The sequence below is a fragment of the Pan troglodytes genome, chromosome 11, assembly GCF_028858775.2.
Source record: "Pan troglodytes isolate AG18354 chromosome 11, NHGRI_mPanTro3-v2.0_pri, whole genome shotgun sequence".
NCBI lineage: Eukaryota > Metazoa > Chordata > Mammalia > Primates > Hominidae > Pan > Pan troglodytes.
The window spans coordinates 84,605,314-84,677,402 of NC_072409.2; the positions used below are offsets into that span (position 1 = coordinate 84,605,314).

The following is a 72,089-nucleotide window of genomic DNA, read 5'->3' on the forward strand; positions in this document are numbered from 1 at the left end:
ACAGTAAGAATGCCTGCCATTGTGGTTGCCTAATCTGGCATTTCATGAAATATAAGTAAATGTTTTATTCATTAAATTTTGGTTCAGAACTTAAAATGGAATAAACAAAATCTTCAGATCTGATTTGCATTGGGTATAGACCTTATATTTGAAATTTGGCCCTTGATTTTGTATCTGTGTGACAGTAGGAGAAAACAAGTAGGAGCTGTGTGAAATGATAAACTGTCACCTCCATTAAGGATTTCTTTGTTCTAATCTCTCCAAAAATAAAACATATTTTTGAGGGAGAAAAATATTTATTAATTTAAAAAGTTACTATTTTCTGAGATTCATTAGGTTCATGGTCTCATATACAAAGCCCATATGTTTCTTTTTTGCATTATGTTCTTTTTTTTTTTTTTTAATTATACTTTAAGTCCTGGGATACATGTGCAGAACATGCAGGTGTGTTACATAGGTATACACGTGCCATGGTGGTTTGCCATGGCATCAACCCGTCATCTACATTAGATATTTCTCCTAATGCTATCCCTCCCCTTGCACCCCACCACCTGGCAGGACTCCATGTGCAGTGTTCCCCTCCCTGTGCCCTTATGTTCTAATTGTTCAACTCCCACTTATGAGTGAGAACCTGCGGTATTTGGTTTTCTGTTTCTGTGTTAGTTTGCTGAGAATGATGGTTTCCAGCTTCATCCATGTCCCTGCAAAGATGAGCTCATCTTTTTTATGGCTGCATAGTATTCCATGGTGTATATTTGCCACATTTTCTTTATGTAGTCTATTACTGATGAGCATTTGTGTTGATTCCAAGTTTTTGCTATTGTGAATAGTGTTGCAGTAAACATACATGTGCATGTGTCTTTATAGTAGAATGATTTATAATCCTTTGGGTATCTACCCAGTAATAGAATTGCTGGATCAAATGGTGTTTCAAGTTCTAAAGCCTTGAGGAATCGCCACACTGTCTTCCACAATGGTTGAACTAATTTACACTCCTGCCAACAGTGTAAAAGCTTTCCTATTTCTCCACATCCTCTCCAGTATATGTTGTTTCCTGACTTTTTAATGATTGCCATTCTAACTGGCATGAGATGGTATCTCCTTGTGGTTTTGATTTGCATTTTTCTAATGACCAGTGATGATGAGCTTTTTTTTCATGTTTGTTGTCTACATAAATGTCTTCCTTTGAGAAGTGTCTGTTCATATCCTTCACCCACTTTTTGATGGGGTTGTTGGTTTTTTCTTGTAAATTTGTTTAAATTACTTGTAGATTCTGGATATTAGCCCTTTGTCAGATGGATAGATTGCAAAATTTTTCCTCCATTTTGTAGATTGCTTGTTCACTCTGATGATAGTTTCTTTAGCTGTGCAGAAGCTCTTTAGTTTAATTAGATCCCATTTATCAATTTTGGCTTTTGTTGACATGCTTTTGGTGTTTTAGTCATGAAGTCTTTGCCCAATGCCATGAATGGTATTGCCTAGGCTTTTTTTCTAGGGTTTTTATGGTTTTAGGTCTAATGTTTAAATCCTTAATCTTTCTTTAGTTAATTTTTGTATGACGTTTAAGGTGGGGGCCAGTTTCAGTTTTCTGCATATGGCTGGCCAGTTTTCCCAACACCATTTATTAAACAGGGAACCCTTTCCCCATTGCTTATTTTTTTCAGGTTTGTCAAAGATGGTTGTAGATGTGTGGTGCTACTTCTGAAGCCTCTGTTCTGTTCCATTGGTCTATATATCTGTTTTGGTACCAGTACCATGCTGTTTTGGTTACTGTAGCCTTGTAGTGTAGTTTGAAGTCAGGTAGCATGATGCCTCCAGCTTTGTTGTTTTTGCTTAGGATTGCAAATGTAATCCATCACTTAAACAGAACCAATGACAAGAAACACATGATTATCTCAATAGATGCAGAAAAGGCCTTTGATATAATTCAAGCTAAAAACACTCAATAAACTAGTTATTTATGGAATGTTATCTCAAAATAATAAAAGTGATTTATGGCAAACCACAGCCGAAATCATACTGAATGGGTGAAAGCTGGAAGCATTCCCATTGAAAACCAGCAGAAGACGAGGACACCCTCTCTCACCACTCCTATTCAACATAGTATTGGAAGTTCTGGTCAGGGAAATTATGCAAGAGAAAGAAATAAAGGGTATTCAAATAGGAAGAGAGGAAGTCAAACTGTCTCTGTTTGCAGATGACAATTGTATATTTAGAAAGCCCCATCATCTCAGCCCCCAAACTCCTTAAGCTGATAAGCAACTTCATCAAAGTCTCAGAATACAAAATCAGTGTGCAAAAATCAAAAGCATTCCTATACACTGATAATAGAGAGCCAAATCATGAGTAAACTCCCATTCACAATTGCTACAAACAGAATGAAATACCTAGGAATACAACTTACAAGGGATGTGAAGGACCTCCTCAAGGAGAACTACAAACCACTGCTCAAGGAAACAGGAGGACACAAACAAATGGAAAAACATTCCATGCTCATGGATGGAAAGAATCAATATCATGAAAATGGCCATACTACCCAAAGTAATCTATAGATTCAAAGCTATTCCTATCAAGCTACCATTGAGTTTCTTCACAGAATTAGAAAAAAACTACTTTAAATTTCATATGGAACCAAAAAAGAGCCCATATAGCCAATAAAACATATTTTTGTTTGGACTTTGAACTACATGTTTGTTTCAGTTATTTTGGGCTAAATTTAGACTATGATGTTGACTATTATAAGATCAACTGTTGTTTTATATGGTAAGATCATGAAGCTATCAGGGTCTTCTGTGAGGCAGAAAAATGTTGAATTAATTAACTCATTTATTTTTTCAATGAATATTTATTAATAACTCACTAGGTACTGGAAAGAGAAAAATTCAAAAAAATTTCTATTAAGGAAACTACATTTTTAATGGATGGAACTACAATAAATGTATCTCCTGAAAAAGTGAAATGTAAGCAAAGATGTGAAGGTGATTTTAAAAATAAAGTCTGTGGATATCTGGAAGAAAATGATTCCTTGTAAAAGGAAGAGCAAGTGCAAGCACTCTGAGGGAGAAAAATTCTGAATATGTTTGGGAAACAGCAATTGTAACTGAAGTAGAAGATCTGGGGAATATTAATGATGTCAGAGAGGTAATGGCAGGTGGCATCAAGGCCACTGAAGGAACTGGTTGGGCATCCTAAGGATTTTAACTTTTGCTCTGAGTCAAAAAGGAATCCTTCAAAAGATATTGAGCAGGCTATTGACAATATTTTAGGTTTAAAAAATTGTGAAGATGCCATGTTGAATAAACCATATTTTGAAGAAGGAAGGCAGCAGGATGACCTATTGGTATGTCCAGACTAGAAATGATGCTGAGTTAGGAGAGGATAGTAACAGTGGGAGTGGGAATATGTGGTCGCACTCTTGATATATTTTGAAGTTAGAATGAATATGACTTTGTGATGGATTTTAAAATAGAATGAAAGGGAAAAGGAAAGTTAAACACTAAGTTTTTGCTGTGAAAAAATAAAAGATTTCTATTAACAAAGACAGGAACTGATTGAGCTAGTAACAGTTTTGAGGAGAAGATCAAGAGTTCAGATTTGAAAATATTAATGTTAAATTTTGATGCCCTTTTGAATCCAAGTAGATATGAATAGTTTTGGTTTTGAGGAGACAGAGCTTATCTGGAGACACCAATGTGAAATTGTCAACATCTAGATCATGCTTAACACCGAGAACCAGAATGAAGTCATGAAATGTTGGCATGTTGGTACAGAAAGTAAGAGGACCACAGGGCAGACTTCTCTGAAACTGGAGAAGTCTGGCAAGAGAAACCAGCAAATGATTCTGAAAAAAAGGTAGCTAGTGAAGTAGGGAGACATCCATAAGTGTGCAGTGCTCAGGTTGTCACGTGAAAAAAAGTGTTTCAAAAAGGAGAACGGCCAAATGTGTCAAATGCTGCTGAGAAGTACAGCTATAAGAACAGTGATAACTGGTCATCAGATTTACTAATGTAAGGTCCTTGGAAATAACAGTCCTCTGTAGAAAGAAAATTACCAGGAAGGGAATAGGGATTATTTCAGTGAAGACCTTGAGTAGGTGAGGTTAATTACACAAAAGAGGCCCAGTTGACCGAGGCAATAGCATGGACAAATCATCAAACATTTTCGTGACCATACATCCCAATTTGCCCAGGACAGAGCCAATTTACCTTTGGTGGTCCTGACATTCCTACAGTAATTATCAATAAAGGCCATGTTCATGAACCAAAAGCAAGGCTAGTCAATATGATTTTGGCTTTTCCCCAGCTATATTTGGCTACAATGGTATGGTGATTTGGATTTAACCAAAGAAGTGGTTTTATCACCATAGTTATATGAAGAAAAGGAAGGGTGAGAGAATTGAGGATAGAGTAGTTCCCCCTTATGTCTGGTTTAACTTTCCAGTTCCATTTACCCACAACAGTGGTCTAAAAATTTTGAATGGAAAATTTAATAAACAATTCGTAAAGTTTAAATTGTGCACCATTATGAGAAATGTAACAAAATCTCACACCATCCTTTTCTGTCTTATGCAGGACGTGAATCCTCCCTTTGTCTAGCAGATCCACACTGTCTATGCTACTCACTTTGTCACTTAGTAGCTGTCTTGGTGAGATCAACTCTTGTGATATTGGATATGCCAAAGAGAAGCTGAGTGAAGTGCTTTCTTTAAGTGAAATTGCGAAAGTTCTTGACTTACTAAAAAAAAAATCATGTGTTGAGATTTCTAAGCTCTACAGTTAGAACAAATGCATTCGTTAAATTGTGAAGAAGGAAAAATAAATCTGTGTTAGTTTTGCTGGTGCACCCTAAACTGCAAACATTACGGTCACAGTGTGTAGTAAGTGCTTAATTAAGATGGTAAAGACATTAAATTAGCAGGTGGAAGGCATGAACAGAAATGTGTTCCAATTGACAGCATCGTGTTGCATTAGAAAGCATTGAGCCTATTCAAAGACTTCAACAAGTATCCTCTGTGAATATGGGGCGGGGGGTTGGGGCGGCGGTGAGGTGGGTACTACTGTATTTGCAAAAAGCTTGAAATATTTAACTATTGAATTTAATTGTGTAAGGTGGAGGAAATAAGGGGATGAGGGGGAATTAAAATTGGTGATATCAATATATTGCAGGTTTCAGTAGAGTTGACTGTTTCTACTGAGATAGAAAGGAGGTGGTGCTCACAGAATTTAATGTTGGAAATTGAGGTTGTGAAATCATTGAAGATATTGGAAATGATACCTTCTATGAATGCTCGTGAAAGTAAGGGCTGAAATTAGGTGGAGAATAAAATCACTGGAGGAGAGAAGTTCAAGGATCAATAGGCCAGAGTATTGGACAGATCATCTAGACATTTATTGATATCTCTGAGAAGTAGAACTGGTGTCATGTAGGAGACAGTGACAGTAATTTAGGAGTTAACATATTTAAGAAATGAGGAGGAGAATGGCCTTAAATTCTAACGATGGCTAAAATTAGAAGTATTTGGTTATCTTAATCCTGTGACATGAAATTCAAAGCTATGAAAGTTTTTAGAAAGGAAGGTGATAAAGTGATCTAAAAATGAGGCTAAGGAGTAATAATACACATTCCTACCTTAAAAAATAGTGAGAAAATGTGGTATGGAAATAAAAAGATTCAATACTTAGCAGGGCTATAGTGGAAACAGTATCTTCAAGAAATACCTAGCTCTCAGGTAACATAAAAAGCTAAATGAATCATAGAGAAATAAGGTAAGAATATGGGTGGTTTTGTCAATGATAAACTGTGAGTTCCAGAGAATATGAAAGACAGGTTTCAGTAGTTGTCAAAGAGTAAAAGATGAATCAGAAAAGACAGTCTACAGAATCACATGAGGAATAGAATATAGGGAAAGAGGACTGACTGACAAGGGAGTTTGGGGTTTCATATAAACAGAAAAGCAGGGTATGAATGGATTAATCCTGCAAATTTCAAAGCAGATAGTAATAACACTGGTGCTAATGTTGGCAGAGCAGGGACTAATGGAAGCTGGGAGCTTTATCAGATGCGGAGGCTATGCGATGAGTGTTTCCCTCCAAATGCTGCCTGTTGACCATGGTAGTGTATAGTCTTGGACAATAGAAGATGCACATAAGGGCTGAGAAAGAATGGTCTTAGGTTCCAGTTTTAGGAATTTTTTTCTGGATTATGCCAAATGAGAGTTTCGATCAAGAGGGTATTGACCTTGCTGTGAATATGGAAAGTTCAATGTTTAGCCCAAAGGAGGGGCAGCTCAATTCAAGTGTGTGGGACTACCACTTGATATTAATTTAAATTTAATGCTATAACTAAAATTATCAAATGTTATACTAATAGTCAGACTTAGGCTATTTGAAAATACTATAAATTAGTAAGAGACTTTCTCTTCTGGCCATCAGATAGCAATTGGTACTGTATTAAAGCTCTTTACGTAAACAGCTAAATCTCTGGACAAACTACATGAAACGGCTATTTTCAGACATTGAGCAACAAGCAACTAAGAAATATGATGCCTGAAAATGGCTCATGGTTTTTACCTGGAAGCAACTTCTGAAGCCCAACCTTAGTAAAGTGATCCCAAGTAGAGTATGGAGGCCTTGCTGAGCTCAAGAGACAAAGTTGAGAATTTGAGGAGCCTGAGGTGTTTGAAATTAATGAAGCAGAGTATCAGAGAATAGGATGTTACACAAATAATGAGCCCCAGAAATTTTAATCTGGATCTCCTTGAGTAGTTGACTGAATTCTAAGCTGAGTGTGTGGGACTCTATCAGACTGGGGAAGAAACAAGAACCGAGGAATTGTAAACTAAACAATTACAACAGGTGGCTCAGTGCTGGAAGTTATTTGATTTTCAACCAGCCAGAATTGAGAGAACTGATTAAATATGTGAGGCGTTCAGAATGAACTTGTAGTTAAAAATCTTTTTTTTTTTTTGAGACAAAGTCTCACTCTGTTGCCCAGGCTGGAGTGCAGTGGTGCAATCTTGGCTCACTGCAACCTCCGCCTCCCAGGTTCAAGCAATTCTCTGCCTCAGCCTCCCAAACAGCTGGGTTACAGGTGCCTGCCACCACGCCCGGCTAATTTTTGTATTTTTAGTAGAGATGGGGCTTCACCATGTTGGCCAGGCTGGTCTTGAACTCCTGACCTCGTGATCCACCCACTGCAGGTTCCCAAAGTGCTGGGATTACAGGTGTGAGCCACTGTGCCCAGCCAAAAATCTTTTTTTATAAAAGAAAACTGAAGATCAATATGACTTCACTTGCACATTTTGTCAAGCATTTAAGAAAGAAATGACACCAATTATTCATAATCTTTTCTAGACAATGGATGAAGAGGAAGCAATTCCTAACTCATTTTATGAGGTTAATATAACCATAATAGCAAATGAGATACGATTTTTCAAGAAAACTATAGATCAGTGTCCCTCATGAACATACACATAAAACTCCTCAACACAATATTATTAAATCAAATTCAGAAATATATGAACTTGACAATACATTATGATCAAGTAAAGTCTATCGCAGGAACGCAAGGATGATTCAACATTTAAAAATCAATCAATGCTGTTCACCATATCAACAGAAAAAATAAAGGGTCAACTAAAAATTTCACAGGAGTTGATGTGTAGATATTTTGTTCCTTTTTGTGGCTCATTTTTTTTTTTTTTCTGAAAATTACCTCCTCAAGTTCTAGCTGTTCGAAGAGTTCTGAAATCTGTTCTTTTATATTTCAAGCTAATAAAATGTTTGGTTTTCTACTTGAGATATAACCACCCAACATTCTTGGGTTCTACACATTACTTTCATGGGAAAAAAAAATAGAGCTGTATAAATGAGCATTTACCCAGAGTGGTTCTGTGGTAGGCAGACTTTTGAGATGACTCCCAAGATTCTTGCCCCATGGTGTATATGCCCTGCATTATTCCTGGGACTGAGAATATCATGGGATATCACTTCTGTGCTTAGGTTATGGCATATGGTATTGCTAACTTTAAGAAAGGATTATTAATGTTGGAGGACCTGACCTAATCAGATGGGCCTTTAAAAAAGACTAGAGCTTTTCCTAGAGAAAGAGATTTGAAGCATAAGTAGGATTTTATGTACAAAAAGTTCTCAATTGTTTGTCTTCAAACAATTTTTTTTTTGTCTTCAAACAATTTTTTTTGGTCTTCAAACAATTTTTTTTTTGTCTTCAAACAATTTTTGTCTTCAAAATGGAGCGATTTATGTGGAAGGGACATAAGGCAGAATTTAAAGCTCAAAGCAATTTTCAGATGACAACTAGCAAGAAATGGAATGTATCAACATAGGCCTGAAGGAGGGCACTGACCTCCAGGAGAGAACATAGCTGGCTGATGCCTTGAGATCAGTCTTGGGAAAACCTGAACAGAGAACCAGTCATGTTTTGCCCAGAACTCTGACCTCCAGAAATGTGAGATGATAAATGGATATTGTTTTTAGCTGCTACGTTTTTGGGAATTTGTTATATAACAATAGAAAACACATTCCCTTCTTTTTAAGACAACCCCCTTACATGGTTTTCTGTTTAGTTTTCATAATTTTACAGTGCTTCAAATAATTTTTATATTTTGTCCAAACTTTTATTTTATTATTTTATTATCTTTGGGAAGATTGTTCCTATATAAAATACTCTGGCCTTATGAACAATGAACTCTGTTTCTGACTTACAAGAGCTACTATGCAGATTATACTATGTATGTTATGCTTTCCTAGTATGTGCAGATTCTTTTTAACTATCAACATTTTCTATATTGTCTGGTTTCCAATATTGTCCAAAGCAGAATATTTATCTAAAATTCAATGACAACACTCTATATCACTGAAATCTTAGGGGAAGTCAGAGCATACACCTGACTTCTAGGTATTAAGTTTCTGTTCTTTAATAGTTAAAAGCATAATTGCTGCACTGGATCTAAGATCATAAAGAAATCTTCTGTTTTAGCTATGATTCATATAAGAAGAAAAATAGGGATATTCTGACTATGCCAGAACAAGAATTTTTTCTAAACTTTTATTTTAAGTTCAGGGGTACATGTGCAGGTTTGTTATATAGGTAACCTGCATGTCGTGTGGATTTGATGTACAAATTATTTCATCACCTAAGTAATAAGCATAGCACCCAATAGGTAAGTTTTAGTACTTGTACAGGATCATCACCTTCTTCCCAGTCTCAGCCCTCAAGTAGGCCCCAGTGTCTGGTGTTCCTCGCCCCTTTTTTGTCTATATGTACTCGATGTTTAGCTCCCACTTATAAGTGAGAACATGTGGTGTTTGCTTTTCTGTTCCTGTGTTAGTTTGCTTAGGATAATGGCCTCCAGATTTATCCATGTTGCTATAAAGGACATGATCTTATTATTTTTTATGGCTGCATGGTATTCCATGGTTTATATATACCACATTTTCTTTATCCAGTCTGCTGCTGATGGGCATGTAGGTTGATTCCATGTTTTTGCTTTTGTGAATAATGCTGCAGTGAACATATGTGTGCATGTGTCTTTATGGTAAAATGATTTGTTTTCCTCTGGGTATATACCCAATAATGGGATTGATGGGTCAAATGGTAATTTTGTTTTAAGTTCTTTCATAAATTGCCAAATTGCTTTCTGAAATAGCTGAACTAATTTACATTCCCGCCAGCAGGGCATAAGCAAAGAACAAGAAAATTTTAAGATTTCTTCCAGATTATAGAATTTGTACACTTACAGCCAAAGAACAGGAAGAGAGACCAAGTGTGGGAGGCAAGGCCCAGCATAGAATCAGATCTGAAAATCAAAAAGGCAACACAACTTGCTTGACACATTAATATTTAATACATTTAATTGAGTCAATGAAGCTGAAGTGGTAATATTGAGTGTATTTTAGTACTTGTACCTGGTATTTATACCTGCCTCCTCATGGAGCATGTAGATTGTTAACTAATAGTTATCATCAGTTTTTCCTTTTCAAACAGAAGGGATAGGAAAGGAGTGCTTACAAAATAAAAGTCCATTACAGTAGCAGTGTACAGGGTACCCACTGTTCGACTCAGAGGGAAATGAACAGTTGTTTTTCTCATTTCTCTTCTGTTCCACGAGGTGTTTCTCAACTCATGTCCCATTATACACAAAGTGTATAAGTCTTCAGATATTTTTGTTTGAAAGGGTGAGGGTTGGTGACATGTACACTGACAAGTCCTCCATGGTTATTTGACAGTGCTGCTGGTCAGAGTTCTCGTTTGAGAAACCTTACTTTTCAGAGTTGTTTTCAGTCTATCAACGATCATCAAGTTGAGCAGTACTCCTTCAGTGATGGTGAAGTGATGGTGAATTTCATATGTCAACTTGCCTGGGGTAAGAGATGCCCAGATAGCTGGTAAAATATTCTGGAGAAAGTTTTGTGAGACTGTATCCAGAAAACATTAGAACTGGAGTCATTAGGCTTAATAAAGAAGATTTACCTCACCAATTTGGGCAGGCATCATTTCTTCCAATCCAATGAGGACCTTAATAGAACACAAGGGTGAGGAAGAACAAATTTCCTTTCTGTTACACTGAGACTTCCATCTTTTTTCTGTCCTTGAACATTGGTGCTCCTGGTGCTTGGATTTTCAGGTTTGGGCTAGGACTTACACCGTTGGCTTCCCTGGTTCTCAGGCCTTTGGGTTTGGACTGAAACGACACCACTGGCTTTCCTGAACCTCCAGCTTACAGGTGCAAGATCATGAGACTCCTCAGTCTCTGTAATCATGTGAGCCATTTAATGCCTCATAGTAAATCTCTGATAATCAATCTGTAATATATGTATATCCTATTCATTCAGTTTCTAAAGAGAACACTGAATAAAACAACTTCTGTTCATTTCAAATATTCCTCTTCTTTCTTGTTCTGTCCTTTCTCTCTTGTGTATTAACCCTTCTGTTTTTGGTTACTTTCCTGCAGTCCCTGCCTTATTTTCCATAGAGAATGAAGAACTTGTTTTGTGAAAATTCAGGATCGTTTGCTTATATTTGAGTCAGATGATACTTCACTTGTTTTTCTTTCTTCTTGGGGAAATGGTTCTCAGAGCATCGTTGAACAATAAAAATAGAAGGTCCATTCTTTTTTTTTTTTGAGAGGGAGTCTCGCTCTGTTGCCTAGGTTGGAGTGCAGTAGCGCGATCTCGGCTCACTGCAACCTTCGCCTCTTGGGTTCAAGGGATTCTCCTGCCTCAGCCTCCTGAGTAGCTGGGATTACAGGCGTGTGCCACCACACCCAGTTAATTTTTAGCAGAGACGGGGTTTCACCATGTTAGCCAGGATGGTCTCCATCTCCTGACCTCGTGATCTGCCCACCTCGGCCTCCCAAAGTGAGACGGTACATTCTTAATCCAAAATTAGATAAATTATTTTAGATAAAACCATGACATGCAAGGAAGAGTAAAATCATGAGATGCCAGAAAAGCTTTGCTTTTGTAGCAGTCCAATCAACTGGTCCCCAATCTTCTCATCTCTACATGTGCAGAAAGATGACACACTGGGAATGTGTGCCACAGCTTCTTAGCTATAAGTAAGAATGAGAAACACATTACGGATAACACTCAGAACACATTATGGGTAACATTCATAAGTGCAAACAGAGCACAATTACTATTATATTCTCCCTCTATTTCTTTTCTTTCCTTTTTTTTTTTTTTTAATAATTCTATCGAGGCCGGGCACGGTGGCTCACGCCTGTAATCCCAGCACTTTGGGAGGCTGAGGTGGGTGGATCACAAGGTCAGGAGATCGAGACCATCCTGGTTAACACAGTGAAACCCTGTCTCTACTGAAAATACAAAAAATTAGCCTGGCGTGATGGCAGGTGCCTTTAGTCCCAGCTACTCGGGAGTCTGAGGCAGGAGAATGGCGTGAACCGGGAGGCGGAGGTTGCAGTGAGCCGAGACTGTGCCACTGCACTCCAGTCTGGGTGACAAAGTGAGACTCCATCTCAAAAACAAACAAACAAACAAAATATATATATATATAAAATTCTATAGAATAGCTCAATTATGATCTTCTCGTTGCCTCAGAGAAAACTGAAGCTAAGCATAATTGATAATTAACATGAGGCAGAGACAAGCTTCAAACTCATGCATGTCTTACTACAGAAACTAACCTTGAAAACATTTCCCTTTTCCTAAAATTCAAGAAGCATGAATGCAAAAAATAAAACATCTTTCTTTTATTTCCATTAGTAGTGGAGAGCTGCTGCCTTACATAACCAACTTAATGATGGCCATATGTGATCAATGTATTGGGTAGTAAAAACTTTGAAATGGATGTGATTTCTATAGTAAAATATGTCTTGTGGATATATTAAAATTTTAACAAAATGTGTAAGATGAATATGCTTTAATTATTAGATTAGCTATATTAATCAATACAAGCCATGAAGAATACTTTGGTTATAAGTTACTTGTTTATAATCAGTAGTTTGGTCTAAACATTTAATTTTAATTACTATCACTAATCCCCATCCCATTTCAATTGAAATCATGAAAGAAATACCCCCCACAAAGAAGAAAATGTATGTTGGTACTTGAAACAGGGAAGAATAACTTTTGTAAGCCAGTGAAATGAAACATTCTATTGTTAAAATATCTATACTGGTCAAGCAATCTACAGATTCAATGCAAAATACCAATGACATTCTTCACAGAAATTAAAGAAAAATACTAACATTTGTATGGGACCACAAAAGATCCTAAATAGCTAATGCAATCCTGAACAACAACCACAACAACAACAAAACAAAAAACAAAACTGGAGGCAGCACACTACTGATTTCAAATTGTAATACAAAGCAATAGTAACCAAAACCAAAATGGTACTGGCGTAAAAACAGACACATAGACACATATAACAGGATAGAGAATGCAGAAATGAAGCCAAGCATTTACAGACAACTCAATTCAACAAAAGTACCAAGAACATACAGCAGGGAAAGGACAGTCTCTTTAATAAATGGTGCTGAGAAAACTGGATATCCATATGCAGAAGAATAAAACTAGAATGTCATCTTCTATCCCATGCAAAAATTGACACAAAATGGATTAAAGCCTTAAAAGCAAGATTTGAACCTATGAAATCATTAGAAGAAACACTGGGGAAACCTTATAGGACATTGACCCAGGCAAAGATGTTTTGTGCTAAGACCTCAAAAGCACAGACAAGAAAAGTAAAAATAGACAAATGAGATTACATCAAATTAAAAAGTTTCTGCACAGCAAAGAAACAACTGACAAAGTGAAGAGACAACCTACAAAATGGTAGAAAATATTTTTAAACTATTCATCTGACAAGATATTAATAAGCAGATTATATAAGGAACTTAACTTCATAGCAAAAAGCCAAATAACCCTATTAAAAATGAGCAAAAGACCTGAATAGACATTTCTCAAAAGAAGACATACAAATGTCCAACAGGCATATGAGAAAGATCAGCATCACTAATCATCAGCGAAATACAAATCAAAACCGCAATGAGATATCGACACACCCAGGTTAGAATGGCTGTTATTAAAAAGACAAAAAGTAACAGATGCTGACTAGGATGTGGAGAAAATAAAACTCAGCTCTGCTGATGGAAATGTAAATTAGTACAGCCATTATGGAAAACAGTATGGAGATTCCTCAAGACACTAAAAACAGAACTAGCATGTAATCAGCAATCCCACTGCTGGGTATATATCCAAAAGAAAAGAAATCAATATATTGAAGCTTCAGTTTCTTGAAGTACTATTTGCAATAGCAAATATATGAAATCAACCTAAGTGTCCATCAAAAGATGAACTGATAAAGATAATGTGGTATATATACCCATTGGAATATTATTCAGCCATATAATAGAATGACATTCTGTCATTTGCAGCAATATGGATGAAACTGGAAGACATTATGTTAAGTGAAATAAGCCAGGCAAAGAAAGACAAATATTGCATGTAGTCACTTACATGTGGAAGCAAAAAAAGAAGACCTTAAGGTGGAAAGAAGAATGGTGGGGGAAGCGAAAGAGTGAGGGGGAGATGAAGAGAAGTTGGTTAATGGGTACAAATATACAGATAGAAGAAATAACATCTAGTGTTTGACAGTACAATAGGGAAAATATAGGTAACAATAATTTATGGCATAGTTCAAAGGAGCTAGAAAAGAAGAATTGTAATGTTCTCAACTCTAAAGGTAAATGTGTGAGGTGATGGGTACCCAGTGACCCTGATTTAATTATTACACATTGTACACATTTATGATAAATCACATGTGCCCTCAAAATATGTACAATTTTGATATATCAAAGAAAATTCTGATTTTTTTCTTGAAAGATATCCTCAAGTGAATCTATATTTGAGAAAGAAATACTGAGCTGTAATTCATTATAATGAAAACATATGGGGACTAGAGAAAAAACAAGTTATTTCAAGCTCATCTGGTTTTGTGTGCTACAAACTATCGTTTAGATCAAGCTATTGGGCATTATGCAATTGCATATCTTGACTGTATAAGAACTAGATATGTGACTGTGGAAAGCATACCTGGAAGTAATATATTGAGAATATAAAATATTGATCCCTAGCAACCTGGGTACCACGTAAAGCAACAGCACTTTCACGGTGGTTTCCTGATAAGGACAAAAATGTCAATGAAGGAAGCAGGAAAGTTCCTTAGCTATCATCAAGGTTCCCTTGAAACAAGCAAAAAAATTACGTGCAGATCAATGAAGTTACTTTTCTTATGCCAAAGGCTAATGTAGTAACAAATTGCCAAACTGAAGCTATAGGAAACCTAAAAGAGATGGATAAAACAGAAGAGTTAAAGCAAATTTCACTGGAACAAACAAGAAGCAATAGAAAATTAATGGTTGTGATTCTAATAGTTAAGTTTTCATTCATTTACAGATTTTCTTCATTTGTTAGCAAATACTTAATGAATTACCAATTGATACCAGAAGCTATTCTAGACACTGAGAGTGCAGCAATAAACAAAGCAACAGAGTTCTACTGCAAAGAGTATAAGTAGGCAATAGACAAATTTATAAGATGCTTTGTGGCTACAAAGAAGAGTAAGAAAATGAAGAAGTGGGTGCTCTATTTGGGAAGATATATTAAAGGAATCTTGATTATTTTTTAATGAAATACTGAATTGCCAAATTCAAAACAGAAAAGAAGGGGTGAACTGCAGGTGAGATATTAAAAACACAAAAACAAACAAAAAAATTGAGTTAGAAGACAGCCTGAAATAATTGTGTGTATGTATGTACACACATGTGCTAAATTCAAGGAGAAGATGTAATAGAAAATAATATTACTAAGTTAAAGATAACGTGGACTATCTTGATGGAATGAGCTCACTAATTATAAATGCAATTAATGAAACTAACCCCCTTCAAGATTTAGTGAAAGGTCATATTCATTGTGTATTTACTATTTGCTGAGCACTAGTCTAAGTTCTTTGTGCTCTCTCTCTCTCTTTCTCTTCCTTTTTTCCCTCTACTTCTTTTCTTTCTGTTATTTTTTTCTTCAAATAATTGTATAGAATAGCCCAATTATGATCTTCCCTTTGCCTCAGAAAAAACTGAAACTTAGCATAATTGATAATTAACAAGAGGCAGAGACAAGCTTCAAACTCATGCATGCCTTATTATAGAAACTAAGCTTGTAAACATTTCCCTGTTCCTAAAATTCAATAAGCATGAACACACACACAAAATAAGTTTATCTACAAAGGAACAAAGCAAGTAAACTAGACCTTATTCCATGAAATGTGGGAACCAGAAGGGGATATGCTCACAATTATTTCTAGAAAGATGAGATTGAGGAAAATTTTAAATTGAGAAGTCCATTTGGAAAAGTTATCAGTGATATGTAAAGTCAATAGAAATACAACAAAGATATAGAAGGACTATAAAAATATGCCTCCACAGTGTCATTTTTGATTTATCAGAAGTATGTCAGGTGACTCAGAAATGAGTACAAGGTAGAAAATAAGAATGAGAAAGAGATGACATAAAATAAATGTCAATATAAGGAAAGCAGAAAACTTTGCTCTTAGGCTTAGTAGGAACATTAAATTTAAAGTGAATGTCAAAAATAATTGATGAGAGAATACTGAGATAGTTAAAATTAATAAAAATATAAATATCAAAGATATCTGAAAGCTGGGAAACACTGAATGGTAAGATAAGACAGAGAAAGCAACACATTCTGAAATGCTAAAATATTCAAGCTACAGAACTGGTTTTAATAGGTATGCTTCCTTTTTTACTTTAATAGAGAAATATAAGTTTATATAGTCATAATTTAAAGGTAATAACAAGAAAAAAAAGTGCAGCTATTTAGTCCCTAGATAAAATGGAATCAACTGGGCCCAGCGCGGTGGCGCATGCCTGTAATCCCAGCACTTTGGGAGGCCGAGGCGGGTGGATCACGAGGTCAGGAGATCGAGACCATCCTGGCTAACACGGTGAAACCCTGTCTACCAAATATGCAAAAAATTAGCCTGGCGTGGTAGCGGGCGCCTGTAGTCCCAGCTACTCGGGATGCTGAGGCAGGAGAATGGCATGAACACGGGAGGCGGAGCTTGCAGTGAGCAGAGATCGCGCCACTGCACTCCAGACTGGGTGACAGAGCGAGACTCCATCTCAAAAAAAAAAAAAAAAAAAAAATCAACTGACAGCATGAGCAAGATATCAAAAGTTAGAACTCATAAAATGGATGAAAACTGAACTCAATTAGGAATGAGAAAATATTAAAAGTAAAATACAATGATGATATTATTATTATTATTTTGTTATCAAATAGACACAGGGTCTCGCTCTGTTGCCCAGGCTGCAGTGCAGTGACACAATCACGGCTCACTGCAGACCTGATGTTCCGGGCTCAAGAAATCCTTCTGCCTCAGCCTCCCAAGTAGTGGGTGGTATTATAAATCACAGAAAAAAAAATGTAATTTGGTACAGGACAAATTAAAATCTGCAAAGAGAAGAAAATAACTTCAATCTAAAACAAAAGTAGTTTAAAAAAACTCACAAAGAAGAAATACAAATTTATAATAAACTACAAATATTTTAAATCTCACCAGTAATCAATAAAAAGGCAAACTGAGGCAAATTCTTAATTATAATTAAAATTAGCATGGCTATTTTGGTGTTAGAGCATATGAAAACTTACCTGTTATCAATAAAGACATAAAATTGTGCACACTTTCAGGAGTTAATATAATAGTTTTATACAAATAACTTAAAAAATAGTTATCAAAGTAACTTTTTTCTGTTTTATCTTACAAAAATATTGAGACATGCTTAGAATGTTTTATGTACTAATATTTTTCTTTTTAAAGTAGTTGCGGTGTTGAAAAATGGGCAACAACCAAAGTATTTAACCATTGGCAATGTTTAGTTAAGTTTTGAGATAGGAAAATGTTAATGTATAACATAACCATTAAAGTCAACTTTTGTAGGATATCTTGTACTGTTGGAAAAGAGATTATTATAAGTAATATTAAGAAAAGAGGTACAATCTAAATATATATAGATAATAATACTAATTTTAGATCAGATACTTTTATAGTTACACATATGTATACAATTGGTGAAAATAGCTTATCTCTTTGTGCTAAGAAATTGACAATTCTATTTTCTTCTTACTTTTCTTTTTGCTGAGGAGGTAAAGCCAAAAGCAACATTTATATTCAAACGTTGTAATAAAAACTGTTATTAATCTAAAAATAAATGTGTTGACCACAGTAGATATCAAAATAATAAAAGTGACTCTCACCAAACATGTCGTCAGATATGAAGACCATAGTGTCTTAATTTTCAGGGTCTTCTGCAACTCATGAGATATCACCTTCTTTAACTGATACAGAAACTACAGTAGAGTTCACAATGTGGTAATTGTAACACATAATCCCTGAAACTGGAACAGAGCCATGCTCTTGTAAATAATTTGATGTAAGTCCAAGAAAATGTACTTGCTAGCATCAAGGGTTTTCTAAATAAAGCTACTTGGAAGGCTCCTGGGATTCCCCTGAAATGAGCCACTTGAAATAGTTTTGCCCTATATCAGTAGAATAGCTGTAAACTAAAGATTTTGAAACATGTGATAGCTTTTAAGTTCTTAGCAGGTCTATTAGAAGATGTGGCTATGCAGCTGTTATGGGTATTTAAGGAGCTGGGGAACATCCAAATTACAGCACCCTTCAACGGAATGAATTATTAAGAGGCTGTAACAACAATAGCAGGTTGTTAGAGCAATGCCCTTTCCCCATAGATCTCACAAAGAGCCTAGTTAATATTACTGGGCCTCCGAAATGAGTAGGTAGCAAGGAAGATTTCTCCACTTACATGTAATAAAAGTATGTCTCAAGAAGCACCAATCACAATCACAAAATTATGTAGAAGGCAAACTAAAAATATTTGTCAACTATCAATGCATAGCAGGAAAAGCTTATTGATTGTTACTGCATATAGAGGAGAGTGGTGACTGCCAACAGTGAACACAGGTTCACAAAGAGCTAGGTTTATTGCAATAATATGCACTTTCTGGATTTAATGTCCTTAATGGCAGCAACTAGGCTGTTATATCAGAGAAATACTGAAAAAAAAAAAAGGTTTGGATTTCAGAAAGATATCTGACAAAAATGCTAAGTAAGTCCTTGTGAAAAAATTATTTGAGACTTATTTATGAGATATTTTGCAGAGAATTATAACATGACTAAATGATCTTATCTAGTGAACTGCTTTAAGAATGGAAGTCAACCACAATGGACAGGAAAGAATCTAGTTTTATATGGTAGGATTTGATTGCTTGTTGCATCACATGTTAAGCATTTTTTATCATTACTGTGAATGAGGGCTTACATGACACAACAAATTGTCAGATGACAGGAAACTAGAGTGATAAAGGCCACATGAATTGAGATATTCAGGATCTAAGATAACCTCAGGGGGCTGTAACATTAGAGGAAGTAAAACCAGATAAATTGCATTATGAATGAATATAAAGAGAAGCACATTTATTAACAAAAAAGTCTGAAGAGGTAAAGCATTGGCTAAATTTTAATGCAACTGACTTCAAATCTATTATAAGCCCAAAGTAAAGTGTGACAATCGATACATAATCAAGTAGAATCATAGATTGCCTAATAGAATAAAATAATGACTTTGATGGGTTTAATAACAAAGCAACTACTAATAATTTAAGTATGTTTTTATTCATTTATTGCTTTCATATTTAGAATAGTGCTGTGGATTAGAGAATAAAATATAGCAAGATGAGCAGAGATTTCTTTGGATTTCTTTGTCACTCTATGTTTATCTCACCTTTTGGGATGTACACCTTTTCGGTGGATAGGCCCTGTTCTCTTTATGTCAAGAGAATGTAGGATGATTTGTGAATAATTCACATTATGAAAGAATGTTCTTGACATCACACTAAGAGCAGGATTTTTACTCAAGTAAGTGGAGTAAAAGTGATGCAATGGGAAAATAAATGGTGGGTTTCCTGAAGGAAATTAACCCGTATGGATGCAAAGCAGTGTTGGATTTTAGGTGATACTTGCTCCAGCCCAGACAATTATGTCAAACCATTTGAGCAGGATGCAGAACTCTAGAAACCATACATTTAAAAGATAATTTACAAAACAGGTGTTGTTGAGAGACTGGGCTCTCAATAAATTTGAAAAACATATTTCTTGGAAAACAAAATGATTATTGATGTGAAAAAACTTTTTAATATACAAAGGGATTAAACCTTCCACTAATTTCCCATTTCAATGAAGCAATTAGGATGTTTATCTTAGAAAGGAAAACAGTAAGGGCCAGGCGCGGTGGCTCACGCCTGTAATCCCAGCACTTTGGGAAGCCGAGGTGGGTGGATCACGAGGTCAGGAGACCGTCCTGGCTAACACGGTGAAACCCTGTCTCTACTAAAAATACAAAAATTAGCCGGGCGTGGTAGCGGGCGCCTGTAGTCCCAGCTACTCAGGAGGCTGAGGCAGGAGAATGGCGTGAACCTGGGAGGTGGAGCTTGCAGTGAGCCGAGATCACGTCACCGCACTCCAGCTTGGGCGACAGAGTGAGACCCCGTCTAAAAAAAACAAAAACAAAAAAACAAAACAACAGCAACAAAAAAACCAGTAGCTCACATGACAAAATATTTCTGATACAAAATATTTTTCAATACATAGAATGACCAACAAGAAGCTGTACAATCTGTCCCCATGTGCATCTCTTCCTCCTTTCCTAATAATTCCTTCACCCTTACTCGATTCCAGCCACCAGAGTTTCTTGAACCCAGACTTGGCAGTATCTTTTAGCATTTTGTGGAGTACTCTTCTTTCAAAATGCCTTATGGTTATCTTCACCATTTTAAGTTGGAACTCATATATGTCTCCTCCTTAAGAGAAAATTTTCAAATTGCTTCAACCTAAAATTCCTGACTCCTCTCCCCACCTTAAGTTTTTTTCTTCTTTGTCCTCAACAGCACCCGGCACATGCTATGTTGTTCTTATTGTGTTTTACATCAGCCTCCCCTAACTAGAAGATAAGCCCTTAGAGCATGGAGAGTTTTGTCTGTTTTGTTCACTATTGTGTTTTCAGTGTTATAATAGTTCTCTCCCACATAATATACAGCTAATACATATCTTTTATGAAATATAACCTATACATTATTTTTAAAATCTGTATAGTAAATACAACTGTTCCATTTTGGTAGTTTCATTTTAGGGAAAAAGGCTGTTTTTGTTTTTGCTTTTTTGAATATTAATATTAAAGGATAAGTCAAACATGCTATATTTTATAAACAGACATTATATAAACAGCTGCTAAATTAAAATATATTGGCCTTTACAATACTTTCAATATAATGAAAGCTCACTCAAAGACAGCTAAGTCTACATTAATATCCATAAATTATGAATTATTTTGGAAGCTGTGATGTTTACATTCTTGTATTACAAAATAGAATGATAACTATAAAATAAAACAACAGGAGAGAATAAATGAAGATCTTTAATTTGCAGTCAGCACTAAATCCCCAGCACTAAATGCGAATTGGAACCTCATGAATAGGGAAAAACTGCTAGAACAAAATGTCAGAAATTGATTTCAGAAAGCAGTTAGTTGCCTTTCCCCTGTACCTCTAAACTGTTGATTTTTTCTCCTCTCTCTCTAATACTGCATTTCAGAAATATTACAATGTGGTTAGAACTACAGAGAATGAAATGAAGAGTGGAACAGGTATCATAATTTTGTTGTTGTTAGAACTCTCCTTTTACTGTTTTTAGCTCTTCCTTCTCCGTTTCTGCCTCTTGCTCAGTATGTTTTACTTCCTGTCATATGTCTTTCCCAGATTCTTGATGAACCATTTCTCTCAGCTCTCAGCAGTGCCTTTGATACACAAAAGTGAAATTGTTTAGGAAGATGGATGCATTCAGTGTGAGAAACAGCAGGCAGCCAAAGAGCTGTCCCTGAGTGACAGATAGTTGACAGAAGGCCGTGGACCTTTTATAGAAAAAGACAGGAAGCTAGGATTCTGTAATCAACTATACAAGAGGCAAGAAAGATGGTCCAGAGTTTCGATATAACTGAAAGCCTTCTGTGTGGAAGGTCACGAATCTCAAACTTCTGAAGATTTACCAATCATCAAACTCTAGAAAGACACCTCTCTGATTACTTGATCTGTATTTCCCTTTTCTCTGACTCAAAGTCACACAGCTCTCATGACTACCAAGTAATTTGCCTTCCCCACTTCTAAATTGTCACTGGTTAGCTGCCATGGGCAGAAGCACCCGCTGTGACTGTCTTGCACTGGAGAGACTTTTCTCTGGTATTTACATCAGTCCATTGAGCAATTTCTGCTTTGTAGGTCCCACAAAACAGCTTGATATATTTCCCTCTTCTGGGAATGTACAACTTTTGCAAAGTTAACTGCCAAAGGAAGGTAGGTGGTTGGTTGGAGGGATGAGTATTATGTGTCATTTCCTCAACTCATAAAGTCAGAATAAGTCAGAGATTCTAGGGTCAGGGTGAACCTTATTTTTAACTGCATAGCTCACCTGCAATGATCTGCAAATGGCTGTTATCTGGGAAATCTAATCAGAAAAAAAGAAATAAAGAGAAAGAGAGACAGAGATAAAAGCAGGCATATAAGCATTATATATGTCAGAAAATTATAATTTTCATGTAGAAAATTAAGGAAAGATAAGATGCTTGAGGGTGATGCTAATTAATCTGACGTAGCTTTCTCTGACAAGGTGATATTCGATGAGAACTCTCAGTTCCTATCCTATATTATGCCCTGCTAATATGTAAGCTCAGTAAGGGTAAGGATTTATTTTTATTCATACTCTAAATTAATTTCCTAGAACAGTGCTGACACATATTGATGATCAAAAGTATTTGTTTACACTTTCGGTAAATTAAATAATATTATCTTCAGGCTTATCTTTCTAAAAGAGCATGCATTTTTGTAATGTACATTAGAATATTTCTATTCAAATTTTAATTATATGATCTCTTTCTAAAAGTTTAATCCTTAGCCATCAGATATGGCTAACTAGAGCTATTCATTACTCCAAAATTTCTGTCTTTTTGTTAAAAACAAAAAGAAATCCACAGAAATGACAAATCGATACACTGGAAGTAGAGACAGTCCTTTGCCCTTTCAGATCAACTCATTTTATCTGGTGTCCTTATCTTCCTTTTGGGGAGTGTCTGTTTTGGTGCTCATAATGTAGCATAAAATTCTCTTTTTGATGAATTTCATTTTTCTCTTGAAAGGAAAGAGTGCCATGGATAGCACAGTCAAACCAACCTTTTTGGCATCTACTTGTCAGATATGTGACTTACATACAAAATAAGAAAGCAAGAATAAAGGCAAGAGGGCATTTGAGACCTTTAGAGATTAATAGGTTTTAGAATCTTTCCCCTCCAAGTTATTAATGCAAATTGACCTAGTTCAAAGTGGTCAACGTGAAGCATTTCTGTGGTATGTATTTAAAATGCTATTTCGGTTTCAAGAAGTAGTGTCTAAAAGCCTGGAGAACAAAAGATGAGTAAGGCAATAAGAAGGTCAGCAGAAGACATTCAAGGTTATGGAACTGGAGTACGTTTTCAAGCCATGGACAGTGCTGAATTACTTTGTTTTCCTAAGTATTTAAATAAAACTAATCTACATATGTTTGCAGATGACTTATATTCACATTGTAGGCAAAATTTATGAAGTGAATATGGGATCATTTATAACCTTCATCTTATTTCTTAAAATTGATGCCTTGCTATAGATAATAGGTTTAAAGAAGTAGAACATTTTCTTTTTTGAGGTTAGCACAATAGAAATTAAAATAGGAAAAATAATATGCTATTTATATTTTGTATAGCAAGAATGCATGTGATTTTTGTGACTCACCTCTGGGGGTTGTCCAGATTAGGTCACGCAGTATCTAAGTTTCTGGGAGGAGGCAAGAAGCTATTATCAGCATGATTATACAAATGTAGCTTGACGACAACTTTTAATTCTCATTCTTTCATTGCTTTAGGGGACAGCAAGCATAAATATATCACCAAAAATTGTGATTTAGTTGAAACATTCTATAGAATTTAGGCACAGAAAAATGGCATGTCAAGTGCGTAGTTATGTAAACATGTATGTGCATGCATATACCTGGGAACTCACAGGTGTTTTTACTTTGACATATGGCATTAATTTAGCTGACCTTTTCTTATTTTCTGAAGAGTAAACTTACATAATTTCAGATATGTGGAACAAATAACAGATAAAATATTTAAGATTTTTCTTTTTTTTAAAGTTTTAAATATATTTTTGCTATTCTGTTTTCTGGTGTTCATACAGAGTTTGTAATTTAACAAACATTCACTCATTGCTTATTTTTCCTTTATTACTTAATTTTTAAAACATGCAAAGGGTTTATAAATTATATACATATACACGATATATGTAACTTTATTATTTATTTATTACATGTTACCTGTTACATAGTTATTAATTACATTTTATAGTGTTTCTTCCTAGAGCACTAGTTTTCAAATGCGTAATACATTTAAATAACTAATCTTAAATTCAAAACATGCTTAGAATTTCAATTTGTAAAATACAGAACATAGCACAGGCCCCTCAGCTTTTCAGTATATTATACCTTTTTACTAGGGACAGGTAGGTATGGATTAAAACAGAAAAAATAATATTGATGTTAGATCCTATTTTAAAAGTGGGCATTCTAAAGTAGAATCCACCTCTTCTATATCATTAAATAAATATGTAAATTAAGTTAACTAGTATGTATCAAACTCAATATTTTTGTTCTTTTAGTACAGTTTACACATATAAATATGCTGTCATAGATATAAAGTAAATTTTAGAAAAAAAGATACAAGTTTTCCTAAATGAAAAAAATAAAGAGTAAACACACAGTGAAAGACTTTATAGCAAAAAATCCCCACATCTCTTTGCCCCATAAGAAAAGCCTTTATTGTAATGAGCACCTAAAAAAAGAGAGGTTCAGAAAGGTTAAAAATAAAAGGCACATAGAAAACCATTGTGGCCATTATCTTATCAGTCTTATGTAAATCAAGCCAAAACAGTATTATTTTATATTAAGAAGACCTTACAACACTAAAGACAAAGAAAAATTGTGGATATCTATTTACTAAAAATACAGCAATATTTCCATTAAAAAGCTAATAAGACATAAGAAGAATCAGAAAGAATCTCAACAATTACAAGATAATTTAGGACATAGCTTGCAAAGTGAGACAGAATTAGTGTTAGGGATGAAAGATACAGTGACACATTATCAATAAGGTAGATCTTATAGAAGCACATGGAACATTCACAAACACTGGCGATACATTAAGCTACAAAGAAAATCTCCACAAATTCCAAAATACAGAAATGGTACAAAAATCCTCTGAGCACAGTGCAATAAAATTAGAATCTGTTACCAAATAAAACACTTATGCAATAAGAATTCAAAAATAAATTAATATCAAGCACAAAGAGATCAAGATTCTAGAGAAATTGGAATCAAAAAAGTGGAGAGAAGAAACTATTATAAAAACAGAATTCAGTGAGTTGTTGAGGAAAAAATAGAACTAATAAACAGATGAGCTGAAGTATTTTAAAAGTAATAAAATAAACCAGTTATATAAACAAAGGGGAGATAACAGGTACATAAAACCTAAGTTCTTCCTAGCTAAACCTAAGTTCTTGGGAGGCTGAGATGAGACGGTCACTTGAGCCCCTGAGTCTAAGGCTATAGTAGACTATGACTGTGCCTGTGATGAGCTACTGCACTCAAGCTTGGGCAGCAAAATGAGAACAATGTATCTCTAAAATTAAGTAAAAAGACTTAACAAGGAGGAAATGGCCATCAAAAGCAAGGATATTACAAAAATAACAAGAGATTTTGTGCACAATTGCATGCAAATATATTTTAAAATCTAGAGTAAGTGCATAATTTTCTAGATAAATAAAATATCCCCAAGCTCACTGCAGACAGAGTTTAAACAGAATACTTTTCATAGATGAAACAGAAAAAGGTGACAAAAAGCTCTCTTCTGCACGAAAGCACCAGGCCCAGAGAACTTCACATGCATATTCACAAGAATATTAAAAGATTTTATTATTCAAATGCTACTTAAACTATTAGAAGGCATTGAAAAATAAATAAAACTTCCAAAAATTTTATATAGTAGATATAACTACGATACTAAAAGCTGAAAAGGTTAAATACAAAAAAAGAAAACTGTTGATTAACCTCACATCTAAAGAACAAAGTAAACATTTGAACTATCATTTAATTAGAAAGAATGCAAGGGGATATTAAGACTGTAATACATTATGTTTTACATTATGTATAAAATTATAAAACATTATTCAACATCAGTAGTTGACAGATCTTATGTTAATTGATATAATAGAAAAATCTCATGATCATCTTACTAGAAGCTGAAAGGGAATTTGACATAATTTAAAATCCATTCCTTAATGTACTCAATAAAATAGAAACAGATATAGAAACATGGATTTTTTTTAAGTGATAAAATATAAGCCAGCTGGTTCAAAACTCTACACTTTATAGAAATTATTAGATGTCTGCATCTAATTCCAAGAGAAGGGTGACTTACATTACTGCTACTACTTTATATGTTTTCAAAGTGTTAGCCAATGAAATTAGGCAAAGGAAAACTATTAGAGTCATAAAACTTGAAAAGAAAAAGAGCAAATTTGTATTTATTTTATTAGGGAGAAAGAGATAACCCAGACTATTGGATTTATTTTTCCCTTTGACAACATGGATATGAGTATTAATAACATTTGGTGTTATCAATACTGAGGTACCAATATCATGGTACACTGAACGATCTGAAAGGGATAGAGGATAAGAGAATATCATATTTAGGCATGTACTCTACTGTGATAGCAACCTTGGCCTTTATCCATCATTGTACCTAACTTGCATAACTGCGTGGCTTTCTTGTTGGATCAAGTGGATTTTATTCACTTGGTAGCATTTAGTTTAAACGCATATCATTTATTTGTTTCAGAATTGCCAATTTACTCATGGATACTGAGACATATTGGAAGACTGGTTATATTCTTGGATATTTCTTGAACATATTTGTTCCCATTTTCTATATATCTTATATTTCCAATTTTCCCTGCCCTGTAATGAAACTGACTCTTTTCATTCTGTGTAGAGATTTGATCATGAAGAGAAACACTGTGGGCAAGTAAAAACATCCTAGTAAAGTGCTTAAATCATTTTAAAAAGAGGTTAGAGCTATAGTTCACCATGTGCCCTTTCCTTTCTCTTTCCTGCATGTCTTTGTTTCATCGTCTATGAAATTATCCTCAGTCTCATACTGACACTGTTTATGTGGGTTGAATAAAAATAATATTGACATTATGAAATGGAAAGCTCTATGTAAATGAGATGCATTATTTTTACAAAAGAATATTTTGGAAAAATTGGAACATAACCACTTAAGGGGTGGAACATAGCAGCTGTTGAGTAGTACACTTAGAGAACTACAATTTGGATGACAGTGCCAGGATCTGCTGTCTAGTTTTATTTTTCAAAATGAAATTACTGGGAGAATTTAGCTCTGCAGCAAAGTACAATTATCTTAATATGAAAAGGCCAGAGAACAAGGGTTAATAACCTCATCTCTTTCAGGGTGTTGATTTTAATTTGATACCAAAAAATGAGCCGATTTACATATTACCAAAATGGAACACAGATTAATAATACTTGAGTTTTTCAGGGACCAAATCCTCCTCCTTATTCTTAGAGCCCGCAGTTATATTGTTGTCTCTATCTTCCTATAGGGAGAACCTAAACCATTTATACTATCAGACGAAGACTGATCAGATTATCAAAGCCCATAATCTTATAAAAATTAGTTGACAAATATAATAAACTTCAGAAAAATAGCAAATATATAATGTAAGTGGATGATTGTCATTATCTCTTTTTTCCAATCTAGATAAATTTATGTAGCATTGGGTAGAAATTGTCTGTCTTTGTTCCAGTACCCCAATATCAATTCCATCCATGTTAAGATACAGAAGAGATCAAGTGGAAATCAACTTTGAGATGTAAACTAGATAAATTCTACTAGAAATAAACTTTATTATAAAGCAGGTCTGATTGAGTTAAATGCTTAACATTTATAGGTACAATATCTTTAATTGTATTACCTATGGAATAATTGTTAATATTGTTCAATTATAGCCTTAACCTGGTACCATGGTCCTCCTTTTTATAGCAAATTGATCATTTTTCTACATAACATAATCGTGCATACATTTAAAAAATATATCTTGTATAACAGTCCAATTACATTATTTATTGGACAGGAAAGCAATAATTAATGTCGTTTGAATATGTCATTTTACTTTAGAACTATGATGTGAGTATGAGTCTCATATATCTTCCAAGTTTGAAAAAAAAGCTATCTATCTGTGTATAATCTCTAGGTCATATACATATATATACCTATATGTGTATATACACATGCATGTATATATACGTATATGTATATATACGTATATACACATATATGTATATATATGTATATGTGTATGTGTATACACATACATATATGTGTATATGTGTATGTGTATATATATGTATATGTATATATATTTTTATTTTAATCAGGTAGTTGCACTACCTGATTCTCATGGTTGCATGTGCCATGTACCTATCACGTAATTCTTAGTCCTCTTTCCTGCCATAGCCAACCTTGAGGCCCAGGCTGATTGGGTTGTAGGATAACCTGGTTGTGCCCATGTCAGCCTAATTTCAGAGTGGCCACAGCACACAAAGCTCCTGAAACTGATGTTTCACATGTAGTGTGAATAAGAAATTGAGCTTTTTAAGTCAAATTCACTGAAAGTGGGGTTGTTGTTAACCACTACAAATTAGTTCATAGTTGCTCTTTACACTTCTGGGATAGTAAAGAAATTGAACCTATGTAAACATAAGTTAAAAGGTAAGAGAAGACATAGTCAGAATTGTAAACACACAACATAACAGTAACAAAGAGAACATAATGACTCTTTTAATAGTTAATATAATTAATGGTCAATCTGTTTTACCAGAAAAAACAATAATAAATATCTAAATGACCTTTGTAATAAACAGAAATATCCTGAGATTCAAATTAGGTACTTCATTTTAATTCACTTTTAAAAATTTACAAGAGAATTTTATAAGGATTTCTATTGCCCATCTTACTAAATACATATGTGCCAAGGAAACGGAAGGATCATTAAAATTTTCAAGACACCAATAAATTTAGCACAGTTCTAGTCATGAACAGGACGGAGCAAGGGTTGAAATATTGGGCACTTTCACATTCTTTGTTTCATATATCTGAAACACATTTATTTTAATAGGATATATCTGTTTTTCTATATACAAGAAAAAATAAAGGCTAAAACAAAAGGATTCCATAGAAACATTATTCAAAATTTATTTTTACATAACCAAATTTTTAAATTGTGTTTTGCTATCCACAGCAAAAGGTTGAAAGAAAAGACTTGGAACCAACCCAAATGCCCATCAGTGATGGACTGGATAAAGAAAGTGTGGCAAATATACACCATGGAATGCTATGCAGCCATACAAAGGGATGAATTCATGTCCTTTGCAGGGACATGGATGAAGCTGGAAACCATCATTCTCAGCAAACTAACACAGGAACAGAAAACCAAACACCGTATGTTCTCACTCATAAGTGGGAGTTGAACAATGAGAACACACATGGACACAGGGTGTGGGAGCATCACACACCGGGGCCTGTTGGGGGATGGGGGGCTAGGGGAGGGATAGCATTAGGAGAACTACCTAATGCAGTTGACGGGATAATGGGTGCAGCAAACCACAATGGGACGTGTATATCTATGTACCAAACCTGCACATTCTGCACATGTATCCCCAAACTTATAGTATAATCATTAAAAAAAGAACTGAAACTACAAAAAAAATCTTGGGTGCTTTTAAATCCAAGATGTGGAGATTAAAATCTTGATGTAATTAGCGTTCAAATTACTGATATTCTAAACAACAAAGACCCAGCTTTGTACTCCCATTTTCTAATGAAAATTCAGCCAATAATTTCAGCATATATAGGAATGAAGTGGTTTCTGTGACATGAATAAATTTATCCTACCCCAGATGATACATACAATTGAGGTTAATAAGACAATCTGTAAGAAGAATATCTTGGATTTATTTATTTTTATCAGCACAATTCCCTTATTACAAAAATGTCACAAATAATTAGCACACTGTCAAGGTCCAATCAGGAGATACTCCTCATGGCCCTGGCAGGTCTTAAGCAGTATGACTACTTAGTTTGATACTCGAATGGAGTTCTTCCTTAAACAAGCGAAACCTATGAAACTATCAGAAGTCTGGAAAGATATGAGAAAAAGGAATAATGCCATGACAAGTGTGTCTCTACACTGCGCTTAGTACTCTGCAGCACTTCTGAAATATGAGCAACACAGTTTCCAGCATGAACCTCACAGTTCTCCATATGCCCAGGAATTTTGGCTACTTCTTATCCCAAAGGCACCCCGTGTGAGGCACTAGAAAAAAAAATGGTTAAAATTATTATCTTATTTTAATAGTACTTCATTTGACATTCTCTTTACATAAATTATACCATTAAGTAAGAGGAGAGTCAGATTTATTGTAAAACTAATGGAACTGGTTCTTCTTTAAGCTCTTGGGCCTCTGTGAGTGCTGGAGTTTATTGAATGTTTTGGGTAGAGATCGGAAGCCAGATTGCAATTATTTGGCTAAACAAACCTGACAATACAGGTACCTAGATTACCAAGGCTACTACATATATTTTTTTCATTCTGAAAATATGTTCACTTTCATGCCCCATTGTGTATTTGTTCTGTGTCATTCTTTTTCTCAAATAGAGCTCTCCAACTTTCATAAGATTTTGGTCTCCTCAAACCTAAATCCTTATCCCGGGGGGAAAAATGAGATTAAAGATCTCTGCTAAACCGATCACTAATTTATAACGTAGAACGCTTATATGACTTATCTATTGCCATTTTCATGCTAATAACCCTCAAAACTCAGTGACATAGAACAATGAGCATTTGTTTAGCTCGGGTCTATAGGGGAGTGATTTCATCTAGGCTCACTCACAAGCCTAGAGTCACTGTCAGGAAGCTGAGCTAGGATGTCTTTAGCTTTGATGACTGGGGTGACTTGGCTCATTCCACATGTTTCTCATCCTCTAGTGGGCTATACTGGGAATGTTCTCACAGTAATGGCACAGAGAAAGGGTAAGTAGAGGAAATACACACTAACTTGTTCAAGCATCTCCGTATCCCATCGACTAATGCCTCATTGACCAAATCAAATCATATAGATGGTCTAACAGAATCAAGGGGGCAAAAATGACTTGTTGTAACTTTGGAAATTGTTAATTAGGATATATTCCGTCCTTACCTTTTAAAGATACATATTGAGATATTTGCTGTTGAAATTACATGAAGTCTTGAATTTGCTTCAAAATACTATAAAGAAAAGGAAATGGATGGGATGAGATGAAGCAAGACTGATAATGAGTTGATAAATTGTATGGCTGGGAGATGAGTACACGGTATTCATTCTACTGTTCTCTTGACTTTTGCACACATTTCAGGGGAGGCTTTATCAGTCGTTTATTTCATTAAGCATATAGGGGATATTTTTAGCAAAATGTACTTTTTTACTTATAATTGTGTTATTATAATATATAATGTCTAGAGAAATTTGGAGAATATATATTAGCTGATAAAATATTATTTAATTGTATTTAAAAAGAATATATGTCTTATCCAATACATATCTTTAAGGATATGTTTATTTCTGGTCAATTTCAACATGAGTTTGTGTATTAACAGTGATTTATTGAGTACCATCTGTGCACCACGCCCATTTCTAGGCTCTGGCCATAGAGAATGAAACAGATGAATGGGGTTTCTGATCTTGAGGTTTTCATGGTTGTATTAGTCTTCTATCACCGCCTTAACAAAGTTCCATAATACTGATGGCTTAACCAGTACAAAAATAATATCTTGTAATTCTTAAGTCAGAAATTCAATATGGGACTCATTGGGCTTAAATCCAGGTGTTGGCAGGTCTGTATGTCTTTCTGAAAGCTCTAGGGGAGAATCAGCTTCCTTGCATTTTCTGTGCTCTAGAGATCACCCACATTCCTTGACTTGTGATTCCTTTCTTCCATCTTCAAAACCAGCAGTGTCACACCCATCTGTGATTTTCTTCCCCAATCACATGTCTATCTGAATGACTACAGTCAGGAAAGTTTCTCTACTTGTAAGGGTTCCTGTGATTAGATTAGGCATACCTGTCCAATCTAGGATAATCGCTCCATCTCAAGGTCCTTAAATTTAACCACATCTAGAACCACATCCCTTTTTTCATGTTAGGTAACGTATTTCAAGTTTCAGATTTGAGAATGTTGACATCTTTGGAAGGCCATTTTTCTGCCTATCACAATAGGTAAATGCTGGGAAGAAGCAAATTAATTAATTAAATAATTAAGCAAAATAGACACTTTCAGACACTGATATATACTATAAAAGTCTGTAAAAGAGTGATACAATAGTCAATGATTTGCAACTTGTGTATAAGAGAAGGCCTCACTAAGGAAGGGACGTTTAAACTGAGGCTTCTGACAAATAGAGATCACCTTGCAAAGTGATGTAGGCAGGTAATTCTCAGTTAAGGCAAAGCTAATGTAAAAGTCCAAGGTGGGAGAATAGAAAGAAGGCAAATGGGCTAGGTCCTAGAGAGCTAAGGGGAAAGTAACATTTCATGAGGTTGGAGAGTTAGTAAGAGTCCAGATTTGTTGGCTTATTTATTGTCTGATTTATCCTGTTGTAGGTTCTGAACTTTGTACAAATTGCCAAGGAAAGCTAAGTAGAGAAAGGAAATAATCTGATTTATGTTTAAAAGTAATATCTGGCTGCTTGGTGGGTAATAAACTGTAGCTTTCTGTTCTCCATAGCACCTATCATGACCTTGGCTGTTAAGTCCTAAATTAGTAATTTAATTAAAATTCCTATGTTATTTAGCAAAATGCTCTGTGTAAATTAATATGTTTAAGTTTTGAAAATAATCCAGTATGAGATTTTGGAACTGATACTGAAAAGCTAAGTAAAATTGGATGAACTTAATTATTTGTTTTAAATAAGAACTACATTCTTCCTTCGGTAGAGATAATTCTGATATTTGGTATTTACTCAAAGGTTCAAATAGGAATATGAACAATGTATGTACATATATTTTTAACAAATCCTAGTATATGGGATATGTCATCATATTTTTAAAGCTAAAGAAGAAAATAAATTATACACTATGCTATTGTTTCAAAACTAGAGCTATTGTTTAAATTTATAGGGATATGGTAACAATTTTACAAGGTTTATTTTGTATCTATAGATTAAAATTCATAGAAATGGCAGGAGCTGGATGAAAGAAACAATATCTTATCAGCTTGTACACTATTTTGATGAATGGGAGAGAATGATCTATGTTTATGGCATACACTGTGCTAAACAGATAAACTGTGGAGATTTCTGTTGTAATATATTTTGCTCAAAGGATCAGCCTGTAGGCCAGGCACGGTGGCTCACGCCCGTAATCCTAGCACTTTGGGAAGCCGAGTTGGGCGAATCACAAGGTCAGGAGTTTGAGACCAGCCTCACCAACATGGTAAAACCCCGTCTCCACTAAAAATACAAAAAAGTAGCTGGGCATGGTGGCAGGCGCCTGTAATCCCAGCTACTCGAGAGACTGAGGCAGGAGAATCGCTTGAACCTGGGAGGTGGAGGTTGCAGTGAGCCAAGATCGTGCCATTCCACTCCAGCCTGGGTGACAGTGCAAGACTCCATCTCAAAACAAAAAACAACAAACAAAAAACGCACAAAAAAAATCAGCCTGTAAGCAGTTACGTAATTAGGGGTAGTTTAGGTGGTAAAAAATTTGCACACATTAGAAGGTAGTAGATAGAGAGAAACCAAAATACCAAAGTTGACTACAGAAGATGTGTATTAACCTCCACCCCTGCCCTACTCATCCTATCAGAACCAAGGTACCAAGTTCACTTTTTGGCAATAAAAGGTTCTAAAATATATTCTCTTACATATGGCTTCAATATATATCCATCTGTCTAGGCTCCATGATACACATATATATCCAGCCTAGCACTCTGGTGAGTTTTGGAAACTTGATAATATCAAATTAAAATTTAGGATGTACATTTTGAGAAATAAAATTACAGTAGAATTTTTAAAAATTGTATTTTTATTTGCAAGATGGATACTTTTAACAAATTATTGTATAATTACATAAAGTTTGCAAAATTCATGATAATTTTGAAGTTATGTGCTTTAATACAATGTGAAACCGATTTTTATTTCTATTGAAGCCATCAAGACATGTCTATGTGTGTGTATGTGTGTGTGTGTAAAAGGTTACAGAATAAGTTTATAACCACACACTCCTAAGTAAGGAAATTTTTGATATAATATTTGTCAATAATTAAAAACAAACATAACCTAAATTTTAAATGCAAATCCCCATTTTCTTTGGGCACCAGGACTGTTTCTGATGCAGTTCATGTTTACTGTACTAACAGTTATGGCATTTCCAGTTTCCTTCAATAATCCGCATTCAAAATAATAACTAATTCATTGGAAATAGACATTCTTTCTGAATACTCCTGTAAAATTAAAATAATTAACCCATCATTATGGAAGAATGTTTTTCCATACAATTTGAACAGAATCTATTATTGCATCAGCTTTCCATAAATAAAGATATAACAGAAACTAAAGCATTTTCTTTTGCCCTCTACCCCAATGAATGAATAAGAAGAAGCGACACTCAACAAAGTGCTTTATTTTCTACTTCCTTTTTAATATCCTCTTGGTTTTCTGAAGACCAGGAAAAAGTAATAGAGCAATTAATCATATGATATTCCTCTCCTGACAGCACTGGCCTCTTATTATATTTATCGCTGTGCTACTAAGCCTCTTTCTGCGACATCCTCTAGCTTGTCACAGCTTTCCCAGTAACTCTACATGCTATCAATTATTCAGCACAAGCAGCACTATGCATCCCTTCAAGGATGATTATTTAGGAAGAGAAATCAATAAACCCCATTAAAACCCATGTAGTAATAAAAGATAACAGGACGATTATAGTCTGCCCTGTACCTTGCAAAAAGGGAGTTATCAAAAACCAGTTAGAGTTAACTTGCACTGGTAACATAATATTTATTTATTTATTTATTTATTTTATTTTTATTTTTTTGAGATGGAATTTCCCTCTTGTTGCCCAGGCTGTAGTGCAATGGCCCATTCTCAGCTCACCGCAACTTCTGCCTCCCAAGTTCAAGCGATTCTCCTGCCTCAGCCTCTGGAGTAGCTGAGATTACAAGTGCGCACCACAACACCTGGCTAATTTTTGTATTTTTAGTAGAGATGGGGTTTCACCATGTTGGTCAGGCTGGTCTCAAACTCCTGACATTAAGTGATCCACCCGCCTCGGCCTCCCAAAGTGCTGGGATTAGAGGCATGAGCCATCGTGCCAGCCTATATTTTTTAATAGTAAAGCTTTATTACCTGAAGGCTCCAACTTGCTAATAGATTCTTTGGAGGGGATACAAGTTTGTTTTCCAGTAAGAGAAATTTTAAACTTTCAAATCTTGTTTGTGTCCTCTTTTATTTCGTTGAGCAGTGGTTTGTTGTTCTCCTTGAAGAGGTCCTTCACATCCCTTGTAAGTTGGATTCCTAGGTATTTTATTTTCTTTGAAGCAATTGTGAATGGGAATTCACTCATGATTTGGCTCTCTGTTTGTCTGTTATTGGTATATAAGAATGCTTGTGATTTTTGCACATTGGTTTTGTATACTGAGACTTTGCTGAAGTTGCTTATCAGCTTAAGGAGATTTTGGGTTGAGACGATGGGGTTTTCTAAATATGCAGTCATGTCATCTGCAAACAGGGACAATTTGACTTCCTTTTTCCTAATTGAATACCGTTTATTTCTTTCTCCTGACTGATTTCCCTGGCCAGAACTTCCAACACTATGTTGAATAGGAGTGGTGAGAGAGGGCATCCCTGTCTAGTGCCAGTTTTCAAAGGGAATGCTTCTAGTTTTTGCCCATTCAGTATGATATTGGCTGTGGGTTTGTCATAAATAGCTCTTGTTATTTTGAGATACGTCCCATCAATACCTAATTTATTGAGAGTTTTTAGCATGAAGGGCTGTTGAATTTTGTCAAAGGCCTTTTCTGCGTCTATTGAGATAATCATGTGGTTTTTGTCTTTGGTTCTGTTTATATGCTGGATTACGTTTATTGATTTTCATATGTTGAACCAGCCTTGCATCCCAGGGATGAAGCCCACTTGATCATGGTGGATAAGCTTTTTGATGTGCTGCTGGATTCGGTTTGCCAGTATTTTATTGAGGATTTTTGCATTGATGTTCATAAGGGATATTGGTCTAAAATTCTCTTTTTTTGTTGTGTCTCTGCCAGGCTTTGGTATCAGGATGATGCTGGCCTCATAAAATAAGTTAGGGAGGATTCCCTCTTTTTCTATTGATTGGAATAGTGTCAGAAGGAATGGTACCAGCTCCTCTTTGTACCTCTGGTAGAATTCAGCTGTGAATCCATCTGGTCCTGGACTTTTTTTGGTTGGTAAGCTATTAATTGTTGCCTGAATTTCAGAGCCTGTTATTGGTGTATTAAGAGATTCAACTTCTTCCTGGTTTAGTCTTGGGAGGGTGTATGTGTCAAGGAATTTATCCATTTCTTCTAGATTTTCTAGTTTATTTGCATAGAGGTGTTTATAGTATTCTGTGATGGTAGTTTGTATTTCTGTGGGATCGGTGGTGATATCCCCTTTGTCATTTTTTATTGTGTCTATTTGATTCTTCTCTCTTTTCTTCTTTATGAGTCTTGCTAGCAGTCTATCAATTTTGTTGATCTTTTCAAAAAAACAGCTCCTGGATTCGTTGGTTTTTTGAGTCTCTATCTCCTTCAGTTCTGCTCTGATCTTAGTTATTTCTTGCCTTCTGCTAGCTTTTGAATGTGTTTGCTCTTGCTTCTCTAGAGGACACAAACAAATGGAAGAACATTCCATGCTCATGGATAGGAAGAATCAATATCATGATAATGGCCATACTGCCCAATGTAATTTATAGATTCAATGCCATCCCAATCAAGCTACCAATGACTTTCTTCACAGAATTGGAAAAAACTACTTTAAAGTTCATATGGAACCAAAAAAGAGCCCACATCGCCAAGTCAATCCTAAGCCAAAAGAACAAAGCTGGAGGCATCACGCTAACTGACTTCAAACTATACTACAAGGCTACAGTAATCAAAACAGCACGGTACTGGTACCAAAACAGAGATACAGACCAATGGAACAGAACAGAGCCCTCAGAAATAATACCACACATCTACAACCATCTGATCTTTGACAAACCTGACAAAAACAAGAAATGGGGAAATGATTCCCTTTTTAATAAATGGTGCTGGGAAAACTGGTTAGCCATATGTAGAAAGCTGAAACTGGATCCCTTGCTCACATTTATACAAAAATTAATTCAAGGTGGATTAAAGACTTAAATGTTAGACCTAAAACCATAAAAACCATAGAAGAAAACCTAGGCAATACCATTCAGGACATAGGCATGGGCAAAGACTTCATGACTAAAACACTGAAAGCAATGGCAACAAAAGCCAAAATTGACAAATGGGATCTAATTAAACTAAAGAGCTTCTGCACAGCAAAAGAAACTACCATCAGAGTGAATAGGCAGCCTACAGAATGGGAGAAAATTTTTGCAATCTACTCATTTGAGAAAGGGCTAATATCCAGAATCTACAAAGAACTCAAACAAATTTACAAGAAAAAAATCAAACAACCCCATCAACAAGTGGGCGAAGGATATGAACAGACACTTCTCACAAGAAGACATTTATGCAGCCAACAGACACTTGAAAAAATGCTCATCATCACTGGCCATCAGAGAAATGCAAATCAAAACCACAATGAGATACCATCTCACACCAGTTAGAATGGTGATCATTAAAAAGTCAGGAAACAAGAGGTGCTGGAGAGGTTGTGGAGAAATAGGTACACTTTTACACTGTTGGTGGGACTGTAAACTAGTTCAACCATTGTGGAAGTCAGTGTGGCAATTCCTCAGGGATCTAGAACTAGAAATACCATTTGAGCCAGCCATCCCATTACTGGGTATATACCCAAAGGACTATAAATCATGCTGCTATAAAGACACATGCACATGTATGTTTATTGCGGCACTATTCACAATAGCAAAGACTTGGAACCAACCCAAATGTCCAACAATGATAGACTGGATTAAGAAAATGTGGCACATATCCACCACGGAATATTATGCAGCCATAAAAAATAATGAGTTCATGTCCTTTGTCGGGCCATGGGTGAAGCTGGAAACCATCATTCTCAGTAAACTATCGCAAGGACAAAAAACCAAACACCGCATGTTCTTACTCATAGGTGGGAATGGAACAATGAGAACACGTAGACACAGGAAGGGGAACATCACACACTGGGGCCTGTCATGGGGTGGGGGTGGGGGATGGGGGGAGGGATATCATTAGGAGATATACCTAATGTAAATGACAAGTTAATGGGTGTGCAGCACACCAACATGGCACATGTACACATATGTAACAAAACTGCACGTTGTGCACATGTACCCTAGAGCTTAAAGTATAATAAAAACATTAAAAAGAAAAACTTTCAGATTTTGACAGACCACGAGAGCAACAAAACCACAGCTTATTAGTAATTTTTCTGGGCATGAGTGTCAATGACTGAAATACTCTGATAGGTCTTTTTGAGGTGGCCCGTTCACTTATAATTAGGGAGATTCCAGAAAGAATTAATGTCTAGAAAAAATTAATATTTGCTAGACAATGTCATAGTCATTCAAGTACATCTCAATCTCAAGTTACTTCTCAATATATTGGAAAGGCACAATGAGACAGTAGGTCCCCTAAGCAGGCAGTTTTCTTCCAGAGGTCACCGGGTAATACTTCAAGTCCTTTTAAGTGCTTGCATCCAGAATATTATTTCAATAAGCAGCCTCTAAACTGTTATTATTGCTTCTTTCTACCACTGAATGAAAGGTGTCCATTCTAACGAGTGCATTGATTGTGAGGTTTATAGCACGACACTTTGCCAACAATTCACCTTGCTCTGAATATTCCCAGACAATGGAGCGGAAGAGGAGTACTGAGTCATTTCTGACTAGGCAGAGGCATATTTCATAACAGAGACTTAGCTCCCTTGAGATTCCCATGACTACTCATGTTCTTCATCCTTCATATTACATAAACCTGAAAAATATCAAGATGGCTGGCTTCACTCAGCAGTATCTGCCTTAACGGAGAAAGACTAGACTTTCGACTTATGAAGGAAAGTTTTAGTGTCCATTACAAAATAATAAATATTCATGTTTATATTCTAGAATAGCAGGGATCAGATGGGTTTTGAAATCACTTACAAGAATGTGAAATTATAAATGCCAGGATGCAATATGTGTGAGTACACAAATGGCTTTAGAATTTACTGTCTGGACCAAATAATCATTGATATCCCTAACACGATTATTTTTAATGTTTGTTTTAGCAGTAACTGTGATACTGTTTACAGTTCCCTGGGATGCCTAAATGGAGTTAAACACAGGTGTACTTGCAATATGATAAGGAAAAGGATCATGAGCAGTTTATGTTCTCAGAGTTTCACATATAAGGATACCATGTCTTTCTGATAATAAAGCTTTGCTTATTTCTATGTTGATATATTTGGTAAAAATACAGAAATATGACTAAATTTTCTGGTCATATTGCATTAAAAGGCATAATTTCAATTCAGTGTTTGTGATTCTATTACCATTTCTTTAATTTCATTTTATTTTTCTCCATATTAATTAATAAACCGTGTTTAAATATAGTAATAGCAAAGAAAAAGATAAAGTCACGTGCATGCTCCCAGGTCAGTCTCTACAATGATGCTATCTTGTTTTCTCTTTTTCTAGAAATCTCAGGCATAAAAGACATTGGAACTAAGAAATGTGTTGATTAAAAAAATATAGGAAGTGACAGCAGGAACACAGTACTACCTTAATTACCAAAGCCATTTCTAACTTTGGGTGTCAGCTAATACTTATTCTGCCTAGGTGGTGTTCTGATTTATATGAGTGTCTGAAAGATATAATGTCTTTCCCAGAGGACTTTATTAGAATCTAATGATTCAACTTGAATGCAGAAAACATAAAAATGTGTGTGTTCAGCAAAGGCAGAAGCTGGAGGTAAGTTGTGGGGAGACACACTTAGTGAGACAGATGAGTCCAGGCCTGAGGCACCTCAACCCATCCACATTCTTCTTCCACTGTTAGTTTTATATTTTCTTCATAAAAGCAAGATTTTTTTTTTCTCAGAAAGATACATGTGCTTTTCATGTCTGCATTCTGATAAGGAAAATAGTCAAGAGAAATCATGAAAGTATTAAAGAATGGCCACTAATTGAATTACTTTAGACAATAAAAATGCAGCTGTTCTTTGCACCCAAATGAGTGTTACCATTCAATTTTTCAAATAAAGTTAAAAAAGGAGTAATTTTTGCTCACAAAGGGAGTGATGGTTTAGTAACTTTAATATTGGGAAATTCAAATTAGCTTTATGCAGCATAGTCCTTGAAACAAAACCTGGAAAGAATTCTATTCGACTTCTACTATCCTAGTAGAAAGCAGAAAGAGCAATACTACATGAGAACACAGGGGAAAAACTACACAACATTGATCTGGGAAATGATTTGTTTTAGATATGACACCAAGAGCACAGGCAACAAGAGCAAAAATAGACAAATTGGATTACATCTAAATAAAAAGCTTCTGCATAACAAAGAAAACAACACAGTGAATATACAACCTACAGTACGGGAGACAATGTTTGCAAGCTGTAGATCTGTTAGAGATTAATATCCAAATTATATAAGGAATTCAAACAATTCTACAGAAAAGAAACAAATAATCCAATTTAAAACTGGTCAAAGGTTCTGAATATACATTTCTCAAAAGAAGACATACAAATGGACAGCAGATGTAGGAAAAATGCTCAACATCACTAATAATTAGTGAAATGCAAATTAAAATCACAATGATATAACACATCATATCTTTCAGAAATACTATTGTAAAAAAATGAAACATAACAAGGGTTGGTGAAGATGTGGAGAAAAGGCAACCCTTGTACATTGTTGGTGGATAGTTAAGTTTGTATAGTCATTTAGGAAAAACTGTATGGTGGTCCCTCAAAAAAACAAAAATAGAATTACTCTATGAATCGGCAATCTCACTTCTGGGTATTTACCCAAAAGATTTACAATCAATGTGTTGAAGAGATGCCTACACTCCAGCATTCCTTGCAGTAATAATCACGATAGCAAAATTGTGGAACCAACCTAAGTGTCCATCAGCAGATGAATGGACAAACAGAAAATGGTATATATTCACAATGCAATACCACACCAACTTACAAAAGAAATATGTTCTGTCATTTTTAACAAAATGAATGGAATTGAAGAAAATTATGCTATGTGATATATACTGGACAAAGAAACAGAAATATCACGTGTTCCAACTCATATGTGGAATCTGAAACATCCGAACTCATAGAAGCAGAGAGCAGAATGGGGCGGGGGATGAGAAAATGGGGAGATGATGGTCAAAGAGCACATAGCCTCAGTTACGCGGGAGGAATAAGATTTTTTTTTAGATTTATCGCGCAGTGTGGTGAATATAGTTAATAATGTACATTTTTAAATTACTAAGAATAAATTTCAAACATTCACACCACAAAAGGATAAATATTTGAGGTGATGGATATATGAGCTTCTTTTAATTATTACACATTGTATTTATAAATCATAACATCACTTTGTACTACATAGATATATGCAACTGTAATTTGTTAATTTATAATAAAAATATTTAAATCTGAAATGTGGGTGAATAGTTTTTATATGAAATGTGGCACTGCAGAACTTCCTGTAATTTATTAAATAACACGGTTCTAGTTTCATATTTTTCTGAAGAGAGAAAAATGTGCTTGCTATTATGGTGAGTGTTAGGCGGCATAGATTTAAAGGGAAACCGCATTAAGGGACTTCCGAAAGATTTCTTTGCTCTTACCTCTATCTACGGTGTCTCCCTTAGTGCTGTCATCTACTGTTTTGACTTATAAAACCACTTCCATGAAAAGGGCTCTGACTCATCCACTGAGATCCAAATGTATATACGCAGTAAGTAGGCTTGCTTAAAATTCCATCTTAGAGTCATAATGACAAACACGAGCTCATGATTTCTCCCCTTCTACTGACCACTAATGTATTCTCCTTCTAGTCTTCCCTAATGCAACAAATAAAACCATTTAGTAGCTCTATTCAAAACCCCCAAAATCTAGGACTTCAGTAATCACACAGCTATTGAATTACTTCACTTCTTTCGAGCCTCACAGCTACTGTCCTGGCCCAGACTTCTTTATTTCTTTCCTTAATACTACAACACTCACTTTAGAAGTTGCACTGTTTCATCTCTAGCTCCCTGAACTGTCTGTTTTCCATACAGAAACAAGAATGATCTGTAAAACGTAAACAAATCCAGATTACTCTTCTTGGTGAAAGTCCTCTGCCTCTTAACCACAGCACCTGAAATAAAATCAATTTCCCTTACCTTGGCCTCCAAGTAGCAAAAGACTTGACTATCTAATTTTAAATTTATTCCACAGCACTCTTCCTCTGACCTATCAGGCTCAAACCCATGGTATCTTTCTATTCTTCAAACACCAAGCTCATCTTTATCCTAGAGCCTCTGTGTTTGTTCATCTAGCTTGCCTTTCCTTCAGCTATTTCTTGTCTTTTAGCTTTCAGATAAATGGCACTTTGGCAGTAAGGCCTCACCTCACTGCCCACTATAAATGCCCCCCTGCTGTTCCACCCTATCCCAACACACCCTATTACATAATCCAGATTTCCATTCTTCGTTAATCTCATTTATCACTGTTTGGTTTTATGCTGTGCTTTGTTTTTGTTTGTTTGTTTTTTGAGAGAGAGTCTCTCTCTGTTGCAAAAGGCTGGAGTGCAATGGCCTGATCATGGCTCACTGCAGCCTCAAACTCCTGGGCTCAAGGGATCCTCCTGCCTCACTCTCCCAGGTAGTTGGGACTACAGGTGCTCATCACCACACCTTGCTATTTTTGTTTTTGTTATTTTGTAGAAAGGGTTCTCAGTATTTTGCTCAGGCTAGTCTTGAACTCTTGTTCTCAAGCGATGCTTCCACTTTATCCTTCCAAAGTGCTGAGATTATAGAGGTGAGTCACTGCACCCGACTTTTATGTCGTACTTTGAACAGGGATGTGTCTCTCTGTTCACCACTGCGTCCTTGGAGACTAGAAACATCATGACACAATTATAGGATAATTGTAGAAGACAAACACATATTTGTTTTTTTAAAATTTATTTATTTTTATTATACTTTAAGTTTTAGGGTACATGTGCACAACGTGCAGGTTAGTTACATATGTATACATGTGCCAAGTTGGTGTGCTGCACCCAGTAACTGGTCATTTAACATTAGGTATATCTCCAAATGCTATCCCTCCCCCTTAAAAATCAACACATTTCCTTGTAAATGCATTTAAGTTCAATTAGTTGACTTATTTATATTGTATATCAAATTCTGTTGATCTTCCATTTTGAACTTTGTAGCTGCTTTATTTCCATCATAATTAGAATTTTCTTGAAAATATTTGCTTTATCTTAGTATAAATTATCAATATTTCCCTACAATATTTGCAGCACTCTTCGTTCCAAAACACCGTTTTTAGTGAATTTTCTCATATCATGTCAACTTTATTTTCTGTATTTCTTTTCAGTGTTTACCAATAAGATAGGCCAATCTGTGTTTTATTACTATTCTATTTTATTAACATACGTATTTTGTTTCTGATAAGTTGAACATTTGTCCACAGGTTTGAGGCTATTCACATATCTTCATCTGTCAAATGCTGCTTGTCTCTCTGATCATTTTTCTAGAAATTTTGTTCACCATTTTATTTAAAATACTGGAAATTAATAATTATGAAAATGAAACATCCATATTACAAAAATTCAATTGTACTAAATGTAAATGATGTTTATACCATTATATATTAGAAAACTTTGCATGATACACATGTAACAATTAATATCTTTCTTACTCTTTACCACTGCAAGTCACTCATTTGCTCTCCCACAATTCTTACATAGAAGTTGGCCCAGCGTAACCCCAAGGGTTTCAGTAAAATGACAGCTCTGGCTCATATAACTTTATGCCTGTTCTGGGTTCAAAAGCTCTTTGGGTGCACATATTCTTATAACTAAAATGCATTTTTTAAGCTATGGCAAGACAGAAAATAAAAGTAGAAATATGTTGATGTTACAAATTTAAATGACTGAATATAATAAAGGCAAATAATTAGATTATGAGTGAGTAAAATTGACATATTAGACAAATTTTAACATGAATTGATAAATAAGAGTTCTTGACATTGGTATATTGAAAGTGTTAATAAAAAAGTACATATTTGTTAGGTTAGGATATGCAGTGATAACAAACATTCCCAAATATGAGTGGCTTAACAAAACAAAAGTTTATCTCTCATTCATGCTACATTTTCTCAGTGTTCTTTGTCCACACTGTCACTCAGGGATCCAGCCTGATGGAAACTCCAGTGTCTAATAACTGCACCAGCTGGATCATTCAGCCTCCTAGTTGCTATATCAAGGGAAGACACTCTGAAGGGATCATGCTAACTCTTCAATGTTTTGATACACAATAGACATACGACATCCCTATTCTTAGCCTATTAGACAGCATGGGTCATCAGCCATATCTTGGAATCAGAAGGAGCCATAATAAAAACCTTAGTGTGCCTCCACAATCTTTGCCATAACATATAAGATTATATTATTTCTAGTATGATTAATACACAAAAAGTTAACACTTCTATTTTTAGCAAAGTCCCTCCATCAATATCTTATTTTATCTTTGGGTGGGAGGCTAAAAACAATGTTGTAGATAATATAGATGTATGCATCTTTTGAAAGTATTACTTGAACTCTATAATCCAAAAACAATTGGATAAATGAGCAATATTATCAAATAAAAGAGGAGGTTTTTTTTTCCCCTTTGGCTCATGTTATTCAAGTTTACTAAAAATTTAGATACGATATACACTGCCATATACTGATAAAAAAGTATCTGTTTAAAAACTGAAGTTCAGTTTATTAGTTTTTTAAAATACAGTTTATGCTTTTGGTGTTCTAAGAAATCCTTGCCTACTCAAAGGTAACAAAGCTTTTCTCCTATATTTTCTTCTACACATGTTATAATTTTGGGTTTTAAATCTGGGTCTATGATCCATTTTGAGGTAATTTTTGCATATGATTTTCAGTAAGCATTAATGTTTATTTTGAACATTACTTATTAAAAACACTTATTCCCTCAAATAAAATAATAAAAATTGAAAATTTATGGCTATTCTAGAAGAAATATTAGTGTTTTATGGATCAATTTATACTTGATAACAAGTATATTTTGCCTCCCAAACAGAAAGTAATTATTTTATATGTCAAAATATTGCTTTGCTCTAGTTTTCTGATAGAGAATTGTCTCATTCCACTTACCTTAAAAATTATTCTGATGCTTTTTGTGATGCAATTTATAATTCATTTATGGACATCTTTATTGTTCCCATAAAAGTTAATATAGATTCTATTTTGCACTGTATTTTTTGAATGATAACTTTATATGATTAACCATTTTTCAGAGTGAAAATAAATAATACAGGATTTCAAAGTAAGTAAAATAGAGAAGTAAATGCAAATTTAAACAAATATGGATAGGCTTTGGTCATTTTGCAGAATATATTCACATATTCCACACATTTTTAAATGACTTGAAAATTTCTTTGAGGTATTTTACTTAAAGATTGGTGAAATAATAGGTAGATTATTCATTGTGGTTTTTGCTTCCTTTCTCCATCTGATTTTTATTGTATAACTTTTAAATTATACATCATGATTTGAGTGCCTGTACTTTCTGCAGATGCACACATACATACAACATTGCTCTGCTATCAAAGAAGTTACCACAGTTACTCTTAATTAAATCAGTCTTTACCTGAGAAAGAAGAAATAGAAAAAAAATCAGTTAGAAAAGTTGTAGGGGAAATGGTAACGCATATAACATAGCTAGAAAAAGGAGAAACCCATGACAAAAGAGAAATGAGAGTGACATCATGCAATGTCACAGGCTATTTTGCATGAAGTTCATCCTGAACATAAAGGCAAGACCTCTAGAAACCAGAATAAGAGCACTAGATTTCCACAGAGATCGAGGTAGATGAAAGAAAATAGATAATTTTGCATCTTGGGCACTTAAAAGAACAAGAATTAATTACGAGTTGATGAAGAGGAAAATAAAGGTGAAAAACCTGAGTACATTGCAAATTTGAATTTAGTAAGTTATATTTTGTAAATTACTTAACCACAGCATGTCAACCAAATATTTACTTCCAGGCTAATATATTTACTTTGTGTACCAAACTCCTGCTACCAGTGTGTATGTACGAGAGAGGATAAAATGAAGGAGGGAAAGGAGAGAGGAGAGAGGTGGGGGAGGAAGCAAGATGAGAGAGAGAGAATTTTATATCTTCTGAAAAAAATTAATAATTTGTTTGGTATTTGGTCCGGATTTTGGAGTGAAGACCCAAAGGTATTAATAGTAATTGTCATTTCATCTTTTTTCCTTGGAAGGTTTCTAATTCCAGGGAACAAATAAACAAACTGAATGCTCCAAAATGTATCCCTAGAAGCTCAGGATTCTCTTTCTTATATGTGCATGATTCAAAATTTTGGGGAAAATAAACTCCTATTTAGACAAAAAAATTAATGTTTACAGAAATAGTGCAAAATAAAATTATTTTGATTCCACGTACATCTCTGGAGGGTTAACTTAAATTTACGGTATTATTCCATCATAATAACTAGTCTGTAGGTTTGTTTTCACTAAATATGGCATATTTTCTCAACAGTTTAGCTTTGAATAATGCCTAATTGCCCCAAAGTCTTCTAGTTCAGAAATCTAGAATTGATGGCTTATTCTTCACTTTTCAATTTTATGTTCACTAAATTCTGTCACATCTTCCTTTGAAAATTCCTTAGTACTCACACCTCACTCTCATTTCCAAATTATATTTTAATTTTCTATGTTTACACATTTCTTCAGAAGTGCTCTTTGATGTTTTTATTTAATATTCTTACTTCCATCAATTATGCAAATATTTTCTCAATATAATTCAGAGATTACTGTTTCTAAAATGAATTATTATTGCAAGAACCCACTGTTTGACTCACTCTCCTCAACACTGTTTCTTTGCTAAGGAGAATATGATTTGAATTCAGGTCTTGATACTGTCATTACAATCAAGTCATTTAAAGTTTTAAGAGCATCAGTTTTCTCAATAGCATTAGGAGAAATACTTAATGTAGATGACGGGTTGATGGGTGCAGCAAACCACCATGCCACACTTATACCTATGTAATAAACCTGCACATTCTGCACATGTACCCCAGAACTTAAAGCATAATTTTTAAAAAATTACCAAAACTGGAGTGAATATCTGAAATCCCATTCAGCATTACATACTGTGGTGCTATGATATTATTGTCTACACAATTAAGCTTAAACTCTGACTTTCAAATTTCTACTAAAATTCACACACCTTATATTTCCAGTCCCATTTTTACTGCAGCCTAACATATATTCGCTGACATAGGTAAATTAATCTTCTTCTCTAACCAAACCCTATGTGTATCTATCCGATTTGACTTTGACAGTTATGACCTCTGACAGAATGTTTCCATCTCATCTCCAAATCTTCCTCTCCATCGAAGTCCAGAAATGAATCTGCACTGTCGTCTATTAGCAAAATATTACTTAATTAGGTGTTTTCCACCTTTAAAGTATTATTTTCTATTTTATATTATTACAATATCAATTAATGAAGTAATTGAATATACATCATTTTCTCTCAATGAACATTCCCTCCTTATCATCCCCACTTCTATATCTTACCTTTTTTAGGGAATCTGAGCTAAATTATATATATTAGAAATTACATATATATGGTATGCTTTTTCCCTTAGTTTCTTTGTCAACTGATATGGTACTTGCCCTGACATCTTCTCTTCCTCATGTTTTGAGAAAATATGTCTATGTTTCTGGCTTTCTAATGCTTTTACAAAATATGCATGTAAAATGACATTGGAAGCTTTTAATGCATCTGTTAAGTTTTACTTTTTACTGGTTTTATTGTTGGTTTGCATTAAAATGTTTTATTGTATCATTTTAATATTCTTGGATCTATCTTCCTTGTAGTTAAAAATTGCTCCCATTAGTCAGCAATTTATTTATATTTATTTATTTATTTCTTTATTTATTTATTTATTTATTTATTTTTTGAGAGGGAATCTTGCTCTGTCGCCCAGGCTGGAGTGCAGTGGCGCGATCTTGGCTCACTGCAAGCTCCGCCTCTCAGGTTCACGCCATTCTCCTGCCTCAGCCTCCCGAGTAGCTGGGACTACAGTCACCCACCACCACGCCTGGCTAATTTTTTGTATGTTTAGTAGACACGGGGTTTCACCATGTTAGCCAGGATGGTCTCGATCTCCTGACCTCGTGATCCGCCCGCCTCGGCCTCCCAAAGTGCTGGGATTACAGGCGTGAGCCACCGTGCCCGGCCTATTTTGTTTCGCTAATGTTTTATTAAGGATTAGACTGTATTCCTGTGTATTCTCCCGTGGCACACTGCACACCCATCACTCTGCTTTTATTACTGGTTTAGTTATCTGTCTTCCTTGCTTAAATGTAAGATTAACAAGGTTATAACTAAGATATGGACATAATGTTATTGCTGATAACTGTAGAAGCACAGTGGAGATGTTTTCTGAAGTGGTTATTTTATATTTGACATTATATATTCGAAATATCAAATAAGACTAGATACCAAGCACTTAGCCCGCCCTATTCTGTCCCCTCACTTAATTGTTGTGACTTGTGACTTTGTCATTCTATTATCTTGTACACGGATATCTTAAAAACATTATTATATACCATTCCATTAAGAAAGTAGTTTTATGTTGTTGTTGTTTTATTTTGTTTTGTTTCAGTTTAGAAAAAAAATCTTTGGACCTCGTTTTGATCAAGGAGAAAAGCAAGGGAATTCAATCCAGTGTTTAGATATTTACTTCATATTTCATGTGTGTTCTGATAATAAAATGCTGGCAAGTAGTTAATAGAAAGAACTAAATGCAATGAAGGTAAAATGAAAACATTATAACCAAGTGAAAGATCTGCATTTAAATCATTTAGCTCAAAATATCTTTAGTTATTAAGAAACTCTTAAACATTAGATTATATAATATCAATTAATTACTAAAAGGAATTATGGTTATATGTCATTTCTGATCCTCTTAGTAACTATGTAGGCCAACATATCATATGTAAATACGCGGTTGTGTGTATCCAGATATTTTTATTCACGAACATGTCATTTTTTTCTCAAGCATTTTTAATAACTACAACATTAAATGATGATTATACCATAACTTATTTAACAAGCTCCTGTGGAAAATAGTGGCGGTTTCTCGATTTTTAATGTTATAAACAAGGATGCAATGAATAATTATATGCACATATCTTTCTGTACCTTTAATTTTTGCCTTCTTAAAGTACTCGAAGTCAATTAATGGGCCAAGGAAATTCTCAATTAAAATAAAACTAGCTGATTAGGACTCTCTTATTTTGCCTAGTGACATAATGGCATTTTGTTCTTCTGCTGTCTTTCTTTATGGAGAGTTATTAATAATTTAAAGATGTGTCCGGGCAAGCCTGTAACCCCAGCACTTTGGAAGGCCGACGTGGGCGGATCTCAAGAGTTAGAGACCAGCCTGGTCAACACGGCAAAACTCGGTCTCTACTAAAAATAACAAAATTAGCAGGGCACGGTGGCACGCACCTGTAATCCCAGCTGCTTGGGAGGCTGAGGCAGGAGAACCGCTTGAACCTGGGAGGTGGAGCTCGCGGCGAGCAGAGATCCTGCCTCTGCACCCCAGCCTGGGCGACAGAGCAAGACTCTCTCAAAAGAAAAAATATTTTTTATACCTTTAAAGAAGACATACTATTTCTACGTCTCAATGAGCAATACTTGATAAGGTATTCGTGACTGTTATGTATGCATATGTTTATAAATGTGGGTGTGGAGAATCTGTTTTTATGCAATGATCGTCATCACAGCTTAACTTCCTGAATCATTATACAAATGCAGAAATGGTGAAACATAGTAATAACTTGCTTAAGATCATGGTAATTAAATTATATAACTCAATTTCGACCAGTTACTAAGTTCTCACATTTAAGATTTATGCAGAGAATAAATTAACTATTAACATAAACATGACTTTTGATCAGACATCTACAAAGGAAAATCTACTGCAATCCTGAATTACGGAAAGACATAATCTATTCCTTTTCTGAAAAAGCAAACTGTTATTCTTAAAAAAACAGTAAGAGATGGGAGACAGACATAGCAAGTAAAAAATCTAGTGTAAGGAAAATTTCCTGGTATGGAAAATAAAGTTTTGTTGTAAATAAAATAGTTAATATCATGGGTTCTAATTTCAGATCCAGTCTTTGTTCTAATGAATATTAACAATGAGTCATTATTTATCCTGTGTAGAATATATATATGTAATTTAGGATATATATATATATAATATATATCCTAAATTAGAAAAAAAAACCCTGAAATGTGTTGAGTTTAGTTACTTTAAATACTGCTTTATTTCATGTCATTTCAACACAATGATGACAATATCAAAGCTATTATAGTGATGTAAAAATAAATATTTATGATTATGTATTTAGTAAGTGTTAGACCAACATTCAAAACCAGTTATGTGGATATGCACAAGTTAGAAAGAATGTGAAATATTCTGTAATAACTTGAAAATATGTAACTAAAGCCTATCCTTTATAAGTGAATTTGATCAATTATAGACATATCAGGAATTATTGTGTAGAAAAACCTTGCTTTTATAATAGGTAGTTATTAACTGAAAAAGAATGCATAATTAATGAGCACAGAAATTGTGTTGGGTGGAAAAAAAGACAAAGATCTCCACAAATCCTTTATAATGAATCCAGATATCATGTCAACTTCCTCATGTTCTGAATTAAGTGTCACTTGATATCTGTCTACCTATTATTCTCTTATTACAATATACCATGCAATGTCATCATCATTAATTGTTTTTCCAAATTCATTCACACCAAGAAAGGAACTCACTTCATGGGAATGTAGGCATCCCTATAACTGAAAAGATTCAGGGTTCTTTTTTTATGAATGACAAACAATTAATTGCAATCAGTTAATTTAATTGTAATAAATTTATCCCCAAATTCTCATTGTCCTTTGGTGTTGTGACATGATACAGCTTTTAGAAAATCAAGATAATCATACTCACTAAGATGAAGTGTCTTTGAAGCCAGCCAGCACACCTTCTCTTGTCAGAAATGCTTCTCATCATGTATCATGTTTTTCACCATTTCAAATTTTTGAATATAAAATGGACAATAATTAGAGTTACCAATACCCTAAGAGAGAAATTATACTGGTAAAATATTTTGTGAGGCTTTTAGAAGACAGATAACAACTGTGAAAATAAATTTTCTTTAAATAATATATGAATTTGTACCAAGGAAAACATCCATTAACATGGTAAAACTTTTTACTTATTTATTTATTTATCTATCTATTTATTGTAGTTTAATTCAAAGCCATACTTTTACTACTACAGCTCTCCATTGTCCTTGTTCAGCCTAGTTGTCTGACAAATTACTGTTGTTAAATAAAATTAAAATATAAGACAAGATCCAGACAATCTGAAAGCTTCATTAAATTGCACATTCACATTTGATGTACAAAGCAATAAATTTATACAAATTGTAGTTATTTATTTCTTATAATAACTTGATGTGGAAGAGATCCAGCACTATATGAGAGAAAAAATAAACTTAAATATCTCTGTATAATAGGAAAAGAGATGTACCTAGTGACTGTATAACTGAATGGAATTACTTCTGATTTTTTTTTTTCTCTATTTATATGTCAAAGCCTATCCTTAACATCTGCATCCAAGACTCATTTAACAAGTGTTACTGGCTTGAAGGTTGATGAAAATCCCCTCTCATACTCCAACTTTTAACATGAAAATGAAAGAACGGAAATCTAACATCAAAGGTGTGAATTTTACATTCCCAACTATGCACTTTGGGTTCAGTAAATAAAATAATTCTTTCTTGCCTTTGGAGAAACTAGATTATGTGTCTATCTAAACATAAGGAAGAGGAAGTTCTTTCCTTGTGTATTGTTTTGTTTTCCTACACGAGCTGGTTCTCCAAATTCTGTGATTCAGGGAGCATTGAACTCTAAATATAATCCGGGTAAACATAGGCAGGCAAGATAATAAAAATAGCATTCATGCCATTTTGTCTCACCAGGGACACTAAGTATATTTTCAATTAGGTATATGTTTTTTAACTGATGCTATTTTCCAACCCTCCTCTTTCCAAACAACCAGGAAAGCTTTGCTAAATCCATCATTCATGTATTTATTTAAGAAAGGCTCACTCTTTGGGCACCTATCATTTAAGTGAGAAATGAAAAATCTGTATGGGAGATTTATAAGTAAATGAGACATAACCACTGATTTTAAGATTCTTAATACAGTAGCATAAAGGAAAGTAAATGTAATGCAGTGTTAAGTAATGAAACAGGCCTAAAGTACTGAAGTAGAAACCAGTGTTTATGGCTCAGAGGAACAGGAAATAATTCTCATAGGAAAGATATCCATGAGTAGGATTTCAGTTCCAAGAGAAAGACAATAGGGAGAATTACTTCCCAGAATTAGAAAATAGCATAAGAAAAAAATATTATTGAATTTTGTCTCCATATTTTGCAAACCTTTTTTGAGTCAAGGATTGATCATGATCTATTTCATCTGATACTTTGTGTGTGCATTGACTCACTTCTTCCATCATCTCTGGATGTTAGCTGTATTTCCATTTTATAGGAAAATGTGAAAGCCCTATTTATCCTTACATACATTGTCAATAACCAATTCATGTAAACTAACTAATGTAAGACTAGTGATCAAAATGAGACCTTGTACCTTCAAAATCCATCTTCCAAAAATCACGTTGCCTCTTGAAACTGGGAACTTTAAAGAGGGTACTATGGGAGTTATTTGCTGATCTTCTGAGGACATAAAGGTCACAAACGCATTAAAAGTGGAATAGGTCACTAAAACAGAGGTTATGTGAATGAGAAAATCTACTCAGAAGATACAAGTGTATTGTCCAGAGAAAAAAGAACTTTGAGTCATATGCTAAAATCTTTGTGGGTCAATGTTAGAGTGGCTTGGAGATTGCTGGATAGTGTGAAAAGTGATATGTGTAAAGAAAGAGATCATAATCCTGGATTTTTAACAAGTTCAAAGGAAGAAGGCTAGGAGAGGGAGGCTGCTTTAGCATTTGCTTTGAAATAGAAAACAAAATGCCAAACTTCTCCAAGGAGAGTTGAAGAATAAAGGATTGAAAGGGGTTGATATGGTTTGGCTGTATCCCCACCCAAATCTCATCTTGAATTCCCACGTGTTGTGGGAGGGACGTGGTGGGACATAATTGAATCACGGGGGAAGATCGATTCTGTGCCGTTCTCGTGATAGTGAGTAAGTCTCACGACATCTGATGGTTATTATAAGGGGGGTTTTCCTGCACAAGCTCTCTTTGCCTGCTGCCATTCATGTAATATGTGATTTGCTCCTCCTTGCCTTCCACCATGATTGTGAGGCTTCCCCAGCCACTTGGAACTGTAAGTCCAGTTAAACCTCTTTCTTTTTTAAACTGCCCAGTCTCGGGTATATCTTCATCAGCAGCATGAAAACAGACTAATACAGGGGTGGTAGTATAAAAGATATACATTTTTCGGGTGAGACACTATAAAATTATATACTTCTTCCATATTGTTTCTCTCTATACATCAAAAGCCCATTTCAAAAAGCAATTAATATTGTGTGTTTTAAGATATTTTAATAAGGAAGATTTATAAGAGGGAAAGGCTAATTAGTGTAAAACACATCAGGATAGTTGAATTTGAATCTTGATTACCATTATTTTTATCATTATTCATACTGGGATTACTCCTTGCATTATGTGTAGATGTTTTCACATATATGGATCGATTCTCTTTTACACATTAGTGATGATTATAGCAGGCAATATATGAACATAAAATAAATAAAGCCAATTTTTGTTTATCTGAAACATTTTCAAAGGTAATATATTAAAACATCAATTTTTTTATGAATCTACTCTATTTAGTAGAAAGAGTTAATGCTTCATGTTGTTCAAGCCCACCATATAATGATCATATGATCATGCCTAGTCTAATGTCTTTCAAGATGGATTCTAACTTGTTTTTAGAGATAATTTAAATGATGGGTATAATGCAATTTCACATAATATTTAAAAATTGGTTAGCATGTTCTCTATGTAAGCATACATAAGTAAATAACTCTTAAATATTAAAAATTATTAGACTTTTCATGGTCAGTATATTTACCGTATATATAGTATGTTCTCTATGTAAGCATACATAAGTAAATAATTCTTAAATATTAAAAATTATCAGACTTTTCATAGTCATTACATTTACCATATGTAACTTCAAAGATACATTGCTTAAAATTAAATTAATCAAACAGATTAATAGGCATAACATCAATAACCAAATAAATCAAAGCAACAAAAATCACCTGGCCCTCTGAACACAACCCTCTTTTGGACAAGTAATCTGTCCCTTAACATGCCTTATGCCTTGTATTTGACCACATATTCATTGAAAAGTATTAGTCTTACCTACTTCTTGTTGCTTAGTAACAAACATAAACCTGCTGAAGTTTTTAGTACAAAGTTGTACCATTATTATGATAGTAATGAATGTAATTTAACTTTTATACCTAAACATTATTTTTATTGACAGGAGATGAGATAATGCCTAAAATGGCAATGATGTTGCCATTTTTACAATAAAATCTTCTAAATGAGTTAATACTTTCAATTTGAGACTGAATTTTAACAACTTATTTCAGGTTTACGTGACAAGTAGAAAAATTCTTATTGTATAATATATCATTATCACTGCAGAAAGAAGAGCTTTTATAAACACAGCAGACAAATTAACACTACAACAGCAAATATGGCAAGAGGTATTGCTCACTCTTGTCATATTTACTAGATTTTTAGAGGCAAAGCAGAGAGCCACATTTGGATATGTAAGAATTAAATCCCAACATAATTTAAACAACCAACAATATCAATAATATTTATTGAAACTAGACACTGTTGTTGAATGGAGTCAATGTAATCCAAAACTTTTGGATAGGATTTAAAACAGTGGACAGTTTAGAATTCTAAATAAGGATGTACAATGGTGAGGAGGGGGTTTCACTTTATTCACAAGACAGAAAATAAGTCAGAGTGCTATTGGATTTATTATGTATTGTAGTTAATAAAATCTAGGGCATAAAAAAGAAAAAAAATATTTGGTAACAAAAGTACCATACTTTTAGGAATTAGGAATCATGATAAGTGTGTTCTAGTTCTAATCCTGCAAATAGTGACTTTGAGGAAATATGTCTTTCATATTCCCATGCATTTTCTTCATCTGTTTATTAGCAATAGAACTCCCACCCTAAATACATGATTTTCTGAACATTTTGAAGTTAGATAATACATGTGAAAGTGCCTTGTAAACCACAATGTGGTATACACACATCTTACTATTATTAAGAAACACTTGCTACTGTGTTATTTGTAGGCTGCATATCAGAATTCTCCATTTAAATATGACTCACCACTAAGTATAATGGCACTATTATGCTAAAACATGATACCTAATTACATAAATTCATTCAACCATGAAATTACTTTGTTAATACACAATGGAACAGATTGGTTATGTGTGTTCTTGCAAATGAATACATCTGTGTAAATAGTGACCTTCACTGGATACTTTTTTTAAATTCTTTGTCTAATAAAATAGTATTTGCAGATATAACTCTCTTTATAATTTGTAAACACAATAACATTCCACTAATTTCACACCTGTGGTCAAGGAAAGTAATGATGAAACATGACATTATTAATGGAGAGCATAAAAAAAGGAATGTAGATGTTGTTTCTGTTGATTGAATAGCTACTTTTCTTTTACTTAAAATACTAGTATCAAACCATTAATGTAAAAAAAGATATTTAACGTGGTGCTCTTATTCTCCGTATTCTCCTGGATCTGCCTTTGAATTATTCCTTTAATTGCTTCACTGCCTCGGTGGAATGCTTTTATGTGCCAGAAACCTTTTTAAAACTACAGATAATGTTTAGGTACATTGCGTAGAATGTAGTCTACCCAACACGAACCAATTTCGAGAATTCTCATTTAAATTGAAGAACACCAGCTATTATGAAATCCTTTAATTTTACTATTTGCTCTCTGTATCTTTGCTTTCCAATGGAAATGACAATCTTTGAAGAAATTGTTTTTTTTCAATTAAAATATTTACTTTCCTATAGCAGTCACTAGAAATTATGAGATAGCAAGGGAGCATATCAAGAATAGTTATCTCATCTTAGAAGTTGTGCAACTCATCTGTCAGAGCTGGAGTAATTTCTCTGTCTTTCATAGATAGGAATTTGTTTCTATCTACCATGATAAGCAATACTGAGAAAAGATGAACATTGTTTTACTTCCTCTCAAATAGGTAATGAGTTTACAGGAAGAATGGACATACTTCAGTGACTAATTGTAAACAATATGTATGGAATCACTATGTTGTCTGCAATGATCCTAAGAATGTAGTAAATCTGAACAAAAGGCTAATGTAAAAATGGAAGTCTGGTTGTGGGAATCCATTAAACCTGGATAGGATTTGATGAATGCTTAAAAAAGGCTTCAGCCTTTCCCCATAGAAAAGGAAATAAGTGGAGGTAATCATAAAGAGCAGAATGAATGTCTGATTAGTAGGAAAAAATCATAAGTTTGCATTTAATTTGTTGGGAAGTGCCAGTTTTGAGACTCAGAGAAAAGAGTATAGAATTCAAGAGCACTTTAATTGGTCATTGCATGTTTGCTGGCAAAAGAGACAGAAATGAAAGTTGTTTTAAAGGTAATGGGCTTTGCTAGCATGTGAAAGCTGGATATTCATCATCATTATGATAATCATAGAAAATGTAATAGTTGGCTCCAAGGTCATCTCAAGCACTGTTTAAAGTACCTCCATGTTTTACCCAATGAATTATTGACATCAACACCATTAAAGAAATACTAAGTATTACCTATTTTTGCAGATGAAAAAAGAATTAGAAAGCTGTATCAATTGCCTAGGGTCACAAAGTTAATGGTCTGTCCTCATAAGAACCCTATTCTCAATGAATTGGAAGAGGAAGTCTAGTAAATTGATGATGACTCCATCCATTAGTAGTACTTTTCAAATAATTTAAAATATGGATATCTATGAACATTTTGGGAGAAAAAGAGGAGTGAGTGAGAATAACATAATTATATTAAAACTAAATAAAATACATTAAGTAATTATTTCAATATCTGTTATCCTGTATAGACAGGCTAATTGAAATCTTGGAAGTAAATCTGAATATACTAATGTAAGAATAATCACCATATAATTAAGTTGGGATTTTTCATGTAGAAAAGGAAGAATATTCTTTTTTTTCTGTTTTTAGCTTTTTTTGTTTTGTTTTGTTTTCTTTTGTTTTATTATACTTTAAGTTCTGGGTTACATGTGCAGAACGTGTAGCTTTGTTACATAAGTATACACGTGCCATGGTGGTTTGCTGCACCAATCAACCAGTCACCTACATTAGGTATTTCTCCTAATGTTATCCTTCCACTACCCCCACATCCCCTGACAGGCCCCAGCATGTGATGTTCCCCTCCCTGTGTCCATGTGTTCTCATTGTTCAGCTCCCACTTATGAGTGACAACATGCGGTGTTTGGTTTTCTGACCTTGTGATAGTTTGCTGAGAATGATGGTTTCCAGCTCCATCCATGTCCCTGCAAAGAACATGAACTCATCTGAAAAAGAAGAATATTTTTAGGCCAAGTGGTGATTTAGAAAAACAATAATAAAATATTATTTTCTGTTCTCACAATATGCACCAAATAATAAACTAATAAACTCAAGGATTCCAAATATTATGTTTTACTAATAAAATCTTCTAACAACTAGAGCAACATATAAATAAATATTAATTAAAAATAAAAAGGCAAGGCATTTATAACCATAAAAGTTATGTAAGAAATCATAAAAACAATAAAACTGACATGAACAAAGAAAACAGCAAACATCCAAATAAAATGAAAAAGAAGACAAATGAAAATAAACGTCTCCAGGGTATTAGAAAAATAAGGGTCAATATCATAACAATGAAAGCATTTTTACAATATCAAGAATAAAATGTGAAAATCAGAAAATAATATTACATTAATAACAAACAAAAATATAAACAAATTGTCAAAGAAATTTAAACTAACTGAAACATATTTGAACTTTGTAATATTTGAAGACATATTAATTAAATATAAGGTATGTTATTTTTAATCGATTTTACAATGTAGGAAACTATGATACTGTAGGCAAATATATAAATAAATATGCTGGCCAGGCACCGTGGTCACGCCTGTAATTCCAACACTTTGGGAAGTTGAGGTAGGCGGATTACCTGAAGTCAGGAGTTTAAGACCACTCTGGCCAACATGATGAAAACCTGTCTCCACTAAAAATACAAAAAATTAGCCGGGTGTGGTGGCACACATCTGTAGTCCCAGCTACTCAGGAGGCTGAGGCAGGAGAATCGCCTGGACTCAGGAGAGGGAGGTTGCAGTGAGCCGAGATCGCACCACTGCATTCCAGCCTGGGTGATAAGCGTGAAACTCTGTCAAGAAGAAAGAAGGAAAGAAGGAGGGAAGGAAGGAAGGAAGGAAGAAAGGAAGGAAGGAAGGAAGGGGCACAAATACAAGAACTACCTTTACATATTTACAGCAAGATACAATTTTCTTAACACACATACCACGAAAAAATGAATAAATACATAAGGATATTAACACATATATCTCTAAATGATGAAATTGTATGTGTTTTATGAGCAGATTTTCTTTACATAATTTTGTGGATTATTATAAGGTAATAGCTTACAAAGGCAAAAATAAATAAATATGCAACACAACCAGGATTTAAGCCTGACCTGTCTCACTTATGTTTATTAATATATATTTTGAACAGCAGTGTCATATGGATTACAGGAGGTAGATGTAAACATTTAGATATGACAAATGCATTAAGTGCTCAGTGAAAAACTGCAGTTGCTTGTTTTGTGATGGTGCTAGTTTTCATAGTGGTAGTAGTGGTAGCAATAACAAGATAAATGGAAGTGGTAGGAGAGCAATAGAAGCAAATAGTAATAGTAGGAGTAGAAAAGTAATAGCCATAATAGTATATAAATGTACTTTCCAGTAGTTGACAGTAGAAAGTCAAAAAATAGAAAAGTAGTAGATTGTTTAGTATGTTGGAAACATGATACACTGTAAAAAAAAAATAATAAGGTACCACATAATAATTGTGTGGCTTCTAACAACCTGACCAAATGATATTGATCTGTTTCCTCACTTAGAAGACAGCGTGCATACTATTATACTTATTTTGATATTTTGATATTCTCATGTAAGAATGAAATATTATAATGTATGACAACCATCCAGAGCAATACTTGACACTTGGTATAAGAAAACAGGTTTTCTTTCTTCTGCTCTGTTAAAATATTTTACAACTAATTTTGTTCATTATAAAATAGTATTTTTCATTTTAAAAATGCTCATATAATTTTTAATCACTATGAAACAATCTAAATATAGATTTTGACTCTCTTTAAGCTTAAACGGTGTCAAACTCTGTACTCTTTCTGCATTATGATTTCAATTTGAGTACATGCCTTTCTTCTAGTTCAGTTGTAATATCCTCCATAGAAGAGGCTTGCAGTAATATATCTCAGACTTCTGGCACCTGACATAGTACCTGGAAAAAGAAGTAACTGGCAAGAAGTAATTGAATAGAAAATATTTTTTGTTTTTGTTTGTTTGTTTTAATTGAGCTTAAGAAGCAGAAATAACAAGCTAACTATTATTAATCCAAAAATGAAGATGGATAGTTAGTGTGGTTTAAACCACTTAATTCAGCCCCTGACTCTCATATTGGATTTATGGAGTATAAAATATATACCTTCAGTAAACTGCCTCAAGACTCGAGTCACCTTCCCATTATTTTTAAGCTCCAGCCATTGATGCAGGAATCAGCCATATGCAGGTGTAACCCGACAGCATCTCATTCCAGTGGGACTTTCATCTCTCTTTGCACTGGAAATATTCTGTTTCTGCTTTTGTAATAATTGTGGGAATCTACCAAGTGATTTTGATACATGCACAAACCTGATATTTTTTAAGGTAAGACTTAATTAGTGGTATATGAATGTTGGTGGGTACAATATTCTCCTCTTTTTGTCTCAGATTAAGACTTCAGGTTAATTTTCCAGTGCCCTTAACAGTGTCTTGAGTGGAATCATGCCCGAATTTCCTGCAATCATAATACATTCAATAACACAGATTGATTTTGCTTTCCTCCCTTTAACTCACTCTTTTAGTGTCCATTGATTTTTATTCTTAGGGTTCAGTTCCAAAGATAAACAATCTGCCTGCAAGTACTTGTCTAAATCTCACCTTTTTAGGCAAGTCCAGGTTAAGAGAATGTGGGTAAAGGCCATAGAAAGCAAATCATCAGGATGGGATTCAGGATCTGAACCTTTCACTGGTCACATTGATAACAACTCTGTATCTGGAAAGTGGGAAGGTGACAACCCCTGACCTAAGGCAGCATAAAAAGTCTCTATAAAGTTGTAATATTATTAATAATCATTTGTGGTAGATTGGAATCCTGCATAGATGAAATCTGAAACTCTGGCTTCTGTAATAGTGGTGACACTGAAATATTGAGCAATGGTATTTTTGTAGCTTTATTGAGGCATAGTTTATATACAAAACTGTGCATATTTAATGTCTACATTTAATGAATATGGATTTATGTATACACTCATTATACAACCACCACAATCAATATACTAAACATATCTATCATCACTAAAACTATCCTTTCCTCTTTTATGCCTCCTATTCCTCAGGTAAGATCACTTTTCATTCAATCTATCCTCCTAATATATTTTATCTATTTTATTTTTTTGAGATGCAATCTTGCTCTGTTGCCTAGGCTGGAGTGCAGTGGCATGATCTCCACTCACTGCAACCCTCCTGGGTTCAAGCAATTCTCCTGCCTCAGTCTCCTGAGTGGCCAGGATTATAGGCACCCACCACAACACCCAGCTAATTTTTGTATTTTTAGTAGAGACGGGGTTTCACCATGTTGGCCAGGCTGGTCTTGAATTTCTGACCTCCAGTGACCCGCTCACCTCTGCCTCCTAAAATGCTGGGATTACAGGCGTGAGCCACTGTGCCCAGCCTATTCTCCTAATATATTTTAAAGCAGGCAATGGTATTTTTAAGGACTGTGGAGTTAGCTGGATTTGGTTAGCAGTCTTTGAAGCCTTGAAAAAGAAAAAATAAGTTTACGTTAATCAACTATTAACTCAAGGCGCTCCATGGCAGTGTACAAAGAGCACCTTTTCTCCTGTAACTGCAGGGCACAGCTTCAGAGGAGACTGAAGGCATGGTCTCCACAGGTGTTCTTGGCCAATTTCAGCACGCTGGTAGAGAAAGAATGGGATTTTATGACCTCGAGTATAGCCATTTTGGCAGAAAAACCTGAAAAATCTCTAAACACTGGATTCTCTCTGACTTTACAGGATAGAAAGTGCAGTTTCCTCCTTTTTGTCAGGGTGAAATCAGCCTCCCCTGGCCCAGAGAGTCTGTAAGAACCTCCCCTAGGTTAGGGAGCTCACAAACAGAGTTCATAAGATAAGGCACCATCTCTATCCTTGTCCCTGCGGATCATTGACTAGAATTGCTTTACATCATAATTTGAAAGCCAGGAGTAGTACATTCCTTGCTATTGTAAGAAATAGTTCATTCATTGAAATTGTTACTTAAACATAAGTTACACATCTCATATTGGCAGGAATGAAGAAACACAGCTGGAGGATCTTGACATTATTAAAACAGAGATAGTGGAATAGAAGACTGGATAAAGGGGAACTTAAGGACATAGTGGTTAAGTCAACTAATATTTGCTGTATAATTTTTAGTGTAAAATGTTTATATTTTTGTTCATCACAGTTACTAATTAAATACTAACAGCAAATTGAGAAATAAATAAATTGGAATTGGTTTATAATTAAAATGAGAAGTTTGTAGTCCAATTTATTTCAACTTTTATTTTAGGTTCAGGGGTTGCGTGTGCAGGTTTGTTACATGAGTATGTTGTGTGACACTGAGACTTGGGATATGAATGTTTCCATCACTCAGGTAGTGAGTATATATGCAATAGGTAGTTTTTCAACCCTCAACCCTCCCCTTTCTTCCCCCAACCCCAGTAGCCCCCAGTGTTTATTGTTCCCATGTTCATGTCCATGTGTAAAAATGTTCAGCTCCCACTTATGAAACAATGTGTGTGCAAATTGTCTTAGTTTAAAGAAGATCTTCTTGAAGATTTGAAGTAATATGCTTTCCACTCTCCCCACCCTGGGAGGATTTACACCAATGTGAGAAAAACAACTAAAACTGAAATAATTTTACTTGAGCTGCAGGATATTGTACACATTGCCCAAATGATCATTTCCATTTCTAACATATGTTACCTTTGTCTTTATGAGTTTGGCTCAGAGAAGAGATAATGAATGACAGAAAGATAAAGATTAACATTTTAGTTTGAAAATCTGAATGTCAATTTGGAGAAGTATCATTCTTCCACTATAAAATATCGATTCAGAGAAAAATATTTGAATTCCTGTTTTCTTTTTAGAGTTTCATTCCTCTTGGGATATTTCTGAGGTTATCATAACACTTTAGCAACTGTTTTTTAAAACAGAGCCTTCTTATTCAGATTATTACATTGTTTCATGCTTATATTGATAGCACAGTTGTTTGGATTGAATCTATTTTACCAAACTAAATGCTTATATTCTCTCCCATTTTGACAAATTTCAAAGTGCCTCTCAGTTGTTGCTGTAATCTTTAGATCCTGTGGAAGGTTTTTTCCACACTTTCAATACTGACCTCTAAAAGGTAAATCAGTATACTTCTTTAACACTCACAAATTAGTAATCATCTGTAGAATGCTTAGAATCAATTGTTAATTTTCAGCATCTTTTGATCATCACTGGTCTGTCTCTGACCTGTCTAGCTGTAGGGGATAAAAGCTTATAGCGTGTGAGGTTGATTTCTTTGATTTCTGATTCAGTGAATATTATTCTCATCAGAATATTGAGAATGCTTTCAGCATCACTGAAACTTTAAGACAGTTGGCTCTCCCATCTCAGGTGTGCCAGGAGGCAGTGTATGTGTGTTTACATGAATACTAACCAACAGCTGTCCCTCTCCAAGCCTTTGTAGTACTATCTTCTCCCCATAAGTTTTTTTTAATAGGTTCCAAGTTGAAGTCACTATGCTATATGTTGTCTACATCAAGCAAAGCCAACATAATATGTCATCTCTCGAGGAAATTACATCCAAATTCAAAGCTCATTGTGGCACACCTTTTTCAACATTTGATATTTAGAAAAATATTAACATCTATGATTCTTTTTTCCTTGATTTAAAATGAGATAACTAAATACATTCTAGTATTAAGTGAGATACCGTATTTAAAGTGATTAGTGTCGAACTTTACATCCAGCAGTATTCAATAAACATTTAACAGTCATCACTATTGTACTGAACTAAAGCTCTTTGTCTCCAGATATTCTGCTCTAGCTAGAATGTAGAATTCGTAAGAAAAAATTGTTGTTTCCATTTTTTGGAAATTGTTTCCTAGATAAATTAAAAGTCCTATGTTTTTAAAGGCAAAAAGTGCTGGTGATTCAAAAGACTCTTAATGATTATGTTCCAGAGAAATACCAGAAGTTTCTAGAAAAACAGAAACCAGTGACCTCTTCCTTCTCTCAGGCATATGTTAAACCTCGGCCACGGGTGGGTAGAGGATCAAGCCTGCCAAACTTAAAGGGACTGTTATGGGATAAGGAGAAACCAGCGGAATGGATAGCAACCATTTGAGCTGATGTGATAGATTCGAGTATATGGGATCCCAAATATATAGCTAAGTTTTTCCTGCCTGCCAGTTCTTTTTTACAGGACATTTTCTGAAAGCATAATAGAATTGAAGGCTGGAGGATGGATTGAAAAACAGAAATAAGTCTTTGAAGTCCTGCTGTACTTATATCACAACATCCTGCTAGATGTACGGAACCACATGTTATTCTTAAAAACACGAAGCTAAAAGGAAACTGAAACTAACTCAGCAGCAAAAACAAACAGGCCAAACAACTCAGCTCAACCCTGAAAGGATTAAAGTATTGTCCCCTGCGTGTAAATGTATATCAAAAGAGAAAAATATAATAGTATTTGGTCAAATTACAATGTTTTTTGAACACAATATTTGGTATACAAAAAACATTTACATAAGGGGCAGAAAACCATAAAATTAATATTCATATTCAACAGTTAAATAAGAAAATGGGAACAGAAGAGCAAACGACCTAAGTGTTAGAAAAAACGCTTTATAAAAATGATTACAAATAAGATAGAAAAATCAGAGAGAAAAGTGGACAAAATCAATGAAAGTATTGGTCATTTTAACAGATGGCTGAGAATAGGAGATTATTATTTTCACAGAAATTTTAAAATTGTATAAAAGAACCAAATATATTTTCTTCAACTAAGAATTTTTTAAAATCTTAAATAGTGTTGCTTGGATAGGGTAACAGCAGACTTGTCACAGAAGAAAAAATGGCTTAGAGAATTTAAGATACATTAATAAAACTATACAAAGTATAGAGTGAGCATAGATTAATTTATAAATAAAAGAAAAAATTAAAACAGAGTATCAGTCTTCTGAGGTAATGTCAAATATTTTTCCATGTTAGGAGACTAACACAGAAAGATAATTAAGACACAGAAAATTTTGAAGATACAATATGAAAGAATCTCCTAAATTTGTAAAACCTTTAATATGAATTTCAGTAAGCTCATTAAACCCCAAACAGGATTAATACAACACAAATACACATATGTACCAACCCAAAGCATATCATAAAGTCTTCATAAAAATGCTTTTAAAAACTTAAATATTGTCATCACAGATAATGAAACCCAGATGACCAGAAGGCAATAAAATGTCATTTTTAAAGAGCAAAAAGGAAAAGAAAATCTAATCAATAGTTTTTAACCTAGTGAAATATCCTTCATAAATGAAAGTAAAATAAATGGATAACTGGAAAAATGAAAGCTGAAAAAAATTTGTCTCCAGCATACCCACAATAGAAAAAACAAAATTTACTCTTCAGGTAGGAAAAATGTTTTCAGGAAGAAGCACAAATCTGCAGGAAAGTATGAGAATGATAGATTAATATAGATAAAGATAAAAGTCTATAATAAAACATTAAAAGATCTGTGTAATTTTGGATGTATGGCTTAAGTAGAATAAAATATGGTATTTATCTATATATCAATAATAACAAAAGATTGTTATTCTTGTTAACAGATTATTAAAATATTAATTCAAACTGAGCTCAAGTTAGCCATATGTATTTTAAAGTGCTAAGTAAACATTAAAATAGGAAAAGTGAAATGCAATAGTGCTGACAAAATTAAAAATTACTTGAGTTCCTCAAAAGAGACAAAAATGTAAAAAGAAAAAACAGAAGGAAATAGCAATAGCTTGTATATTTTAAAACAACCTCATCGGTAACTATATTAAATATAAATGGTCTAACCACTCCAATTACATTAGAAAAACTGTCAGATTTTATAAAAAGAGGCTTAAATATAGGCAGTTTACAAGTGAACCACTTACGTATAAGCATAGATTTCCAGAAAAAGTTGAGCAAACTACATGCAAATAAAGTAGAAAGATGAATATAATAACTAAAGTAACAGTAATCAGTAAAATAGAAAATGGATTAACACAAAGGACATTGAAAGAAGCCAAATTTTGTTTCACTAAATAGATTAAAGCAAGAAGGATCAAAAAAAGAGAGAAAAAAATTTCTAACAAGATGATTGAGAACAGGGGATTATTATGAATTATAAAATATTTTAAACAAGAAGAGAATATTATGAGAAACTTTATGTCTATAATATAACTTAAATAAAATAGGCAAATTCTTTGAGAAAAATAACTTTAAAAAACTGACACAGGAAGAAATGGAAAACCTGCACAATTCTATATCAGTTAAAGAAATTGGATCTGTCATTTCAAACTTTCTCATTAAAAAAAAATCTTTAGACATAGACAACTTTTCTGTTAAATTCTATTAAATATTTATAAAATATATAATAGTGAATCTATGAAAAAATTTTTCAGATATTCGAGGTATAGATAATGTTTCTCTACTTGCTATCCAAGATAGAACCCTGATAATAAAACCTGGAAAATATTACTTGAGAATAAACTCCCTAATCAATATCTCTCATGAACTTAAAAAGAAATAAATTTAAAGAATTGCCTGTTTTCATGTAGTAATGTATGAAAATGCTGATATATAATAACTGTTTTACTCTCTGTGAATGAATGGTTGTTTTAGACTTTAAAAATCAGTAAATCAGCCCAGGTGTAGTGGCTCCTGCCTGTAATCCCAGCATTTTGGGAGGCTGAGGCAGGTGGATCACCTGAGGTCGGGAGTTTGAGACCAGCCTGGTCAACATGGTGAAACCCCATCTCTACCAATAATACAAAAATTAGTCAGGCATGGTGGCGCACTCCTGTAATCCCAGCTACTTGGGAGGCTGATCATGCCATTGCACTCCAGCCTGGGTGACAAGAGCAAAACTCCATCTGAAAAAAAAGAAAAAAAAATCAGTAAATCAATATAAAGTAAATAATGTATATTAAATTTTTAACATAATAGGAGAAATATTTTTATTCTAACTGAAGAATAATACTCCCAACTCCTTTTCAACTTTAACTGCAGGTTTTATTCAGGTCAATGAGTGAACACATAAAATGCGTGAACATTTAAAATCAATATTGAAATCTGGCTTTATTTGAGATGAGATGCTGATGTAAACAGAAGACACAAAGGAATCTGTAAGTTATTATACAAAATAAGTGAATTGGGCAAAGTCTCCAGATAAAAGGTCAATATACAAAGATGAATTCTGTTTCCATATAGTGGGAAAAAATTAGAAAATTAAAATAAAAATATAGCAACACTATTTACAATAGCATTAAAACATAATTGCTTAGTTATTAGTTTATGTAAACCTTTACATTGAAAATTTCAAAATATCAGTGAGATATTAAACAGAATCTAAATACTAGAGATTTCTAACTAGTTAATTAGAAGCATCAATATTGTTAAAATGTGAATTATTCTCAAATTAATCTCCAGATTTAATGTAATCCTAATAAAAATTCTAGCATTCTTTTTATAACATTTATAAAAAATTCTATACCCTAATTTGTCATTTATCACATGTTTTCATAAACATATGAGCCCAGTATATTACCTCTATCCTTCTCTGTTGTCAACTTTACTAGCATTCTCTTAATAATTTTCTCATGTTCCTTTAAATTACCTTTTATTCCAGGTGTATCTCCATATTATAATTCACCTATGTACCAGTTTAAAATAGCCTTTCATCTTCCTAGAAAATTTGTTTCTCAATTTTTAAATTGTTATTACTTCTATGAGGGTGTTCTATTAAATGTTCATTGAAAATCAGTATTATTTTTAAAACTTGCATGGATTTCAAATATTTTGCACCAAAATCAACTCAAAACAACTTGTTATAGTATGCCCGAACAGGATCTACATTGAGACACTAAGAAGGATAAGACATGAATTTGAAAAGAGCCTTTTATCAGAGCAACATGAATCCTGCTAAAATTGAAGCAAGAAAAAACATCAAATTTATTGTGAAGCTTGGGTAGATGAATGGTGAAATCACTGATGCTTTACAAAAAGTTTGTGTAGACAGTTCGCCAAAGAAATAGCAGTTCACAAATGGATAACTCATTTTAAGAAGACAGGAGATGAGGTTGAAGAGAAAGCATGCAGTGGTAACTATCCACATCAATTTGTGAGGAAAAAAAAATTCATCTTCTTTATGCCCTAAATGAAGAGTTCTGACTATCAGCAGAAACAATAGCCAGCACCATAGACATCTTCACTGGTTCAGCTTACACAATTCTGACTGAAAAGTTCAAGTTGAGCACTTTCCACTCCATGGGTGCCAAAACTGTTGCACCCAGATCAGCTTCAGACAAAAGCAGAGCTTTCAGTGGTAGTCTGAAACAAGTGAGATAACGATTCTGAAGCATTTGTTGAAAGAATTGTAACAGGAGGTGAAACATGGCTTTACCAGTAGGATCCTGAAGACAAAGTACAGTCAAGCAAGGGGTAGCAAGAGGTCCAGTCAAAACAAAAGTGGACCAGACAAAAGCAAAGGTCGTGCAACAGTTTTTTGGGGGATGCTCAACACATCCCCTCAAATCATCCAGAAGGCCAAAGAATGATTACATCTGCTTATCATTAATGTGTTTTGAGAAAGTAGCCAAAGCTTAAGAAGCAAAATATGCAGAAAAATGTCATCAGAGAGTCCTTCAGTACCACAGTGTTTCTGTTCATTCCTCTCATCACACAGGGCGATTTTGCAACAGTTTCAGTGGGAAAACATTGGTACTTTACAGTCCTGATTTGACTCTTTCTGACCTCTTTTTGTTTCCTAATCTTAAAATATCGTTAAAGGGCACTTATTTTCTTCAGTTAATAATGTAAAAAAGATTGCATCGACATGGTCGAATTTCCAGGAATCTCAGTTCTTTAGAGACAAACTAAATGGCTTATATCATAGCTTACAAAAGTGTTTTGAATTTTGTGGAGCTTATGTTGAGAAATAAAGTTTATATTTTTATTTTAATCTTTGAATTTTATTTTTCCACAAACATTTTCAAGTGCCCTCATATTGTGACAACTTATTTTAGCTTCAGTTAATTTGTAAGTGCTTGATATAAATGTCTTTCTTGAGTGATACCGTAGTCTCATATTACATATTGTTCTAATGGTTTAGAATATTTTCAACTAAAGAGAAGTTTTACTTCTGTCTGATTTGTGGAGCTACCTGTGTAGAATCACTATGTCCTTGTCTTTCTTTTTCCTTAAAAGTTGTGTAGATAAGTAAGCATACCTGAAAGATAGTTACCCCAGATTTTAATATCACCTTGAGTTCAAATTATCAGAATTGTTTTCCTGTTACCCTCCTGGTTGCTGTTTTTATCTTCACCATTGGCTTCATACTATAGTTTTGTACTTGAATTTCTCTGGTAATCATGAGACAAAATTGAATTAGTTTTATTAATATCAGTACCTCCTGACTCCCTAATGTTTACTTCCATAGTCTCTACATGCATTTTATCTTTCCCATTAATTGGTAGCCTCAAATGTGTCTAGATTATTTGGATTCTGCCTCTCAGATTATAAAAGATAAATATTTTGCATATGATTACTTTCAACCTATCACAAAATATCACAGTATGTCACTCAGGATTGACAGATGCGCATCTCGACTATTATAAAAAATTATAATTTTATAAATTAAAAAATTTATAAAAAATTATATGGTTATCTTCCTGAATATTTCACCATTAATCCCTTTGTTTGAATATTCAAACAAATATTTCACCATCAATTCCTTTGTTTGAATGCTTCAAATGTTGTTTTTCTAGGAACTGGAGAGTTAATGAATTTAGTCTGATGTTTTGTATCTTACAATACTTTATAACTGCACTGTGATCTTTGTAGCTATGTTCAAGCTCACTCTTCCTTTACTGACACTGAAGTTCTTGCTCCTTCAACTTTTCTAGTTTTACCTGCAGTCTTATCACACTGACCCTAACTACAATCACCATTTTGTTTATAATTTATTTTATAATGAGGCTTTGAAGTTTACTATTTTCCAAAATTATTTTGAATTTTTAAAGTTTGGAAAAAGATATTATATTAATATTGCCTATATTTTTGCTAGCTTTAGTCTTTGAAGAAACAGACAAAATTGTTATACATATAAATTCACAAGTGCTTTTTTGCTCATATAAATAAAATGTATCATCACAACTTGATGATTAGTTCTCTCGGTTATTTTTGTTTGTCTTAACATATCTTTTCGCGCCTGTGCAGTATATTCTCATTTAATTTTAAATATAACTTTTGATTTAATATTATTTGAAAATATAATGGTACTAGTTTTCTGATAGAACATAGCTCCATTATCAGTATGCTGAAGGCTCCAATTAACATAGGTCATTTCACAACTATAGTCCCATATTTAGGTTTGAGGATTGAAATGAGCATCATTTTCAGGGAATTGAATGCAGTTAGTTGACACATATACATAGCAGCAGGGATGTCTCAAAAATGCTATATTTGAAAACATACCTAAACAGTTTTAATTGGTGAGCCAAATACAATCTTAACTTTTCTCCTAACTATTTTAATAATGTAAAAATATTTTTAAAGAACAAAACTGGACTTTAATAAGAATAAGACTCTCAAGATGTAATATAAGTACAGCACAGTATAATTTGGTGTATATGTGCATATATAGTGTGTGTGAGTAGGTTGTTTGCATATAAAGTCATGCATCCCTTAACAATGAGGATGTGTTCTGCGAAATGCATTATTAGGCAATTTTGTCATTGTATGAACATCATAGAATGTGCTTACATAAACTTAGATGGCATATCCTACTACTCACCTAGGCTGTATGGTGTAGCCTATTGCTCCTAGTCTACAAACCTGTACACGATGTTATTGTACTAAATGTTGCAAGCAATTGGAACACATTAGTATTTGTGTATCTACACATATCTAAATATAAAAATTAAAAAGATACAATAAAATATGGTATTATACTCTTATGGGGTGACACATATATACAGTTCATTATTGATTGAAATATTACTTGGCACATGGCTGTATATGAGTGTATGTATAAAGAAGACATCTGGGAAGAGATATCCGGATACAAGCAGGATTACATTTAGGTGTCATGGTTATGGGTAAAATTTATTTTCTTCTGTGTGTTCTTTTATTTTTCTAAATTTATGTTCTTGAATATGTATTACTTTGATAATAAAAATAAACTTAATAATAGCCTGCTTTTAAAAAATAAAAGAATAAAAACATTTAGGAAACTTTTCACATTTTAGATACTGGATTTAAATTGTGATTTTGAGTCAATTTTATATTTCTCCAAAATATCATTGAGAAAAAGTGGCATTGAGTTTTTCCTCTTTTTCAAGGCTTATTTTCATCTAAGTTTTGTAGTTCAATTAATATAAATGTTCTAAAAAATCAAGCTATAAAGTGTTTAACAAAAAAATACAAGCAAATAATAAATTTGACTATAATTGTTGAGACTTTTTCACCTCAAAATTTAGAAAATCCTTCAGCAAATATGTAGCAGTTTATCTGTAAGGATTTCCATGAAACATTGTTTGTAAGAGAAAAATTTGTAAAATCAAATTTGCTATATAAAGCTTTAAGTTTCTCTGTATATGCGTAAGAACCACAAAATGTTAACTGAAACACATAAAGATGTATGATTAATTTTCAAAAGTAGCATTGATTATAAAAACTTAAATACTAGAAATAATCTAGCTTTTTATAATTATAAGAATATATTAAAAATGTATGATACATCTATTCCATGAGATACTATGACGCTTCTAAAATTAATGAGGGGATGCCATATATATTGATACAAAACAATGTCCATAATTAAGATTAAGTAGAAAAAAATGAATTGCTGAAAAGTTAACTAATATAATCACCTATGATCCCATGTTATAAAAATATGCTTGTAAGCATATAGATGTTTTCAGGAAGACGGAGAGAAAGGGAAAAGTTGGAAAGACATACGTTTTAAAGGGAAAAGATGAAGAGATACATGTGAAGGAGAAAG

The 72,089-nt window shown here is 34.0% G+C and overlaps 1 long non-coding RNA gene across 1 annotated transcript; it reads left to right on the forward strand.

The window, feature by feature from the left end:
• Positions 1 to 30,752: 30,752 nt before the first annotated feature.
• LOC104007839 (uncharacterized) lies at positions 30,753 to 40,301 on the forward strand. Its single transcript, XR_682174.4, has 2 exons — positions 30,753 to 30,884; positions 39,712 to 40,301. It is a non-coding gene; the product is annotated as an uncharacterized LOC104007839 (long non-coding RNA).
• The last annotated feature ends 31,788 nt before the right edge of the window (positions 40,302 to 72,089 follow it).